General features: G+C 43.3%; 1 protein-coding gene across 4 annotated transcripts; it reads right to left on the bottom strand.

Moving 5' to 3' along the window:
- Nucleotides 1-4,396: 4,396 nt before the first annotated feature.
- LOC123063045 (probable serine/threonine-protein kinase DDB_G0267514) lies at nucleotides 4,397-14,255 on the bottom strand. Of its 4 annotated transcripts, XM_044486761.1 has the most exons (15): nucleotides 13,628-14,255; nucleotides 11,713-11,882; nucleotides 11,453-11,613; nucleotides 10,711-11,320; nucleotides 9,875-9,915; nucleotides 9,716-9,784; nucleotides 9,261-9,361; nucleotides 8,806-8,884; nucleotides 8,217-8,315; nucleotides 8,088-8,156; nucleotides 7,935-7,984; nucleotides 7,766-7,847; nucleotides 7,269-7,363; nucleotides 6,285-7,191; nucleotides 4,397-4,848 (listed from the first exon to the last, which is right to left on the bottom strand). In XM_044486761.1, exons 1-14 carry the CDS (start codon nucleotides 13,882-13,884, stop codon nucleotides 7,053-7,055), a joined length of 2,022 nt encoding a protein of 673 aa, XP_044342696.1. In that variant the 5' UTR covers nucleotides 13,885-14,255; the 3' UTR covers nucleotides 4,397-4,848; nucleotides 6,285-7,052. The 4 variants fall into 4 exon arrangements, with proteins under 4 accessions (XP_044342696.1, XP_044342695.1, XP_044342697.1 ...); XM_044486760.1 differs by having other exon boundaries at nucleotides 11,453-11,882; XM_044486763.1 differs by lacking the exon at nucleotides 4,397-4,848 and having other exon boundaries at nucleotides 7,176-7,191; nucleotides 8,088-8,149; nucleotides 11,453-11,882.
- Between the last annotated feature and the right edge of the window lie 46,693 nt (nucleotides 14,256-60,948).

Here is a 60,948-nt window from a genome sequence, read left to right as displayed (position 1 = left end):
AGGTATGTCACCTAGCGGTGCTTCAAGGACATAATTCTTCTATGCAGCAATGAGGATAAACCTCAGATCACGGACCCAGTCCGCATCATTGCTACTATCATCTTTGAACTAAGTTTTCTCTAGGAACATATATAAAACATGGGTAAGCAACAACGCGAGCTATTGATCTACAACATTATTTGCAAAATACTATCAGGACTAAGTTCATGATAAATTAAAGTTCAATTAATCAAATTACTTAAGAACTTCCACTTAGATATACATCCCTCTAATCATCTAAGTGATCACGTGATCCAAATCAACTAAACCATAACCGATCATCACGTGAAATGGAGTAGTTTTCAATGGTGAACATCATTATGTTGATCATATCTACTATATGATTCACGCTCGACCTTTCGGTCCCCAGTGTTCCGAGGCCATATCTGCATATGCTAGGCTCGTCAAGTTTAACCCGAGTATTCTGCGTGTGCAAAATTGGCTTGCTCCCATTGTAGATGAACGTAGAGCTTATCACACCCGATCATCACGTGGTGTCTCGGCACGACGAACTTTGGCAACGGTGTATACTCAGGGAGTACACTTTTATCTTGAAATTTAGTGAGAGATCATCATATAAAGCTACTGCCGAACTAAGCAAAATAAGATGTATAAAAGATAAACATCACATGCAATCAAAAATATGTGACATGATATGGCCATCATCATCTTGTGCCTTTGATCTCTCCAAAGTACTGTCATGATCTCCATTGTTACCGGCATGACACCATGATCTCCATCATCTTAATCTTTTATCAACGTGTCGTCACATGGTTATCTCACCAGCTATTGCTTTTGCAACTATTGCTATCGCATAGTGATAAAGTAAAGCAATTATATGACACTTGCATCTTATGCGATAAAGAAACAACCATAAGGTTTCTGCCAGCTGCCGATAACTTCAACAAAACATGATCGTCTCATACAACAATTTATATCTCATCACGTCTTAACCATATCACATCACAACATGCTCTGCAAAAACAAGTTAGACGTCATCTACTTTGTTGTTGCAAGTTTTACGTGGCTGCTACGGGCTGAGTAAGAACCGTTCTTACCTACGCATCAAAACCACAACGATAGTTCGTCAAGTTAGCGATGTTTTAACCTTCTCAAGGACCGGGCGTAGCCACACTCGGTTCAACTAAAGTTGGAGAAACTGACACCCGCCAGCCACTTGTGTGCAAAGCACGTCGGTAGAAACAGTCTCGCGTAAGCGTACGCGTAATGTCGGTCCGGGCCGCTTCATCCAATAATACCGCCGAACCAAAGTATGACATGCTGGTAAGCAGTATGACTTGTATCGTCCACAGCTCACTTGTGTTCTACTCGTGCATATACAACGCATAAAACCTGGCTCGGATGCCACTGTTGGGGAACGTAGTAATTTCAAAAATTTCCTACGCACACGCAAGATCATGGTGATGCATAGCAACGAGAGGGGAGAGTGTGTCCACGTACCCTCGTAGACTGAAAGCGGAAGCGTTAGCATAACGCGGTTGATGTAGTCGTACGTCTTCACGATCCAACCGATCCAAGTACCGAACACACGACACCTTCGAGTTCAGCACACGTTCAGCTCGATGACGTCCCACGAACTCCGATCCAGCAGAGCTTCACGAGAGACTTCCGTCAGCACGACAGCATGATGACGGTGATGATGTTGCTACCGACGCAGGGTTTCGCCTAAGCACCACTATGATATGACCGAGGTGGAATATGATGGAGGGGGCACCGCACATGGCTGGAATAGATCAACTGATCAACTTGTGTGTCTATGGGGTGCCCCTGGCCACGTATATAAATGAGTGGAGGAGGGGAGGGGTCGGCCCTCTCTATGGCGCGCCTTAGGGGAGTCCTACTCCCACCGGGAGTAGGATTCCCCTTTTCCTAGTAGAACTAGGAGCCCTTCCAAGTAGTAGGAGTAGGAGAGAAGGAAAGGGAAAAGAGAAGAGAAGGAAGGAGGGGGCGCAGCCCTTCCCCCTAGTCCAATTCGGACTAGGCCTTGGGGGAGCGCGCGGCTTGCCTCTCTCTCTTTCCCCTAAAGCCCAATAAGGCTCATACACTCCCCCGCGAATTCTCGTAACTCTCCGGTACTCCGATAAATACCCGAATCACTCGGAATCTTTCCGATGTCCGAATATAGTCGTCCAATATATCGATCTTTACGTCTCGACCATTTCGAGACTCCTCGTCATGTCCCCACCGGGACTCCGTACTACCTTCGGTACATCAAAACACATAAACTCATAATACCGATCGTCACCGAACGTTAAGCATGCGGACCCTACGAGTTCGAGAACTATGTAGACATGACCGAGACTCATCTCCGGTCAATAACCAATAGCGGAACCTGGATGCTCATATTGGCTCCCACATATTCTACGAAGATCTTTATCAGTCAAACCGCATAACAACATACGTTGTTCCCATTGTCATCGGTATGTTACTTGCCCGAGATTCGATCGTCGGTATCTCAATACCTAGTTCAATCTCATTACCGGCAAGTCTCTTTACTCGTTCCGTAATACATCATCCCGCAACTAACTCATTAGTTACAATGCTTGCAAGGCTTATAGTGATGTGTATTACCGAGTGGGCCCAGAGATACCTCTCCGACAATCGGAGTGACAAATCCTAATATCGAAATACGCCAACCCAACAAGTACCTTCGAAAACACCTGTAGAGTGCCTTTATAATCACCCAGTTACGTTGTGACGTTTGGTAGCACACAAAGTGTTCCTCCGGTAAACGGGAGTTACATAATCTCATAGTTATAGGAACATGTATAAGTCATGAAGAAAGCAATAGCAACAAACTAAACGATCAAGTGCTAAGCTAACGGAATGGGTCAAGTCAATCACATCATTCTCTAATGATGTGATCCCGTTAATCAAATGACAACTCATGTCTATGGTTAGGAAACATAACCATCATTGATTCAACGAGTTAGTCAAGTAGAGGCATACTAGTGGCACTTTGTTTGTCTATATATTCACACATGTACTAAGTTTCCGGTTAATACAATTCTAGCATGAATAATAAACATTTATCATGATATAAGGAAATATAAATAACAATTTTATTATTGCCTCTAGGGCATATTTCCTTCATCATGGTCGTCCAAGCGGCAGCCCACTGTCTCGCGGTCTAGCGCCGAGGCTGAGTACCGCGCTTTGGCTAATGTTGTTGCTGAGGCTCCTGGCTTCGTCAGCTTCTTCACAAGCTCTTGTGTCATGTTGATAAGGCGAAAGTCGTCTACTACGACAACGTCTCCGCCGTCTACCTCTCCGCCAACCCGGTTCATCATCGTCGCACCAAGCACATTGAACTTGATATCCATTTTGTTCGGGATCAGGTGGCTCTTGGCCATGTTCATGTTCTACACGTTCCCACCTCCCAACAATATGCCGATATCATGACCAAAGGCTTGCCTACGACGTTCTTCGAGGAGTTCTGGTCCAGTCTCTGTGTCAGCAACGGTGTCGCTTCGACTGCGGGGGGTGTTGAGATATGTATTTAGCACATGTATTCTTGTACTCCAAGTCTCCTCCTTTTGTATAGTTGAGGATATCACTTGCCCTATGTACTATATATACTTGTGCATATGCACCCATCAATACATTGAGAGTTGCATCATATTCCTCTACAAATAGAAATAAGAGACCATCAGTTTGATGGCTGAGGGACCAATAAACGACGCCTCCAAGGAGGAGACAGGCGTCCGCAGACGTCGTCGTCGTCAGCCTGACAAGGTCAACCACGTCATTTGTTGGAGCCACACCAATCAACCTGAGAGAGCATTGCGGCCAACCAACAAACACACCCAATGTATCTTGGCTAAAGAATATCTCCGCCAGTCAACTAGCATGACGTCAAGGGTATATCGAGGTACATTGCCAGCGACATGAAGCCCCTAGAGGAACCTCAATATAGATAACAGTTGAGCACCACCGAAGAAGACGCCGAGGACGGGTGGACGTAGCAAGGGTGAGGATGTCAGATGGACTAGGGAGGAAGGACGACAAGCAACGCCTCCGAGAAGGAGAACGGTGTCCGCAGACGTCGTTGTTGCCAGCAATGACCGAGGCACTACTACAGGAATGCCTAGCAGTGGCGGGTGGGAAAAGGCCAGTGGTGGCAGGCCAGGCTCCCAAGGCCGCCCGCCACCGATCTCTCGCCACTGCTATAACCGCATCAGTGGCGGGCGTCCGCCCGCCACCGGCAATAGCGGTTCTCCCATAGCACCCGCCACTGGAGAGATAGGCTACAATATACCAATTGTTGACATTACGGGTTGACACACATTACTCTAAAAGCCATAGTCATATGATTCTCAATGTAACTGAACCAGACTGAATCATTTTGGAAACAAATGACTAAATAATTAAGTAACACTTCAAATTTGTTCGACTCAAGAAACAAATATCAATGTATCGATCACATCCATATTAACATACTAATTAACTAACACTTCAGCTGTTGATATATTCATGACTTAAACCATATTTCTAAACATGGTCGACGGCAACCATCATCTGAAAGTCGTTGCGGCTGCTCTTCCTTATGGTGCTTATCACAAGGGTGTCTAGCCTTAATTCTCTCTTTCCCGTCAAGAACTCCTGCCAGCCGGACTCATAGAAGGATATGCGTCCGTTCGATTTTGTCTTGTATTGAACGTTGGTGACACGCCCTATTGGTCCATGGCGTACTCCAACGATGCTGGCGGCGGGGATGTCCACTCCGGAAAATATCTTCATAGGTAACTTCTGAACTCCCCATCATTAAGAGCAAATAAAGAGCACACCCTGCCATGTAAAAAGAAACAAAATATTTAAGGAATAACAATGAACAAAATGGCACCAGCTTAAGGAGCTGAATTAAAAGACACGTCAAGCCATAACCTGGTAAAAATAATTGTGGTAACTTGTATGCAAGTGACTGGTAATTTGAACTTATCAGCCAGGATAACTTTCTTAATTGACATTGAATCTTGTTACTAATACCACTGGTACTTAACATTCAGACAACAAGGTAATTCCCACATAATACACATGTTACAGAAAAGCAACAAAAGTGCATGCCAATATAATACCCGTGGAAAGAAGAAGACCATGATAACAATAATGGGCACACAAACAACAAACAGAGAAATGGATATTCATGGACCGACAATAAATGCATTTTTTTAGTCTAAATGCATATTGTCATAGCGAAAAATGTCACAGTAACTAAATACATGTACAAAACAAATCATGAATGTCTCTTTAAATTCAAATGGAGCTTCCATTAAACTTCTAACATTAAACAAGAAAAATTAACAAGCAATAAGCCAATCATAATTGAAAAGAAAAATTTAAAATAAGAGAGGAATTTGATGGTAACCACTAACCAATACAGTGGTAATTTCAAGCAATAAGCCATGGTAAATATCAAGCATTATGTTATATCTGAAGCAAGTGAACTAGCGTGGGATTTCAAGGTAACCACTAACAAAAATACAGTGGTAATGACAAGCAAAGGGACATGGTAAAAAAAATAAAGCATTATGCTAGATCTAGCACACAATTTCATGGTAACCACTAACAAATCCAGTGGTAATTTCAAGCAACAGACCCTGGTAGATAAGCATTATGCACAGATTTTTGTTGCAATAATTAAGTATTAGACTAGAACCTTGCCCAATACCTCATGACACATCTGCAATCAAAACACGTCAAGGAGGGGATTGGGTATAGAATTCAGTTCCACATACAAAAATTCACCACCCAGTAGGAACTAACTAATCCAGAATCTCAAAACAAACTTCCTCAGATTGTGGAAATCCAAGTGCCAAACGAGAAATCCATGCACTCACACACAACAAAAATCTAAGTACACCGTTGGATTGAACCAAAAAACAAGTCAGGAACCAACAAGCACCCACCCTACCCGACCAAATCGAGCTTAAACCGCGGGGGAAATCAGACCCTATCCACCACCCACCGACGACTAATCTGGATTAAGCTATTGCGGGTTCGCACCATCTACGCCTAAACTACAACACCACCCCAGTGTCAGACAAAAATAGAACGAACCCACAACACATCAAACTCTTTCTGCCCGTCAATCTCAAGCAACCTAACACCCTTGAACAAAATGCTCGCTGCACTTTCCAAAAAAATAGTATGCGCTCTCCAAAAATCCTCTGCGGAACCCCGCGTTTACCCCACGCCGCACACAGCAAGTGGGGTAGGAATCTCACCGGCAGGAATTGGGTCGCCGACTGCCACAGAAGCAACCGCGGCCCCTGCCTCGATTCGCCGTGGAAGAAGCAGAGTTGCCCGCGATTCCGCCTCGATTCACCTAAGGGGGAAGAGATGGGGGAGCCAGAAACGAAGGAGTGGCGGAGTGGGGCGAAGTGGGAGCCATTGCAGAATCAACGCGCGCAGTTGGGGGAGAAGAGGAGAGGGGATCGTGTGCGAGAGGCCGCGACGATTGGAGAAGAAACCGGCACGGGCCCACTTGCCATACACACATTACGTAACCGGCTATGAACGCGCGGGGCCATCGTGGTTTGACTTATCGCACGGGGAACCCTGTGCGTACCATCCAAATTGGACGGGACCCACTTCATTCGGATCTAATAACAAAATCAGAACGTTTGGAAAATACAAATTTCGCTTAAAATTAAACCATGCATCAATAAAATACGGTAACACACATTCCACATGTATAATGATTGAGCTGTTGGGCCAATCGTATCTGAACACCTATCCCAGGTTCTGAAAATTCAGGCTAGCCCTGAAACGACGAGAAGTCTATGTCATGTCGCCAGCGTCCTCTACCCTCCTTCCGTAAGACAAACCCTGTTCCAAAGCTTCAAGGTTGCAATTTAAGAAGCCATGCACCAACTCTCTGGCCGTTCCTCTTGGAAGCAACATGGAAAACATCCTGGGACCCTTCTGAGCTCGAGCGGATAAATCAACCCCAGGGCTGCATATGCATAATCCATCACTTTAAAGACATGAAGCTAGCTATCTTTGACGCTCATACTTCCAGCAACTTTCCCAGCTTCTTTCCGCTGTGTCTGCGCCTGAACGTTGTACTGCTTTTGCAGCTCCCGGAGCCTCTCAAGGAGTTCTTGGAACGAAGGGCGGCGTTGTGGGTCACTGCTCACAAAAAAGGATAATCATTTCATGGGATCGGGAATAGGTTATTTAGTACTGGCATGAAGTCTGGTATGTACCTGTCCCAACAACTCTGGATCATCGATGCCCACTGAGGATCCACATCCCTTGGAATTTCCAGTCTGTGATCCATGAAACCTACGGCTCCGATGACCTGCAACATAGGGGCCGCAAAGCTTGTATTATTATGTCAAAATAAAACGAAGCTAAAAAGAAACCAAGTTCTCTTAAACTGCAATGATTGTGTGATTTCGCTTCTTGGAAAAGATCCACCATTCACCAGTAAGCTAGCATTTTTCAAGAATTCTTTTTGGCTCTAAGACGCCACAAAAAGGGATCAACAGAAAAATCATCTACGTATCTAGCATGAACCACACTGAAAGGAGACTGGATGAATTATACGAAGCAAAGAAACATTAAAGTTTGTTACTATGACGCTGTATCTAAGTAGATTACAGTGTACATTACGGTGTGCAATTTGGTTGCCAACTTGCCACCAAATGTTGATAAAAGAAATCAAATTAACAGCTAACCAATATGCATAGAAAAAATGTACCTGCATTGTATTGTGAGTATCCCAGGGAATCTTCTGAGTAACAAGCTCCCACAGGACTACTCCATAACTGAATACATCAGACCTAAACTTAATAAAAAGGAAGAAATGGTTAATAATCCGTAGATAACAAAAACATAGGTTGTTCAAGAATTTCCAAAGCTGAGCTTACTTTTCATTTGAAGGTTCACTCCGTAGCACCTCTGGAGCCATCCACTGCGGCTGGACGTGGAAACGAAGTTATCAGGTAGTACTAGTTTAAAGTTTATGACAATTTTGTCAGTCTGGAGAATCCATGTCAAAAGTTAAGTTCACTGATACTTACTGTTCCTTTTCCAGTTTTTGTTGTCAGAAATGTTTCGAGTTTCAGACGTGAAAGACCAAAGTCTGCAACCTAATAGAAACAAGTGAGATGAGACAACATAAAGTATGCAGACCAAAGTTTCATGCTAACCTTTACAGTCCAATTCTTATCAACCAGCAGGTTTGGCGATTTCAAATCACGGTGCACAACAGTGGGAATGGAATTGTGAAGATAGTTCATGCCCCTTGCCTGCAACAATATTAATTCTTGTTCTAAGAATCCACATGGAAGAATCTGTACTCGACAAAGAAATATCAAGTAACTTCTATCTCAATGGGTTAAGAGGGTTATGGTAACAATATTGCATATCATGATCACATGAATCATGATTGAATTTTGCTGATATAATCTTCAGTTATAATAGTAACATAATGTGTGATATAGCACAAGATACAGTATATTAGATGGCAGGTACATGATATCACCTATTTTCCGTATCATTCTTCCATATACTTAAGCTACAAATATGGCTTAGCCTACATGCAGTTTAACTTCGCTTTTAGGCAATTGCAAAAAATAATTCTGTATCTATTCAAAACATCTCTTGAGATCTTCAAATGAAGAATGTTTATCCAGTTCTTCTGTTACAACATGTTCATTTCTCAAAAAGTTCCATGTAGTATATTTGGCTGGACATTTCCTGATTCCTTAACCAGCTGTTAAAAGAAAATACACTCACAATGTCTATAGCCATGTTAACTCTCCGTCTTGGATCCATCTTGCCAATGTTAGTTCGGAGCAACCGGAACAAACTCCCGCTGCATTATGGGGCTTGGAAGTGTTATACAGAATAAGTAAAACAAAATGAGCTCTTGTGAGATTATAAATTCTACACAGCTACCAAAGAATGCCAAAACTATATTTCCAATAGCAAGAATAGTTCAAAACCTATGGAAAAGAAAAACAACTCCACCTAGAATAAAATCAATGCATGGTATGTCAGAAGTGCTTTTAGTATCAACCGAAAACAACCGGGGGCATTAGCACTCCCAACTTTGTGAACAAGAGGGAAGTATAAAAGACGGGTGGTTGCTTACAGAACCATGCGTGCCAGCCGTTGAGCTACCCATCAGTCCTTAGAAATGTTCTTACTAGTATCTATGAGAAACACGTGTAGGAAGATATACAACATACCGTGGGAGAAATTCAGTAACAATACAAAGTCGTTGCTGCGACAGAACTGCACCCATGAAAAGTATTATATTGGGATGTCGTAGTTTCTTCATCAATGATACCTACACATTTGAAGGATATAAATATAGTCATGGCCACAAAATATGGAAAAGGGATCACAGGATTTAAAATTGTCGATGTAATGCTAATTGACCCACACACAAAATCAACAAAAGTGAAGATTTGTCAACACCATATGTTTTCTTCATATTTATCCACATGGTTATATTAACAAAGGATAGCGAAACTAGTAACAGTAGGTTCTATGAACATCATGGAGTGTCAGAGTTTAGTCGCAATCTTGCATTTAGTTTCTGTAGTGGAGTGTCTGTCTCAATAACACAGTAGATATCATGTAGTTTCATTGCCATTATACCCAAATTCTAGAGCAATTATATGTAGATATAGATGCCCACCTCTTGTCTGAAGGTATTTATCATTTCTTCTGAATATTCCTGCTTGGAGAATACTTTAGCTGCCACGTCCTACAGGAACATGGATAGATACTGAAAATTTATGGTTAAGATGTAAAAATCCATTCATTACCATGCAACAGAAACGATATACCAACTTACCGAGCCATGCCACAGAGCATGATACACTGTTCCGCAACAACCTGTATGCATCGAACGTCAAAATAGCACAAACTAGCCTGTTTGTTACAAGAAAAAGGACAATACCAGATTGCATACAACAGTCTAACAATAGGGATATCATTGTTAATCCTGTGTGATTATCTACATGGACTTTCAGGAGTAAACAAGTACTCCCTCCGTTCCGAATTACTTGTCGCAGGTATGGATGTATGTAGATGTATTTTAGTTCTAGATACATCCATTTTTATGACGAGTAATTTGGAACGGAGGGAGTAAATGCATAACCATATGAACAAAAATGTCATCACTGTTGTGGAGGCGTATCACTTGCAACTTAGGATCTCAGAATAGACATTCATGCCACCAGGGACTAATGTAAAATCATGAAATTAACTGAACTATTATGATTAATGAAGATTAGAAGAAACATAACTGATCTGGATTATGCCAACGATAAGAGGAGAATACACAAGCTTTTATTAAGAAGCATGAAGAGCGAGGAATTTTACTGACAAATAACTGATCTGGACTATGCCTATGAGCTATTAAGATGCATGCATAGTGTGAATTACTGACAAAGAACAAACAGCTCAAGTAGTTCTTACGATTACAAGCTATGCCTATGCCTAGTACTAAATTGTTTGAGGTACTCCCTCCGTTCGGAATTACTTGTCGCAGAAATGGATGTATCTAGATGTATTTTAGTTCTAGATACATCCATATCCAAGACAAGTAATTCCGAACGGAGGGAGTACATGTTAACAAGAGATCTGAGTGCCTACAGATGGAGTAATTGCAAAGGGAAAAGTAACTACCTTGACCTACTTGTTCTCCGATTACTAGGTCTTCCCAGAGAATCTCATAATCTGAGCAGTCTGCTTCATAATCTACTGTCTCAATACTGCTGCTGTTAGTACTCCCAGTGCTGTTCATGCTACTCATGCTGTTTATGTTGAAATCCCACCAGGAACCTGAGACCTCATATTTGCTAGCCAAAGTGTATTCGCTGTTTTGGCAGTCTGGAATTATGAAAGGCTCTAGAACTGCAACTCTCTGATGATTCTGGTCATTCTCTTGCTTATCATGCAACTGTATTGAGTTCATGTTATTCTTTCCGGAACCCCCATCAATTTCATGTCCTTTCCAAGGGCATATGCCCTTCTTCGCCAATAATGCCTCAGCCTTTGCATTAAATATCTTGTGAAACCCTACTTTTCCCTCTCCTGAATCATCACTACTTTTGCACGACTTGTCAACAAAGACACGATGCATTACATCCCCACTAGGGGTGTTTTCTTCACTTATTGCCAACTCGGCTTGGAGATCAAGTGCAGAATACTGGCCCTCACAGTCACTACCATATTGTTTATCGCCATTCTGACATGTCCTTATCCGAGAACGGACTCTACTTGTCACACTGGTAACCTGTGTTGTTATTCCAACACCGAGAAAAGAATACACTAAGAAATCAATGAAGAATAAATACCAGAAAGAGTAAGTTTCCATTGAAATTAAACAGCATTATCATATCTTCTGTTATTCAGCAATGCAACTTACCAAAGTTACTATCTTGGAGGTGGTAGTAGATCGAACAGGTTGCTGTGAGTGAAGAGAACGTTCGTTTAGTGAATCACTTTTAGGCCGGTTGTTAGCATGAAATTGGGACTTTCTGGTACTTGGGTAGGATTTCGCTGAGCCTGAGGGACTAAATATCTCCTCTAATGTCCATACATCAAGCGAGAGACCAATGAGGCCCACCAAGCTACCATCATCATCGTATAAAGGGCTGTTATGGATTAAAATAAGAAACCTCTCACCTGACTTGTTCTTAACAGGAAACTTCCCTCTCCAACACTTCCCCGTAAATATTTTCTGGATGACAATTTGTGCTGCATCATAGTCAGCGGGATGAACGATTAATTCAACGGCATTCCGGCCAATTGCTTCTGATGCAGAATAGCCAAACATATGCTCAGAATACCGGCTCCTAGATTACAGAACAAAAAGGAAGAATTTGGTAAAACATGCATACACAGAAACTAGCAGAGTCAATTGTGAGTAGGAATGCCTACTACATAAGAATTGGATCTATACTAATTACATGCATCAGATATGCTATGTATTTTAATAAAAAAAAGTGAAATGCACTTTGTACTAAGTAAATTGCTAGTTCTGTCACTTTTGCAAAAGTTTTCACTTTGCCCTAGGCGGCTTCGATATATTGCACTTTGCACCAGGAATACTATAGACACGAATACAGAAGTTCTCATTTTGATTGTACTATGCAACGAAATATATCTGTAATTTTTGGTTGAAAAATATCAATATTGGAGACCTTCATGAAATACGAGTATATGCTCCTTTAAAGATGGGTGTGGCTAGATCTCAGTCGACTGAGATTTAACCAAGTCTAAGTCAAGTGATATAACATATAAAAAGAAAGAAAAAATAAAAATATTTTTTGCACGGATCTCCACATAAGATCCCACGAATATAGCATCGACTGATTTAGCAATCCCATTTAAAGATACGTGCACAATTTTTAACCAAAAAATGGTTCTTTTAGCAAACTTTATAGGCATATACGTCATTCCATAATACACTTGTATATATTTTCCTTAGATTTTTGGAACTCTTTGTATGCGTGTTTGAAGAGACCTGGTGCGTAGTTATTGTACTCAACCAGCTGGTACAGAGCGGAAACTTCTGCAAAACCGGGTGCAAAATGACACAGTGGCAATCTACTCACAAAATAGCAAGGGCTCAAGATTAAAAAAGAGCGATCATTTTCACTAGATGTTCCTTCTTAAATCTCATATCTCACATTAAACAGCTTGCCAGAAACCAGCATAACTTCGCCAACAATCGTTTAAGGCTTTCCAAATTGAAATCAGATAAAAAAACTATAAGAAATATTATGTACAGAGACTATTAATGGTTGATAAAAACCACCATCAAAACAGATGTTCACGAAATATGCCGCATTGAAAGATTGTTGACCATTTTATTCCAAGTACTGCTAGCCTTTCCTGTTCTGGGAGGGGGAAGCTGGTTTGTTTGGTTTCTGTAGTTTTGTTTGGCTGCGGCTTGTTGCTTTTTTTTTACTTTTTGTATCTTTGTAGTACTGGTGATGGCGGTTTCTTTATTGGAAATCGACGAGGAGGCTCGTTGCTTCAAAAAAAAAATATTCCAAGTAACTGAGACATTGTAGACCTCTAAGGCAGATACGATGCTTCTACATTTGCTAAAGGAAAATCAGGGGATCAAGTTTGCTTACTAACATGTGTAACATAAAATATTTCTTGAATGATATCATGGTGAAACAGCCAGAGAAAAACATTCTTCTGATACCTCCCTTCAGTGCTTGAACTAACCTAACCAAGTTTATGTATGCACGGTGAGTTGATCACAAGAAGCAACCAAAAAATATCCCATTGGTTTACTTCCAAAGTCACTGTCAGCGCAACAAAACACCGTAGCGTCATCACTTGAACAAGCTAGAGACTGCACTCATGCAAGGGCAGTTCAATACAACCCAAAGGGGGAAAGGGCGTACTAGGTAGCAAAGATTGCATAATCAACTAAGCAAAAGCCCCATGTCTGAACTTCGATCGCCGCGCCATCTAAAAAGACAAAAGGAAATCTATGAATAGCGCTAGTCCAGCATTTCGTCGAGCACCTGGTGAGCAATGAGCACACACAGCCGAAACAAGATAGGCAAGGGGACCTCACCAGTACAGGAACCTCCCGTCGGGGGCAATGACGTGCACGGCCTGCCCCAGCGACTGCAGTATCCAGTTGCAGTGCCTGTCGGGCAACCTGCCGCGGGCGGCGACCTGCCACGACGACGAGAGCCGCGCGCGGCGCCGGGCCGCGGACTGCGCGCCGCGGGGACGGTCCGCCGGCATGAGCCTGCCTACCTCCCGCTTGAGCTCGGCGTGCCCCTCCTCCAGCACCCGTAGCTTCTTCAGCAGCGCGTCCGCCTCCATGGCGGGCGCCGATGCCACTGACGGATGGAACGGCAATGGCCCGCCATTTTACTCCGAGATGTCGGCATGTCGCCGATTAAAAATGTCGATCGGAAGGGAAGATCTGGCCAAACGGCTTTGCTCATGCCTGACATAATCAGTGGGCAAAGCGCAGCTCTGCTGTACACCTCTCCTCACTGTTCCGCTTTGCTGAGATTCTCCTCTTCCGTTCCAAGTTTTCCTCCCATTCCCGGCCATGCTTTCGCGCGCTTTCTCCTCCTCTCTCTCTCTCTCTCTCTCTCTCTCTCTGTACGCGTCCTTCAAATCAGCTAGCTTCCGGCCGGCGCCAGGACTCATCTCTTTTTTAAAACACTAATTAGGATGTAGATGTACGCGCGTACACTCACACCACCACAAATACAACGCTTACGAAAGACCAGGTCAAAGTTGTGAAGCTTGAAGATCAAGGAAGGGATCACATGTGTCTCACTATTACTCCCTCCGTTCCTAAATAGTCGTTCCGTTTCAAATTACTTGTCGCAGGTATAGATGTATCTAGATGTATTTTAGTTTTAGATATATCCATTTCTACGACAAGTAATTTGAAACGGAATGAGTATAAGTCTTTGTAGAGATTTCACTAAATAGACTACATACGGAACAAAATGAATGAATTTACACTTCAAATACATCTATATACATCCGTATGTGGTTCATAGTAGAATCTCTACAAAGACTTATATTTAAGAACGGAAGGAGTATAAAAATATCGCCTTCCATTAAAATAATATTCGCATTACTGAGACAACAAAACGTCAAATCCAAGATTTGATCCCGTGGGCTGGGTACCACACCACCATCCTCTGACCATCAAATAACTAATTTTTTTGCTCTCGCCTCAAAAGAGTAAATTGTATAGAACAACCACTTTGAGGGCTATATTTACGAAAAACACTAGGATACAGAATCATTGCAGAAAGCACCACGTCTAGTGTAATTTTTTTGCAAAAATCACTGATCGGCGGATCGGGCTGAGTTAAGTGAGTTTATGACAACTGGGGCCAGTTTTTTGCCTACGTGGTACCCCAGGCCGTCCCGACAGCCGGCAGACGGCGTTAGACGGCGCCGTTCGGTCCTAGCAGTCAAAAGCGCCAACTGTTACTCCTTCTCCACTCTGCTCGCTCGCTCTCTTCTCGCTCTCGCTCTCGCTCTGTTCTTGGTCGCCGCACCTGTCGCCGCCGCGCCACGCCGCCGCCGCAGCGCCATGGTGTCGTGGAGTGATGGGTCGGATAGCAGCGAGCACACCAGGCAGTACATGAGCTCAGATTTCGACGATGGCACCATTAAAGTCAGTTCTCAGAGTTAGGGTTAGGGTTTGATATTTGGGGATTTTTGGAATGAGCTTCTTTTCAATCATTGGACCAAATCTCTGTCATTCCTTTGCACTCCAGGTTCCTGCTAGCACCGAAGACTCAGATTTCGAGGGCCCTGAGACAGATATGTATGTTTTGTGCCATGGACACGGGAAGGCAGCAGAAAGGCGTGTTGCTTTCGAAGGGATTCACACTGGCAGGAGGTTTCTTTGTTGTGCAGAGAAGGTATGGTTCCAGCTGAACTAATTGGAAGTTGTGGATTTACCAAACAGATATGTCATTTGTTTATCATGGATATGTACTGTGGAAGCAGTCATTGTATTATATTGTGAGATTAGGACAGTGGATGCAGTCATTGTTTACTGTGGAAGCAGGCATTGTATTATACTGTGAAGTTTGGACAGTGAATTCATTAATTGTTTACTCTGTCAGCATTGTTTAGTCTGGTTCTGGCAACATTGTTTAGTTAGGTCATTTTGTTAACTCTGTCAGGTTAGCATATTTTAAGAGAGTAGATGCATGGGTTGGCAGATGATGTCTACTACACAACCTTCTTCTTGTAGACGTTGTTGGGCCTCCAAGTGCGGAGGTTTGTAGGACAGTAGCAAATTTCCCTCAAGTGGATGACCTAAGGTTTATCAATCCGTGGGAGGCATAGGATGAAGATGGTCTCTCTCAAGCAATCCTGCAACCAAAAAACAAAAAGTCTCTTGTGTCCCCAACACACCCAATACAATGGTAAATTGTATAGGTGCACTAATTCGGCGAAGAGATGGTGATACAAATGGTATATGGATAGTAGATAAAGGTATTTGTAATCTGAAATTATAAAAACAGCAAGGTAACAAGTGATAAAAGTGAGCGTAAACGGTATTGCAATGTGTGGAAACAAGGTCTAGGGTTCATACTTTCACTAGTGCAAGTCCTCTCAACAATAATAACATAATTGGATCACATAACTATCCCTCTAACATGCAACAAAGAGTCACTCCAAAGTCACTAATAGCGGAGAACAAACGAAGAGATTATGGTAGGGTATGAAACCACCTCAAAGTTATTCTTTCCAATCAATCCGATGGGCTATTCATGTAAGTGTCACAAACAGCCCTAGAGTTCGTACTAGAATAACACCTTAAGATACAAATCAACCAAAACCCTAATGTCACCTAGATACTCCAATGTCACCTCAAGTATTCGTGGGCATAATTATACGATATGCATCACACAATCTCAGATTCATCTATTCAACCAACACACAGGACCTCAAGGAGTGCCCCAAAGTTTCTACCGGAGAATCACGACGAAAACGTGTGCCAACCCCTATGCATAGGTTCATGGGCGGAACCCGCAAGTTGATCACCAAAACATACATCAAGTTAATCACGTGATATCCCATTGTCACCACAGATACGCACGGCAAGATATACATCAAGTGTTCTCAAATCTTTAAAGACTCAATCCGATAAGATAACTTCAAAGGGGAAACTTTATCCATTACAAGAGAGTAGAGGGGGGAGAAAACATCATAGAATCCAAAATATAATAGCAAAGCTCGCGATACATCAAGATCGTGCCAAATCAAGAACACGAGAGAGAGAGAGAGATCAAACACATAGCTACTGGTACATACCCTCAGCCCCGAGGGAGAACTACTCCCTCCTCGTCATGGAGAGCACCGGGATGATGAAGATGGCCACCGAAGAAGGATTGCCCCTTCCGGCAGGGTGCCGGAACGGGTCTAGATTGGTTTTCGGTGGCTACGGAGGCTTCTGGCGGCGGAACTCTCGATCTAATCTCTGTTCTGGAAGTTGTAGGATACGTGGGTATATATGGGTGAAAGGAGTACGTCGGTGGACCGAAGGGGTGGCCACGAGGCCGGGGGCGCGCCAGGGGGGTGGGCGCGCCCCTACCCTCGTGATCTCCTCCTTCATCTTCTGACGCAGGGTCCAAGTCTACCCGGTAGGTTTCCTTCCAAAAATAACTTCTCCAGTTGATTTCGTTCCGTTTCGACTCCGTTTGACATTCCTTTTCTTCAAAACACTGAAATAGGCATAAAATAGCAAATCTGGGATGGGCCTCTGGTCAATAGGTTAGTCCCAAAATAATATAAAAGTGGAAAATAAAGCCCAATATTGCCCAAAACAGTAGATAATATAGCATGGAGCAATCAAAAATTATAGATACGTTGGAGACGTATCAAGCATCCCCAAGCTTAATTCCTGCTTGTCCTCGAGTAGGTAAATGATAAAAAAGATAATTTTTGATGTGGAATGCTAGTTGGCATAATTTCAATGTAATTCTTCTTACTTGTGATATGAATATTCAGAGCCGAAAGATTCAAGACAAAAGTTCATATTGACATAAAAGTAATAATACTTCAAGCATACTAACTAAGCAATTATGTCTTCTCAAAATAACATGGCCAAAGAAAGCTATCCCTACAAAATCATATAGTCTGGCTATGCTCCATCTTCACCACACAAAATATTTAAATCATGCACAACCCCGATGACAAGCCAAGCAATTGTTTCATACTTTTGATGTTCTCAAACTTTTTCAATCTTCACGCAATACATGAGCGTGAGCCATGGACATAGCACTATAGGTGGTTGTGGAGAAGACAAAAAAGGGAGAAGATAGTCTCACATCGACTAGGCGTATCAACGGGCTATGGAGATGCCCATCAATAGATATCAATGTGAGTGAGTAGGGATTGCCATGCAACGGATGCACTAGAGCTATAAGTATATGAAAGCTCAACAAAAGAAACTAAGTGGGTGTGCATCCAACTTGCTTGCTCACGAAAACCTAGGGCATTTTGAGGAAGCCCATCATTGGAATATACAAGTCAAGTTCTATAATGAAATATTCCCACTAGTATATGAAAGTGACAACATATGAGACTCTCTATCATGAAGATCATGGTGCTACTTTGAAGCACAAGTGTGGTAAAAGGATAGTAGCATTGCCCCTTCTCTCTTTTTCTCTCATTTTTTAATTTTTTATTTGGGCCTTCTCTTTTTTTATGGCCTCTTTTTTTATTTGGGCTTCTTTGGCCTCTTTTATTTATTTATTTTCGTCCGGAGTCTCATCCCGACTTATGGGGGAATCATAGTCTCCATCATCTTTTCCTCACTGGGACAATGCTCTAATGATGATGATCATCACACTTTTACTTTTCTTACAACTCAACAATTACAACTCGATACTTAGAACAAAATATGACTCTATATGAATGCCTCCGACGGTGTACCGGGATATGCAATGATGCATGAGTGACAAGTATGAAAGAATTATGAACGGTGGCTTTGCCACAAATACTATGTCAACTACATGACCATGCTAAGCAATATGACAATGATGGAGCGTGTCATAATAATGGAATGGTGGAAAGTTGCATGGCAATATATCTCGGAATGGCTATGGAAATGCCATAATAGGTAGGTATGGTGGCTGTATTGAGGAAGGTATATGGTAGGTGTATGATACCAGCGAAAAGTGCTCGGTATTAGAGAGGCTAGCAATGGTGGAAGGATGGGAAAAAGTGCATATAATCCATGGACTCAACATTAGTCATAAAGAACTCATATACTTATTGCAAAAATCTAGAAGTTATCAAAGCAAAGTATTACGCGCATGCTCCTAGGGGGATAGATTGGTAGGAAAAGACCATCGCTTGTCCTCGACCGCCACTCATAAGGAAGACAATCAATAAATAAATCATGCTCCGACTTCATCACATAACGGTTCACCATACGTGCATGCTATGGGAATCACAAACTTTAACACAAGTATTTCTCAAATTCACAACTACTCAACTAGCATGACTCTAATATTACCATCCTCATATCTCAAAACAATCATCAAGTATCAAACTTCTCTTAGTATTCAACACACTCATAAGAGAATTTTATTATTCTTGAATACCTAGCATATTAGAATTTTAAGCAAATTATCATGCTATTAAGACTCTCAAAATAATCTAAGTGAAGCATGAGAGTTCATCTATTTATTCAAAATAAAACTACTACCATGCTCTAAAAGATATAAGTGAAGCACTAGAGCAAATGACATACTACTCCGAAGGATATAAGTGAAGATCAATGCGTAGTTGAATAATTATGCAACTATGTGAAGAATCTCTAACATTTAATAATTTCAGATCTTGGTATTTTATTCAAACATCAAGCAAAGCAAAATAAAATGACATTCTAAGAGTAGCAAACATCATGTGAAGAAGCAAAAACTTAGGATCAACCGAAACTAACCGATAGTTGTTGAAGAAGAAAGGTGGGATGCCAACCGGGGCATCCCCAAACTTAGACGCTTGAGACTTCTTGAATATTACCTTGGGGTGCCTTGGGCATCCACAAGCTTAGGCTCTTGCCACTCCTTATTCCATAGTCCATCGAATCCTTACCCAAAACTTGAAAACTTCACAACACAAAACTTAACAGAAAACTCGTAAGCTCCGTTAGCGAAAGAAAACAAAACACCACTTCAAGATACTGTAATGAACTCATTATTTATTTATATTGGTGTTAACCCTACTGTATTCCAACTTCTCTATGGTTTGTAAACTATTTTACTAGCCATAGATTCATGAAAATAAGCAAACAACACACGAAAAACAGAATCTGTCGAAAACAGAACAGTCTGTAGTAATCTGGATCAAACGTATACTTCTGGAACTCATAAAATTCTCAAATAAATTGCTGGACCTGAGTAATTTATATATTAATCATCTGCAAAAATAATTAACTAAATATAACTCTCCAAATAAAAATGGCAGTAATTCTCGTGAACGCTAAAGTTTCTGTTTTTTACAGCATGATCAACAAGACTTTCCCCAAGTCTTCCCAAAGGTTCTACTTGGCACAAACACTAATTAAAAGCATAAAACCACATCTAGAAAGAGTCTAGATGAATTATTTATTACTAAACAGGAACAAAAATCAAGGAACAAAAATAAAGTTGGGTTGCCTCCCAACAAGCGATATCGTTTAACGCCCCTAGCTAGGCATGATGATTTCAATGATGCTCACATAAAAGATAAGAATTGAAACATAAAGAGAGCCTCTTGAAAAATATGACTAGCACATTTAAGCCTAACCCACTTCCTATGCATAGGGATTTTGTGAGCAAACAACTTATGGGAACAAGAATCAACTTGCATAGGAAGGTAAAACAAGCATAACTTCAAAACTTTAAGCACATAGAGAGGAAACTTGATATTATTGCAATTCCTACAAGCATATGTTCCTCCCTCATAATAATTTTCAGTAGAATCATGAATGAATTCAACAATATAACTAGCACCTAAAGCATTCTTTTCATGATCTACAAGCATAGAAAATTTACTACTCTCCACACAAGCAAAATTCTTCTCATTCGGAATAGTGGGAGTATCATAAGAGACTTAAATACTATAAATTGTTTCCACGTTAAAGGAGTAATGTTCAGAGAAAGGGTACTCATAATCATGACAAGTTTTATAAATATAATCATCACTACTCTTTATAGCATAAGTTTTATCACAATAATCATCATAAGTAGCAACTTTGTTCTCATCATAATCGATTGAAACCTCTTCCAAGATAGTGGATACATCACTAAATAAAGTCATGACCTCTCCAAATCCACTTTCATAAGATTCAACATACTCCAAAATAGTGGGATCATTACTTCCTAAAGTTGACACTCTTCCAAACTCACTTTCATCAATATAATCATCGTAAGTAGAAGGCATGCTATCATCATAACAACTTTGCATATCAAAACTTAAGAGGCTAAAAATATCATCATTATTAAACATAGTGTTGGAAATATGCCCTAGAGGCAATAATAAAATGGTTATTATTATATTTCCTTGTTCATGATAATTGTTTATTGTTCATGCTATAATTGTGTTATCCGGAAATCGTAATACATGTGTGAATACATAGACCACAACACGTCCCTAGTGAGCCTCTAGTTGACTAGCTCGTTGATCAAAAGATAGTCATGGTTTCCTGACTATGGACATTGGATGTCATTGATAACGGGATCACCTCATTAGGAGAATGATGTGATGGACAAGATCCAATCCTAAGCATAGCTCAAAGATCATGTAGTTCATTTGCTAAAGCTTTTCCGAATGTTGAGTATCATTTCCTTAGACCATGAGATTGTGCAACTCCCGGATACCGTAGGAGTACTTTGGGTGTGCCAAACGTCACAACGTAACTGGGTGACTATAAAGGTGCACTACGGGTATCTCCGAAAGTGTCTGTTGGGTTGGCACGAATCGAGACTGGGATTTGTCACTCCGTATGACGGAGAGGTATCTCTGGGCCCACTCGGTAATGCATCATCATAATGAGCTCAATGTGACCAAGTGGTTGATCACGGGATCATGCATTACGGTACGAGTAAAGTGACTTGCCGGTAATGAGATTGAATGAGGTATTAGGATACCGACGATCGAGTGTCGGGCAAGTAACGTATCGATTGACAAAGGGGATTGTATACGGGATTGATTGAATCCTCGACATCATGGTTCATCCAATGAGATCATCGAGGAGCATGTGGGAGCTAACATGGGTATCCAGATCCCGCTGTTGGTTATTGACCAGAGAGTCGTCTCGGTCATGTCTGCGTGTCTCCCGAACCCATAGGGTCTACACACTTAAGGTTCGGTGACGCTAGGGTTGTTGAGATATTAGTATACGGTAACCCGAAAGTTGTTCGGAGTCCTGGATGTGATCCCGGACATCACGAGGAGTTCCAGAATGGTCCGGAGGTGAAGATTTATATATAGGAAGTCAAGTTTCGGCCACCGGGAAAGATTCGGGGGTCACCGGTATTGTACCGGGACCACCGGAAGGGTCCCGGGGGTCCACCGGGTGGGTCCACCTATCCCGGAGGGCCCCATGGGCTGAAGTGGGAGGGGAACCAGCCCCTGATGGGCTGGTGCGCCCCCCATGGGCCTCCCCCTGCGCCTAGGGTTGGAAACCCTAGGGGTGGGGGGCGCCCCACTTGGCTTGGGGGGCAAGCCACCCCCCTTGGCCGCCGCCCCCCTTGGAGATCTCATCTCCTAGGGCCGGCGCCCCCTAGGGGTCCTATATATAGTGGGGGGAGGGAGGGCAGCCGCACCCTAGCCCCTGGCGCCTCCCTCTCCCTCCCGTGACACCTCTCCCTCTCGCTGAGCTTGGCGAAGCCCTGCTGAGATCACCGTTGCTTCCACCACCATGCCGTCGTGCTGCTGGATCTCCATCAACCTCTCCTTCCCCCTTGCTGGATCAAGAAGGAGGAGACGTCTTCCCAACCGTACGTGTGTTGAACGCGGAGGTGCCGTCCGTTCGACGCTAGGTCATCGGTGATTTGGATCACGACGAGTACGACTCCATCAACCCTGTTCTCTTGAACGCTTCCACTCGTGATCTACAAGGGTATGTAGATGCACTCCCCTCTCCCTCATTGCTAGATGACTCCATAGATTGATCTTGGTGATGCGTAGAAAATTTTAAAATTCTGCTACGTTCCCCAACAGTGGCATCATGAGCTAGGTCTATGCGTAGTTTCTATGCACGAGTAGAACACAAAGCAGTTGTGGGCGTCGATATTGTCAATTTACTTGCCGTTACTAGTCTTATCTTGATTCGGCGGCATCGTGGGATGAAGCATCCCGGACCGACCTTACACGTACGCTTACGTGAGACTGGTTCCACCGACTGACATGCACTAGTTGCATAAGGTGGCTAGCGGGTGTCTGTCTCTCCCACTTTAGTCGGATCGGATTCGATGAAAAGGGTCCTTATGAAGGGTAAATAGAAATTGGCATATCACGTTGTGGTTTTGACGTAGGTAAGAAAAGTTCTTGCTAGAAACCTATAGCAGCCATGTAAAAACTTGCAACAACAATTAGAGGACGTCTAACTTGTTTTTGCAGCATGTGCCGTGTGATGTGATATGGCCAAAAGGATGTGATGAATGATATATGTGATGTATGAGATTGATCATGTTCTTGTAATAGGAATCACGACTTGCATGTCGATGAGTATGACAACCGGCAGGAGCCATAGGAGTTGTCTCAATTTATTTATGACCTACGTGTCAACATAAACGTCATGTGATTACTTTACTTTATTGCTAAACCGTTAGCCATAGTAGTAGAAGTAATAGATGACGAGACAACTTCAAGAAGACATGATGATGGAGATCATGGTGTCATGCTGGTGACAACGATGATCATGGAGCCCCGAAGATGGAGATCAAAAGGAGCAAATGATATTGGCCATATCATGTCACTATTTGATTGCATGTGATGTTTATCATGTTTTACATCTTATTTGCTTAGGACGACGGTAGCTTAAATAAGATGATCCCTTGTAATAATTTCAAGAAAGTGTTCCCCCTAACTGTGCACCATTGCGAAGGTTCGTTGTTTCGAAGCACCACGTGATGATCGGGTGTGATAGATTCTAACGTTTGAATACAACGGGTGTAAGCCAGATTTACACACGCAATACACTTAGGTTGACTTGACGAGCCTAGCATGTACAGACATGGCCTCGGAACACGGAAGACCGAAAGGTCGAGCATGAGTCGTATAGAAGATACGATCAACATGAAGATGTTCACCGATGTTGACTAGTCCGTCTCACGTGATGATAGGACACGGCCTAGTTGACTCGGATCATGTTTCACTTAGATGACTAGAGGGATGTCTATCTGAGTGGGAGTTCATTGAATAATTTGATTAGATGAACTTAATTATCATGAACTTAGTCTAAAATCTTTACATTATGTCTTGTAGATCAAATGTCCCACGCTAATGTTGCCCTCAACTTCAATGCGTTCCTAGAGTAAGCTGAAAGATGATGGCAGCAACTATACAGACTGGGTCCGGAACCTGAGGATCATCCTCGTAGCTGCCAAGAAAGATTATGTCCTAGAAGCACCGCTAGGTGATTCACCCATCCCAGAGAACCAAGACGTTATGAACGCTTGGCATTCACGTGCTGATGATTACTCCCTCGTTCAGTGTGGCATACTTTACAGCTTAGAACCGGGGCTCCAAAAGCGTTTTGAGCAACACGAAGCATATGAGATGTTCGAAGAGCTGAAAATGGTTTTCCAAGCTCATGCCTGGGTCGAGAGATATGAAGTCTCCGACAAGTTCCTCAGTTGTAAGATGGAGGAAAATAGTTCTGTCAGTGAGCACATACTCAAAATGTCTGGGTTGCATAACTGCTTGACTCAGCTGGGAGTTAATCTCCCGGATGACGCGGTCATTGACAGAATCGTTCAGTCACTTCCACCGAGCTACAAGAGCTTTGTGATGAACTTCAATATGCAGGGGATGGAAAAGACCATTCCTGAGGTATATTCAATGCTGAAATTAGCGGAGGTGGAAATCAAAAAGGAACATCAAGTGTTGATGGTGAATAAAACCACTAAGTTCAAGAAAGGCAAGGGTAAAAAGAACTTCAAGAAGGACGGCAAGGGAGTTGCCGCGCCCGGTAAGCAAGCTGCCGGGAAGAAGCCAAAGAATGGACCCAAGCCCGAGACTGAGTGTTTTTATTGCAAGGGAAGTGGTCACTGGAAGCGGAACTGCCCCAAATACTTAGCGGACAAGAAGGCCGGCAACACTAAAGGTATATGTGATATACATGTAATTGATGTGTACCTTACCAGTACTCGTAGTAGCTCCTAGGTATTTGATACCGGTGTTGGGGAACGTAGTAATTTCAAAAAAATTCCTACGCACTCGCAAGATCATGGTGATGCATAGCAACGAGAGGGGAGAGTGTGATCTACGTACCCTTGTAGACCAACAGCGGAAGCGTTAGCACAACGCGGTTGATGTAGTCGTACGTCTTCACGACCCGACCGATCAAGCACCGAAACTATGGCACCTCCGAGTTTTAGCACACGTTCAGCTCGATGACGATCCCTGGACTCCGATCCAACAAAGTGTCGGGGAAGAGTTCCGTCAGCACGACGGCGTGGTGACGATCTTGATGTACTACCGTCGCAGGGCTTCGCCTAAGCACCGCTACAATATTATCGAGGATTATGGTGGAAGGGGGCACCGCACATGGCTAAGAATATGATCACGTGGATCAACTTGTGTGTCTAGGGGTGCCCCCTACCCCCGTATATAAAGGATTAAGGGGGGGTGCGGCCGGCCAGGAGGAGGGCGCGCCAGGAGGAGTCCTACTCCCACCGGGAGTAGGATTCCCCCCTTTCCTAGTTGGAATAGGATTCGGGAAGGGGGAAAGAGGAGAGAGAGAAGGAAGGGGGGAAGGGTGCGCGGCCCAGCCCTGGCCACCTCTCCTCTCTTCCACTAAAGCCCACTAAGGCCCATATACCTCCCGGGGGGGTCCGGTAACCTCCCGGTACTCCGGTAAAATCCCGATTTCACCTGGAACACTTCCGATATCCAAATATAGGCTTCCAATATATCAATCTTTATGTCTCGACCATTTCGAGACTCCTCGTCATGTCCGTGATCACATCCTAGACTCCGAACAAACTTCGGTACATCAAAAAGCATAAACTCATAATATAACTGTCATCGAAACCTTAAGCATGCGGACCCTACGGGTTCGAGAACAATGTAGACATGACCGAGACATGTCTCCGGTCAATAACCAATAGCGGAACCTGGATGCTCATATTGGCTCCTACATATTCTATGAAGATCTTTATCGGTCAGACCGCATAACAACATACTTTGTTCCCTTTGTCATCGGTATGTTACTTGCCCGAGATTCGATCGTCGGTATCTCAATACCTAGTTCAATCTCGTTACCAGCAAGTCTCTTTACTCGTTTCGTAATACATCATCTCGCAACTAACTCATTAGTTGTAATGCTTGCAAGGCTTATGTGATGTGCATTACCGAGAGGGCCCAGAGATACCTCTCCGACAATCAGAGTGACAAATCCTAATCTCGAAATACGCCAACCCAACATTCACCTTTGGATACACCTGTAGAGCTCCTTTATAATCACCCAGTTACGTTGTGACGTTTGGTAGAACACAAAGTGTTCCTCCGGTAAACGGGAGTTGCATAATCTCATAGTCATAGGAACATGTATAAGTCATGAAGAAAGCAATAGCAACATACTAAACAATCGGGTGCTAAGCTAATGGAATGGGTCATGTCAATCACATCATTCTCCTAATGATGTGATCCCATTAATCAAATGACAACACATGTCTATGGTTAGGAAACATAACCATCTTCGATTAACGAGCTAGTCAAGTAGAGGCATGCTAGTGACGTTTGGTTTGTCTATATATTCACACAAGTATTATGTTTCCGGATAATACAATTCTAGCATGAATAATAAACATTTATCATGATATAAGGAAATAAATAATACCTTTATTATTGCCTCTAGGGCATATTTCCTTCAGTCTCCCACTTGCACTAGAGTCAATAATCTAGTTCACATTGCCATGTGATTTAGCACCAATAGTTCACATCATTATGTGACCAACACTCAAAGGGTTTACTAGAGTCAATAATCTAGTTCATATCGCTATGTGATTAACACCCAAAGAGTACTAAGGTGTGATCATGTTTTGCCTATGAGAGAAGTTTAGTCAACGAGTCTGCTATATTCAGATCCGTATGTATTTTGCAAATTTCTATGTCAACAATGCTCTGCACGGAGCTACTATAGCTAATTGCTCCCACTTCCAATATGTATCCAGATTGAGACTTAGAGTCATTTAGATCAGTGTCAAAATTTGCATCAACGTAACCCTTTACGATGAACCTTTTTGTCATGTCCATAATCGATAAATATATCCTTATTCCACTCAGGATAATTTTAACCGCTGTCCAGTGATCTACTCCTAGATCACTATTGTACTCCCTTGCCACAATCAGTGTAGGGTATATAATAGATCTGGTACACAGCATGGCATACTTTATAGAACCTATGGCTGAGGCATAGGGAATGATTTTCATTCTCTTTCTATCTTCTGCCGTGGTCGGGCTTTGAGTCTTACTCAATTTCACACCTCGTAACACAGCCAAGAACTCTTTTCTTTGACTGTTCCATTTTGAACTACTTCAAAATCTTGTCAAGGTATGTACTCATTGAAAAAACTTATCAAGCGTCTTGATCTATCTCTATAGATCTTGATGCTCAATATGTAAGCAGCTTCACCGAGGCCTTTCTTTGAAAAAATCCTTTCAAACACTCCTTTATGCTTTGCAGAATAATTCTACATTATTTCCGATCAACAATATGTCATAAACATATACTTATCATAAATGCTGTAGTGCTCCCACTCACTTTCTTGTAAATACAGGCTTCACCGCAAGTCTGTATAAAACTATATGCTTTGATCAACTTATCAAAGCGTATATTCCAACTCCGAGATGCTTGCACCAGTCCATAGATGGAGCTTGCATATTTTGTTAGCACCTTTAGGATTGACAAAACCTTCTGGTTACATCATATACAACTCTTCTTTAAATCCATTAAGGAATGTAGTTTTGTTTATCCATTTGCTAGATTTCATAAAAATGCGGCAATTGCTAACATGATTTGGATAGACTTAAGCATCGCTACGAGTGAGAAAATTTCATCGTAGTCAACACCTTGAACTTTGTCAAAAACCTTTTTCGACAAGTCTAGCTTTGTAGATAGTAACACTACTATCAGCGTCCGTCTTCCTCTTGAAGATCCATTTATTTTCTATGGCTTGCCGATCATCGGGCAAATCCATCAAAGTCCATACTTTGTTCTCATACATGGATCATATCTCAGATTTCATGGCCTCAAACCATTTCGCGGAATCTGGGCTCATCATCGCTTCCTCATAGTTCGCAAGTTCGTCATGGTCTAGTAACATGACTTCCAGAACAGGATTACGTATCACTCTGGTGCGGATCTCACTCTGGTTTACCTACGAGATTCGGTAGTAACTTGATCTGAAGTTACATGATCATCATCATTAGCTTCCTTACTAATTGGTGTAGTAGTCACAAGAACAGATTTCTGTGATGAACTACTTTCCAATAAGGGAGCAGGTACAGTTACCTCATCAAGTTCCACTTTCCTCCCACTCACTTCTTTCGAGAGAAATTCCTTCTCTAGAAAGGATCCATTCAAAGCAATGAATATCTTGCCTTCGGATCTGTGATAGAAGGTGTACCCAACATTTTCTTTTTGGGTATCCTATGAAGACGCACTTCTCCGATTTGGGTTTGAGCTTATCAGGTTGAAACTTTTTCACATAAGCATTGCAACCTCAAACTTTAAGAAACGACAGCTTAGGTTTCTTGCCAAACCATAGTTCATATGGTGTCGTTTCAACAGATTTAGATGGTTCCCTATTTAATGTGAATGCAGCTGTCTCTAATGCATAACCCCAAAACGATAGTGGTAGATCGGTAAGAGACATCATAGATCGCACCATATCTAATAAAGTACGGTTATGACGTTCGGACGCACCATTACATTGTGGTGTTCCAGGTGGCGTGAGTAGTGAAACTATTTCACATTGTTTTTAACTGAAGGCCAAACTCGTAACTCAAATACTCTTCTCTACGATCAGATCGTAGAAACTTTATTTTCTTGTTACGATGATTTTTCACTTCACTCTAAAATTCTTTGAACTTTTCAAATGTTTCAGACTTATGTTTCATCAAGTAGATATACTCATATCTGCTCAAATCATCTGTGAAGATCAGAAAATAATGATACTTGTCGCGAGCCTCAATATTCATCGTACCACATACATCAGTATGTATGATTTCCAACAAATCTGTTGCTCGCTCCATTGTTCCGAAGAACAGAGTCTTAGTCATCTTGCCCATGAGGCATGGTTCGCAAGCATCAACTGATTCATAATCAAGTGATTCCAAAAGCCCATCAACATGGAGTTTCTTCATGCGCTTTACACCAATATGACCTAAACGGCAGTGCCACAAATAATTTGCACTATCATTATTAACTTTGCATCTTTTGGTTTCAATATTATGATTATGTGTATCACTACGATCGAGATCCAACGAACTATTTTCATTGGGTGTGTAACCATATAAGGTTTTATTCATGTAAACATAACAACAATTTATTCTCTTACTTAAATGAATAACCGTATTACAATAAACATGATCAAATCATATTCATGCTCAACGCAAACACCAAATAACACTTATTTAGGTTCAACACTAATCCCAAAATTATAGGGAGTGTGCGATGATGATCATATCAATCTTGGAACCACTTCCAACACACATTGTCACTTCACCCTTAACTAGTCTATGTTTATTCTGCAACTCCCGTTTCGAGTTACTAATCTTAGCAACTGAACTAGTATCAAATACTGAGGGGTTGCTATAAACACTAGTAAAGTACACATCAATAACATGTATATCAAATATACTTATGTTCACTTTGCCATCCTTCTTATCCGCCAATCACTTGGGGTAGTTTCGCTTCCAGTGACCAGTCCCTTTGCAGTAGAAGCACTTAGTCTCAGGCTTAGGACCAGACTTGGGCTTCTTCACTTGAGCAGCAACTTGCTTGCTGTTCTTCTTGAAGTTCCCCTTCTTCCCTCTGCCCTTTTCTTGAAACTAGTGGTCTTGTCTACCATCAACACTTGATGTTTTTCTCGGTTTCTACCTTCATCAATTTCAGCATTACGAAGAGCTCGGGAATTGTTTCCGTTATCCCTTGCATATCATAGTTCATCACGAAGTTCTACTAACTTGGTGATGGTGACTAGAGAATTCTGTTAATCACTATTTTATCTAGAAGATTAACTCCCACTTGATTCAAGCAATTGTAGTACCCAGACAATCTGAGCACATGCTCACTAGTTGAGCGATTCTCCTCCATCTTTTAGCTATAGAACTTGTTGGAAACTTCATATCTCTCAACTCAGGTATTTGCTTGAAATATTAACTTCAACTCCTGGAACATCTCATATGTTCCATGACGTTCAAAACGTCTTTGAAGTCCCGATTCTAAGCCGTTAAGCATGGTGCACTAAACTATCAAGTTGTCATCATACTGAGCTAGCCAAACGTTCACAACATCTGCATCTGCTCCTGCAATAGGTCTGTCACCTAGCGGTGCATCGAGCATAATTCTTCTGTGCAGCCATGAGGATAAACCTCATATCACGGATCCAATCCGCATCATTGCTACTAACATTTTTCAACACAATTTTCTCTAGGAACATATCAAAATAAACACAGGGAAGCAACAACGCGAGCTATTGATCTACAACATAATTTGCAAAATACTACCAGGACTAAGTTCATGATAAATTTAAAGTTTAATTAATCATATTACTTAAGAACTCCCACTTAGAAAGACATCCCTCTAATCTTCTAAGTAATCACGTGATCCAAATCAACTAAACCATGTCTGATCATCACGTGAGATGGAGTAGTTTCAATGGTGAACATCACTATGTTGATCATATCTACTATATGATTCACGCTCGACCTTTCGGTCTCCGTGTTCCGAGGCCATATCTGTATATGCTTGGCTCGTCAAGTATAACCTGAGTATTCCGCGTGTGCAACTGTTTTGCACCCGTTGTATTTGAACGTAGAGCCTATCACACCCGATCATCACGTGGTGTCTCAGCATGAAGAACTTTCGCAACGGTGCATACTCAGGGAGAACACTTCTTGATAATTAGTGAGAGATCATCTTAAAATGCTACCGTCAAACTAAGCAAAATAAGATGTATAAAAAGATAAACATCATATGAAATCAAAAATATGTGACATGATATGGCCATCATCATCTTGCGCCTTTGATCTCCATCTCCAAAGTACTGTCATGATCTCTATCGTCACCGGCATGACACCATGATCTCCATCATCTTGATCTATATCGATGTGTCGTCACATGGTTGTCTCACCAACAATTGCTCTTGCAACTATTGCTATCACATAGCGATAAAGTAAAGCAATTATTTGGCGCTTGCATCTTATGCAATTGAGAGATAACCATAAGGCTTTTGCCAGTTGCCGATAACTTCAACAAAACATGATCATCTCATACAACAACTTATATCTCATCACGTCTTGACCATATCACATCACAACATGCCCTGCAAAAACAAGTTAGACGTCCTCTACTTTGTTGTTGCAAGTTTTACGTGGCTGCTACGGGCTTAAGCAAGAACCAATCTTACCTACGCATCAAAAACCACAACGATAGTTTGTCAAGTTGGTGTTGTTTTAACCTTCACAAGGACCGGGCGTAGCCACACTCGGTTCAACTAAAGTTGGAGAAACTGTCACCCGCAAGCCACCTATGTGCAAAGCACGTCGGGAGAACCGGTCTCGCGTAAGCGTACGCGTAATGTCGGTCCAGGCCGCTTCGTCCAACAATACCGCCGAACCAAAGTATGACATGCTGGTAAGCAGTATGACTTATATTGCCCACAACTCACTTGTGTTCTACTCGTGCATATAACATCAACATATAAAACCTAGGCTCGGATGCCACTGTTGGGGAACGTAGTAATTTCAAAATATTTCCTACGCACTCGCAAGATCATGGTGATGCATAGCAACGAGAGGGGAGAGTGTGATCTACGTACCCTTGTAGACCGACAGCCGAAGCGTTAGCACAACGCGGTTGATGTAGTCGTACGTCTTCACGGCCCGACAGATCAAGCACCGAAACTACGGCACCTCCGAGTTTTAGCACACGTTCAGCTCGATGACGATCCCCGGACTCCGATCCAGCAAAGTGTCAGGGAAGAGTTCCGTCAGCACGACGGTGTGGTGACGATCTTGATGTACTACCATCGCAGGGCTTCGCCTAAGCACCGCTACAATATTATCGAGGATTACGGTGGAAGGGGGCACCGCACACGGCTAAGAATATGATCACGTGGATCAACTTGTGTGTCTAGGGGTGCCCCCTGCCCCCGTATATAGAGGATCAAGGGGAGGTGCGGCCGACCAGGAGGAGGGCACGCCAGGAGGAGTCCTACTCCCACCGGGAGTAGGATTCCCTCCCTTTCCTAGTTGGAATAGGATTCGGGAAGGGGGAAAGAGGAGAGAGAGAAGGAAGGGGGGGCGCCGCCCCCCTCTCCTTGTCCTATTCAGACTAGGGGGGAAGGGCGCACGGTCCAGCCCTGGCCACCTCTCCTCTCTTCCACTAAAGCCCACTAAGGCCCATATACCTCCCGGGGGGTTCCGGTAACCTCCCGGTACTCCGGTAAAATCCCGATTTCACCCGGAACACTTCCGATATCCAAATATAGGCTTCCAATATATCAATCTTTATGTCTCGACCATTTTGAGACTCCTCGTCATGTCCGTGATCACATGCTGGACTCCGAACAAACTTCGGTACATCAAAAAGCATAAACTCATAATATAACTGTCATCGAAACCTTAAGCGTGCGGACCCTACGGGTTCGAGAACAATGTAGACATGACCGAGACACGTCTCCGGTCAATAACCAATAGCGGAACCTGGATGCTCATATTGGCTCCTACATATTCTACGAAGATCTTTATCGGTCAGACCGCATAACAACATACTTTGTTCCCTTTGTCATCGGTATGTTACTTGCCCGAGATTCGATCATCGGTATCTCAATACCTAGTTCAATCTCGTTACCGGCAAGTCTCTTTACTCGTTTCGTAATACATCATCTCGCAACTAACTCATTAGTTGTAATGCTTGTAAGGTTTATGTGATGTGCATTACCGAGAGGGCCCAGAGATACCTCTCCGACAATAGGAGTGACAAATCCTAATCTCGAAATATGCCAACCCAACATTCACCTTTGGAGACACCTGTAGAGCTCCTTTATAATCACCCAGTTACGTTGTGACGTTTGGTAGCACACAAAGTGTTCCTCTGGTAAACAGGAGTTGCATAATTTCATAGTCATAGGAACATGTATAAGTCATGAAGAAAGCAATAGCAACATACTAAACGATCGGGTGCTAAGCTAATGGAATGGGTCATGTCAATCACATCATTCTCCTAATGATGTGATCCCATTAATCAAATGACAACACATGTCTATGGTTAGGAAACATAACCATCTTTGATTAACGAGCTAGTCAAGTAGAGGCATACTAGTGACGTTTGGTTTGTCTATATATTCACACAAGTATTATGTTTCCGGATAATACAATTCTAGCATGAATAATAAACATTTATCATGATATAAGGAAATAAATAATAACTTTATTATTGCCTCTAGGGCATATTTCCTTCAACTGGTGCGGTTGCTCACATATGTAACTCAGAGCAGGAGCTGTGGAATAAGCGGAGACTGGCAAAGGACGAGGTGACGATGCGCGTCGGGAATGGTTCCAAGGTCGATGTGATCGCCGTCGGCACGCTACCTCTACATTTACCTACGGGATTAGTTTTAAACCTCAATAATTGTTATTTAGTGCCAGCTTTGAGCATGAACATTGTATCAGGATCTCGTTTAATTCGAGATGGCTACTCATTTAAATCCGAGAATAATGGTTGTTCTATTTATATGAGAGATATGTTTTATGGTCATGCTCCGCTGGTGAACTGGTGAATGGTTTATTCTTAATGAATCTCAAGCGTAATGTTACACATATTTATAGTGTGAATACCAAAAGGTGTAAGGTTGATAATGATAGTCCCACATACTTGTGGCACTGCCGCCTTGGTCACATAGGTGTCGAACACATGAAGAAGCTCCATGCAGATGGACTTTTGGAGTCTCTTGATTATGAATCATTTGACACGTGCGAACCATGCCTCATGGGTAAAATGACCAAGACTCCGTTCTCAGGAACAATGGAGCGAGCAACCAACTTATTGGAAATCATACATACTGATGTGTGCGGTCCAATGAGTGTTGAGGCTCGCGGTGGCTATCGTTATGTTCTCACCCTCACTGATGACTTGAGTAGATATGGGTATGTCTACTTAATGAAACATAAGTCTGAGACCTTTGAAAAGTTCAAGGAATTTTAGAGTGAGGTTGAGAATCAACGTGACAGGAAAATCAAGTTCTTGCGATCAGATCATGGGGGAGAATACTTGAGTCACAAATTTGGCACGCACTTAAGGAAATGTGGAATAGTTTCACAACTCACGCCGCCTGGAACACCTCAGCGTAACGGTGTGTCCAAACATCATAATCGCACTCTATTGGATATGGTGCGATCTATGATGTCTCTTACCGATCTACCGCTGTCATTTTGGGGCTATGCTTTAGAGACTGCCGCATTCACTTTAAATAGGGCTCCGTCGAAATCCGTTGAGACGACACCGTATGAATTATGGTTTGGGAAGAAACTGTTGGGTTTCGTAGTAATTTCAAAAAAATTCCTACGCACACGTAAGATCATGGTGATGCATAGCAACGAGAGGGGAGAGTGTGATCTACGTACCCTTGTAGATCGACAACGGAAGCGTTTGGTTGATGTAGTCGTACGTCTCCACGGCCCGACCGATCAAGCACCGAAACTACGGCACCTCCGAGTTCTAGCACACGTTCAGCTCGATGAGGATCCCCGGACTCCGATCCAGCAAAGAGTCGGGGAAGAGTTCCGTCAGCACGACAGCGTGGTGACGATCTTGATGCACTACCGTCGCAGGGCTTCGCCTAAGCACCGCTACAATATTATCGAGGACTATGGTGGAAGGGGGCACCACACACGGCTAAGAATATGATCACGTGGATCAACTTGTGTATCTAGGGGTGCCCCCTGTCCCCGTATATAAAGGAGCAAGGGGAGGAGGCCGGCTGGCCCTATAGGCGCGCCAAGGAGGAGTCCTCCTCCTAGTAGGAGTAGGACTTCTACTAGGAGGGGGAAAGAAGTGGGGAGGGAGAGGGAAAGGGGGGGCGCCGCCCCCCTCTCCTAGTCCAATTCGGACCAGGGGGGAGGAGGCGCGCGGCCCACCTTTGGCTGCCCCTCTCTCTCTCCACTAAGGCCCATATGGCCCATTACTTCTCTCGGGGGGGTTCCGGTAACCCTCCGGCTCTCCGGTTTTCTCCGAAATCACTCGGAACACTTCTGGTGTCCGAATATAGCCATCCAATATATCAATCTTTATGTCTCGTCCATTTCGAGACTCCTCATCATGTCCGTGATCACATCCGGGACTCCTAACTAACTTCGATACATCAAAACTCATAAACTCATAATATAACTGTCATCGAAACCTTAAGCATGCGGACCCTACGGGTTCGAGAACAATGTAGACATAACCGAGACACGTCTCCGGTCAATAACCAATAGCGGAACCTGGATGCTCATATTGGCTCCTACATATTCTACGAAGATCTTTATCGGTCAGACCGCATAACAACATACGTTGTTCCCTTTGTCATCGGTATGTTACTTGCCCGAGATTCGATCGTCGGTATCTCATACCTAGTTCAATCTCGTTACCGGAAAGTCTCTTTACTCGTTCCGTAATACATCATCTCACAACTAACTCATTAGTTGCAATGCTTGCAAGGCTTATGTGATGTGCATTACCGAGAGGGCCCAGAGATACTTCTCCGACAATCGGAGTGACAAATCCTAATCTCGAAATACGCCAACCCAACATGTACCTTTGGAGACACCTGTAGAGCTCCTTTATAATCATCCAGTTACATTGTGACGTTTGGTAGCACACAAAGTGTTCCTCCGGCAAACGGGAGTTGCATAATCTCATAGTCATAGGAACATGTATAAGTCATGAAGAAAGCAATAGGAACATACTAAATGATCGGGTGCTAAGCTAATGGAATGGGTCATGTCAATCAGATCATTCATCTAATGATGTGATCCTACTAATGAAATGACAACTCTTTGTCCATGGTTAGGAAACATAACCATGTTTGATTAACAAGCTAGTCTATTAGAGGCATACTAGTGACACTCTGTTTGTCTATGTATTCACACATGTATTATGTTTCCGGTTAATAGAATTCTAGCATGAATAATAAACTTTTATCATGATATATAAGGAAATAAATAATAACTTTATTATTGCATCTAGGGCATATTTCCTTCAGTCTCCCACTTGCACTAGAGTCAATAATCTAGATTACACAGTAATGATTCTAACACCCATGGTGCCTTGGTGCTGATCATGTTTTGCTCGTGGAAGAGGCTTAGTCAACGGGTCTGCTACATTCAGATCCATGTGTATCTTGCAAATCTCTATGTCTCCCACCTGGACTAGATCCCGGATGGAATTGAAGCGTCTCGTGATGTAGTTGGTTCTCTTGTGAAATCTGGATTCCTTTGCCAAGGTAATTGCACCAGTATTGTCACAAAAGATTTTCATTGGACCTGATGCACTAGGTATGACACCTAGATCGGATATGAACTCCTTCATCCAGACTCCTTCATTCACTGCTTCCGAAGCAGATATGTATTCCGCTTCACACGTAGATCCCGCCACGACGCTCTGTTTAGAACTGCACCAACTGACAGCTCCACCGTTTAATGTAAACACGTATCCGGTTTGCAATTTAGAATCGTCCGGATCAGTGTCAAAGCTTGCATCAACGTAACCGTTTACGATGAGCTCTTTGTCACCTCCATATACAAGAAACATATCCTTAGTCCTTTTCAGATACTTCAGGATGTTCTTGACCGCTATCCAGTGATCCACTCCTGGATTACTTTGGTACCTCCCTGCTAGACTTATAGCAAGGCACACATCAGGTCTGGTACACAATACTGCATACATGATAGAGCCTATGGCTGACGCATAGGGAACATCTTTCATTTTCTCTCTATCTTCTGCAATGTTCGGGCATTGAGTCTGACTCAACTTCACACCTTGTAACACAGGCAAGAACCCTTTCTTTGCTTGATCCATTTTGAACTTCTTCAAAATCTTGTCAAGGTATGTGCTTTGTGAAAGTCCAATTAAGCGTCTTGATCTATCTCTATAGATCTTTATGCCTAATATGTAAGCAGCTTCACCGAGGTCTTTCATTGAAAAACTCTTATTCAAGTATCCCTTTATGCTATCCAGAAATTCTATATCATTTCCAATCAGTAATATGTCATCCACATATAATATTAGAAATGCTACAGAGCTCCCACTCACTTTCTTGTAAATATAGGCTTCTCCAAAGGTCTGTATAAAACCAAATGCTTTGATCACACTATCAAAGCATTTATTCCAACTCCAAGAGGCTTGCACCAGTCCATAAATGGATCGCTGGAGCTTGCACACTTTGTTAGCTCCCTTTGGATCGACAAAACCTTCCGGTTGCATCATATACAACTCTTCTTCCAGAAATCCATTCAGGAATGCAGTTTTGATATCCATCTGCCAAATTTCATAATCATAAAATGCGGCAATTGCTAACATGATTCGAACAGACTTAAGCATCGCTACGGGTGAGAAGGTCTCATCGTAGTCAACCCCTTGAACTTGTCGAAAACCTTTTGCGACAAGTCGAGCTTTGTAGATAGTAATATTACCGTTAGCGTCAGTCTTCTTCTTGAAGATCCATTTATTCTCAATTGCTTGCCGATCATCGGGCAAGTCAACCAAAGTCCATACTTTGTTCTTATACATGGATCCCATCTCAGATTTCATGGCTTCAAGCCATTTTTCGGAATCTGGGCTCACCATCGCTTCTTCATAGTTCGTAGGTTCATCATGATCTAGTAGCATGACTTCCAGAACAGGATTACCATACCACTCTGGTGCGGATCTTACTCTGGTTGATCTACGAGGTTCAGTAGTATCTTGTTCTGAAGTTTCATGATCATTATCATTAGCTTCCTCACTAATTGGTGTAGGTGTCACAGAAACAGGTTTCTGTGATGTACTACTTTCCAATAAGGGAGCGGGTACAGTTACCTCGTCAAGTTCTACTTTCCTCCCACTCACTTCTTTCGAGAGAAACTCCTTCTCTAGAAAGGATCCATTCTTTAGCAACGAATGTCTTGCCTTCGGATCTGTGATAGAATGTGTACCCAACAGTCTCCTTTGGGTATCCTATGAAGACACATTTCTCCGATTTGGGTTCGAGCTTATCAGGTTGAAGCTTTTTCACATAAGCATCGCAGCCCCAAACTTTAAGAAACGACAACTTTGGTTTCTTGCCAAACCATAGTTCATAAGGTGTCGTCTCAACGGATTTTGATGGTGCCCTATTTAACGTGAATGTGGCCGTCTCTAAAGCATAACCCCAAAATGATAGCAGTAAATTTGTAAGAGACATCATAGATCGCACCATATCAAGTAAAGTACGATTACGACGTTTGGACACACCATTACGCTGAGGTGTTCCGGGTGGCGTGAGTTGCGAAACTATTCCACATTGTTTCAGATGTAGACCAAACTCGTAACTCAAATATTCTCCTCCACGATCAGATCGCAGAAACTTTATTTTCTTGTTACGATGATTTTCAACTTCACTCTGAAATTCTTGGAACTTTTCAAATGTTTCAGACTTATGCTTCATTAAGTAGATATACCCATATCTGCTTAAATCATTTGTGAAGGTGAGAAAATAACGATATCCGCCACGAGCCTCAACATTCATCAGACCACATACATCTGTATGTATGATTTCCAACAAATCTGTTGCTCTCTCCATTGTACCGGAGAACGGTGTTTTAGTCATCTTGCCCATAAGGCACGGTTCACAAGTACCAAGTGATTCATAATCAAGAGGTTCCAAAAGTCCATCGGTATGGAGTTTCGTCATGCGCTTTACACTGATATGACCTAAACGGCAGTGCCACAAATAAGTTGCACTATCATTATCAACTCTACATCTTTTGGCTTCAACATTATGAATATGTGTGTTACTACTATCGAGATTCATCAAAAATAGACCACTCTTCAAAGGTGCATGACCATAAAAGATATTACTCATATAAATAGAACAACCATTATTCTCTGATTTAAATGAATAACCGTCTCACATTAAACAAGATCCAGATATAATGTTCATGCTCAACGCTGGCACCAAATAACAATTATTTAGGTCTATTATTAATCCCGAAGGTAGATGTAGAGGTAGCGTGCCGACCGCGATCACATCGACTTTAGAACCATTTCCCACGCGCATCGTCACCTCATCCTTTGCCAGTGTTCGCTTAATCCGTAGTCCCTGTTTCGAGTTGCAAATATTAGCAACAGAACCAGTATCAAATACCCAGGTGCTACTACGAGCTCTAGTAAGGTACACATCAATAACATGTATATCACATATACCTTTGTTCACCTTGCCATCCTTCTTATCCGCCAAATACTTGGGGCAGTTCCGCTTCCAGTGACCAGTCTGCTTGCAGTAGAAGCACTCAGTTTCAGGCTTAGGTCCAGACTTGGGTTTCTTCTCCTGATCAGCAACTTGCTTGCTTTTCTTCTTGAAGTTCCCCTTCTTCTTTCCTTTGCCCTTTTTCTTGAAACTAGTGGTCTTGTTGACCATCAACACTTGATGCTCCTTCTTGATTTCTACCTCCGCAGCTTCTAGCATTGCGAAGAGCTCGGGAATAGTCTTATTCATCCCTTGCATATTATAGTTCATCACAAAGCTCTTGTAGCTTGGTGGCAGTGATTGGAGAATTCTGTCAATGACGCAATCATCTGGAAGATTAACTCCCATCTGAATCAAGTGATTATTATACCCAAACATTTTGAGTATATGCTCACTGACAGAACTGTTCTCCTCCATCTTGCAGCTATAGAACTTATTGGAGACTTCATATCTCTCAATCCGGGCATTTGCTTGAAATATTAACTTCAACTCCTGGAACATCTCATATGCTCCATGACGTTCAAAACGTTGTTGAAGTCCCGATTCTAAGCCGTAAAGCATGGCACACTGAACTATCGAGTAGTCATCAGCTTTGCTCTGTCAGACATTCATAACATCTGGTGTTGCTCCAGCAGCAGGCCTGGCACCTAGCGGTGCTTCCAGGACATAATTCTTCTGTGCAGCAATGAGGATAATCCTCAAGTTACGGACCCAGTCCGTGTAATTGCTACCATCATCTTTCAACTTTGCTTTCTCAAGGAACGCATTAAAATTTAACGGAACAACAGCATGGGCCATTTATCTACAATTAACATAAACAAGCAAGATACTATCAGGGACTAAGTTCATGATAAATTTAAGTTCAATTAATCATATTACTCAAGAACTCCCACTTAGATAGACATCCCTCTAATCATCTAAGTGATCACGTGATCCAAATCAACTAAACCATAACCGATCATCACGTGAAATGGAGTAGTTTTCAATGGTGAACATCGCTATGTTGATCATATCTACTATATGATTCACGCTCGATCTTTCGATCTCAGTGCTCCGAGGCCATATCTGCATATGGTAGGCTCGTCAAGTTTAACCTGAGTATTCTGCGTGTGCAAAACTGGCTTGCACCCGTTGTAGATGGACGTAGAGCTTATCACACCCGATCATCACGTGGTGTCTGGGCACGACGAACTTTGGCAACGGTGCATACTCAGGGAGAACACTTTTATCTTGAAATTTAGTGAGAGATCATCTTATAATGCTACCGTCAATCGAAGCAAGATAAGATGCATAAAAGATAAACATCACATGCAATCAATATAAGTGATATGATATGGCCATCATCATTTTGTGCTTGTGATCTCCATCCTTGAAGCACCATCGTGATCACCATCGTCACCGGCACGACACCTTGATCTCCATCGTAGCATCATTGTCGTCTCGCCAATCTTATGCTTCTACGACTATCGCTACCGCTTAGTGATAAAGTAAAGCATTACAGGGCGATTACATTGCATACAATAAAGCGACAACCATATGGCTCCTGCCAGTTGCCGATAACTCGGTTACAAAACATGATCATCTCATACAATAAAATTTAGCATCATGTCTTGACCATATCACATCACAACATGCCCTGCAAAAACAAGTTAGACGTCCTCTACTTTGTTGTTGCAAGTTTTACGTGGCTGCTACGGGCTTAAGCAAGAACCAATCTTACCTACGCATCAAAACCACAACGATAGTTTGTCAAGTTGGTGCTATTTTAACCTTTGCAAGGACCGGGCGTAGCCACACTCGGTTCGACTAAAGTTGGAGAAACTGTCACCCGCAAGCCACCTATGTGCAAAGCACGTCGGGAGAACCGGTCTCGCGTAAGCGTACGCGTAATGTCGGTCCAGGCCGCTTCGTCCAACAATACCGCCGAAACAAAGTATGACATGCTGGTAAGCAGTATGACTTATATCGCCCACAACTCACTTGTGTTCTACTCGTGCATATAACATCAACATATAAAACCTAGGCTCGGATGCCACTGTTGGGTTTCGTAGTAATTTCAAAAAAAATCCTATGCACACGCAAGATCATGGTGATGCATAGCAACGAGAAGGGAGAGTGTGATCTACGTACCCTTGTAGATCGACAACGGAAGCGTTTGGTTGATGTAGTCATATGTCTCCATGGCCCGACCGATCAAGCACCGAAACTACGACACCTTCGAGTTCTAGCACACGTTCAGCTCGATGACGATCCCCGGACTCCGATCCAGTAAAGTGTCGGGGAAGAGTTCCGTCAGCACGACGGCGTGGTGACGATCTTGATGCACTACCGTCGCAGGGCTTCGCCTAAGCACCGCTACAATATTATCGAGGACTATGGTGGAAGGGGGCACCGCACACGGCTAAGAATATGATCACGTGGATCAACTTGTGTATCTAGGGGTGCCCCCTACCCCCGTATATAAAGGAGCAAGGGGAGGAGGCCGGCCGGCCCTATAGGCGCGCCAAGGAGGAGTCCTCCTCCTAGTAGGAGTAGGACTCCTACTAGGAGGGGGAAAGAAGTGGGGAGGGAGAGGGAAAGGGGGGCGCCGCCCCCCTCTCCTAGTCCAATTCGGACCAGGGGGAGGAGGCGCACGGCCCACCTTTGGCTGCCCCTCTCTCTCTCCACTAAGGCCCATATGGCCCATTACTTCTCCCGGGGGGGGGGGGGGTTCCGGTAACCCTCCGGCTCTCCGGTTTTCTCCGAAATCACCCGGAACACTTCCGGTGTCTGAATATAGCCGTCCAATATATCAATCTTTATGTCTCGACCATTTCGAGACTCCTCGTCATGTCCGTGATCACATCCGGGACTCCGAACTAACTTCGGTACATCAAAACTCATAAACTCATAATATAACTGTCATCGAAACGTTAAGCGTGCGGACCCTACGGGTCCGAGAACAATGTAGACATGACCGAGACACGTCTCCGGTCAATAACCAATAGCGGAACCTGGATGCTCGTATTGGCTCCTACATATTCTACGAAGATCTTTATCAGTCAGACCGCATAACAACATATGTTGTTCCCTTTGTCATCGGTATGTTACTTGCCCGAGATTCGATCGTCGGTATCCCATACCTAGTTCAATCTCGTTACCGGCAAGTCTCTTTACTCATTGCATAATACATCATCTCACAACTAACTCATTAGTTGCAATGCTTGCAAGGCTTATGTGATGTGCATTACCGAGAGGGCCCAGAGATACTTCTCCGACAATCGAAGTGACAAATCCTAATCTCGAAATATGCCAACCCAACATGTACCTTTGGAGACACCTGTAGAGCTCCTTTATAATCACCTAGTTATGTTGTGATGTTTGGTAGCACACAAAGTGTTCCTCCGGCAAACGGGAGGTGCATAATCTCATAGTCATAGGAACATGTATGAGTCATGAAGAAAGCAATAGCAACATACTAAACGATCGGGTGCTAAGCTAATGGAATGGGTCATGTCAATCAGATCATTCATCTAATGATGTGATCCTGTTAATCAAATGACAACTCTTTGTCCATGGTTAGGAAACATAACCATCTTTGATTAATAAGCTAGTCTATTAGAGGCATACTAGTGACACTCTGTTTGTCTATGTATTCACACATGTATTATGTTTCCGGTTAATACAATTCTAGCATGAATAATAAACTTTTATCATGATATATAAGGAAATAAATAATAACTTTATTATTGCCTCTAGGGCATATTTCCTTTAGAAACCTAAGCTGTCGTTTCTAAAAGTTTGGGGATGCGATGCTTATGTCAAGAAACTTCAACCTGAAAAGCTCGAACCCAAATCAGAAAAATGCGTCTTCATAGGATACCCTAAAGAAACTATTGGGTATACCTTCTACCTCAGATCCGAAGGCAAGATCTTTGTTGCCAAGAATGGATCCTTTCTAGAGAAAGAGTTTCTCTCGAAAGAAGTAAGTGGGAGGAAAGTAGAACTTGATGAAGTATTGCCTCTTGAACCGGAGAGTGGCGCAGCTCAGGAAATTGTTCCTGAGGTGCCTGCATCGACTAGAGAGGAAGTTAATAATGATGATCATGAAACTTCAAATCAAGTTGCTACCGAACTTCGTAGGTCCACAAGGACATGTTTGACACCAGAGTGGTACGGCAACCCTGTCTTGGAAATCATGTTGTTAGACAATGGTGAACCTTCGAACTATGAAGAAGCAATGGCGGGCCCAGATTCCAACAAATGGCTGGAAGCCATGAAATCCGAGATAGGATCCATGTATGAAAATGAAGTATGGACTTTGACTGACTTGCCCGTTGATCGGCGAGCCATAGAAAATAAATGGATCTTTAAGAAGAAGACAGACGCGGATGGTAATGTAACCATCTATAAAGGTCGTCTTGTCGCTAAGGGTTATCGACAAGTTCAAGGGGTTGACTACGATGAGACTTTCTCACCCGTAGCGAAGCTGAAGTCCGTCCGAATCATGTTAGCAATTTCCGCATTCTATGATTATGAGATATGGCAAATGGACGTCAAAACGACATTCCTTAATGGTTTCCTTAAGGAAGAATTGTATATGATGCAGCTCGAAGGTTTTGTCGATCCTAAGAATGCTGACAAGGTGTGCAAGCTCCAACGCTCGATCTATGGGCTGGTGCAAGCATCTCGGAGTTGGAACATTCGTTTTGATGAGATGATCAAAGCGTTTGGGTTTACGCAGACTTATGGAGAAGCCTGCATTTATAAGAAAGTGAGTGGGAGCTCTGTAGCATTTCTCATATTGTATGTCGATGACATATTGTTGATGGGAAATGATATAGAATTCTTGAAAAGCATAAAGGCCTACTTGAACAAGTGTTTTTCAATGAAGGATCTTGGAGAAACTGCTTACATATTAGGCATCAAGATCTATAGAGATAGATCGAGACACCTCATTGGTCTTTCACAGAGTACGTACCTTGACAAGATATTGAAGAAGTTCAATATGGATCAGTCAAAGAAGGGGTTCTTGCCTGTATTGCAAGGTACGAGACTGAGCACGGCTCAATGCCCGACCACGACAGAAGATAGAGAAAAGATGAGTGTCGTTCCCTATGCCTCGGCCATAGGGTCTATCATGTATGCTATGCTGTGTACCAGACCTGATGTAAACCTTGCCGTAAGTTTGGTAGGAAGGTACCAAAGTAATCCCGGCATGGTACACTGGACAGTGGTCAAGAATATCCTGAAGTACCCGAAGAGGACTAAGGATATGTTTCTCGTTTATGGAGGTGACGAAGAGCTCGTCGTAAAGGGTTACGTCGATGCTAGCTTCGACACAGATCTGGATGACTCTAAGTCACAAACCGGTGTTGCGGATCGTAGCAGAAATTTAAAATTTTCTACGCATCACCAAGATCAATCTATGGAGTAATCTAGCAACGAGGAGAAGGAGAGTGCATCTACATACCCTTGTAGATTGCTAAGCGGAAGCGTTCAAGTGAATGGGGTTGATGGAGTCGTACTCATCGTGATCCAAATCACCGATGATCCTAGCGCCGAACGGACGGCACCTCCGCGTTCAACACACGTACGGTTGGGAGACGTCTCCTCCTTCTTGATCCAGCAAGGTGAGAGGAGAAGTTGAGGGAAAACTCCGACAGCACGACAGCGTGGTGGTGATGGAGCTCGTAGTTCTCCGGTAGGGCTTCGCCAAGCACTACGGAGGAGGATGAGGTGTTGGAGGAGGAAGAGGGCTGCGCCAGGGGAAGGGTGCGGCTGCCCTCTCTCTCCCTCACTATATATAGGGGGAAGGGAGGAGGGGGAGGCGCCCTAGGGTTCCCTAGGGGAGGGGTGGCGGCCACAGGGGAAACCCTAGATGGGTTTGTGCACCCCCACCCCCTAGGAAACTTGCCCCCCAAGCCGGGAGGGGCGGCTGCCCTAGGGGTGGCGCCCCCACCTCTCCTGGTTACGTGAGATGGGGTGGGAGGGGCGCTCAGCCCCTTAGTGGGCTGATGTGCCCTCTCCCCTTGGCCCATAAGGCCCCCCAACGCTTGCCGGGGCCTCCGAAACCCCTTTCGGACACGCTGGTCATCACCTGGTACCCCCGGAACAATTCCGGACTCCAATACCCTTCGTCCAATATACCGATCTTCACCTCCGGACCATTCCGGAGCTCCTCGTCATGTCCGGGATCTCATCCGGGACTCCGAACAACCTTCGGTAACCACATACTATTTCCCATAACAACTCTAGCGTCACCGAACCTTAAGTGTGTAGACCCTACGGGTTCGGGAACCATGCAGACATGACCGAGACAACTCTCCGGCCAATAACCAACAGCGGGATCTGGATACCCATGTTGGCTCCCACATGTTCCACGATGATCTCATCGGATGAACCACGATGTCGAGGATTCAATCAATCCCGTATACAATTCCCTTTGTCCAGCGGTATTGTACTTGCCCGAGATTCGATCGTCGGTATCCGATACCTTGTTCAATCTCGTTACCGGCAAGTCTCTTTACTCGTTCCGTAACACATCATCCCGTGATCAACTCCTTGGTCACATTGTGCACATTATGATGATGTCCTACCGAGTGGGCCCAGAGATACCTCTCCGTTTACACGGAGTGACAAATCCCAGTCTCGATTCGTGCCAACCCAACAGACACTTTCGGAGATACCTGTAGTGTACCTTTATAGCCACCCAGTTACGTTGTGACGTTTGGCACACCCAAAGCACTCCTACGGTATCCGGGAGTTGCACAATCTCATGGTCTAAGGAAATGATACTTGACATTAGAAAAGCTTTAGCAAACGAACTACACGATCTTGTGCTAGGCTTAGGATTGGGTCTTGTCCATCACATCATTCTCCTAATGATGTGATCCCGTTATCAACGACATCCAATGTCCATGGTCAGGAAACCGTAACCATCTATTGATCAACGAGCTAGTCAACTAGAGGCTTACTAGGGACATGGTGTTGTCTATGTATCCACACATGTATCTGAGTTTCCTATCAATACAATTCTAGCATGGATAATAAACGATTATCATGAACAAGGAAATATAATAATAACCAATATATTATTGCCTCTAGGGCATATTTCCAACAGTCTCCCACTTGCACTAGAGTCAATAATCTAGTTCACATCGCCATGTGATTAACACTCACAGGTCACATCGTCATGTGACCAACATCCAAGAGTCTACTAGACTCAATGATCTAGTTCACATCACTATGTGATAAACACTCAAAGAGTTCTGGGTTTGATCATGTTATGCTTGTGAGAGAGGTTGTAGTCAACGGGTCTTGCCATATTCAGATCCCTATGTATTTCGCAAAACTTTATGTCATATCGTAGATGCTGCTACCACGTTCCACTTGGAGCTATTCCAAATTGTTGCTCCATTATACGTATCCGGTATCTCTACTCAGAGCTATCCGGATAGGTGTTAAGCTTGCATCGACGTAACTCTTTACGTCGAACTCTTTATCACCTCCATAACCGAGAAACATTTCCTTATTCCTCTAAGGATAATTTTGACCGCTATCTGGTGATCCAGTCCTAGATCACCTTTGTACCCTCTTGCCAGACATGTGGCAAGGCACACATCAGGTGCGGTACTCAGCATGGCATAACGTATAGAGCCTAAGACAAAAGCATAGGGGATGACCTTCGTCCTTCCTCTTTCTTCTGTCATGGTCAAGCTTTGAGTCTTACTCAACTTCACACCTCACAACTCAGGTAAGAACCCCTTCTTTGACTGATCTATTTTGAACTCCTTCAAAAACATGTCAAGGTGTGCGTTCTTTGAAAGTATCATCAGGCGTCTTGATCTATCTCTATAGATCTTGATGCCCAATTTGTAAGCAGCTTTATCCAGGTCTTCCTTTGAAAAACGCTCGTCAAACAACCGTTTATGCTTTCCAGAAATTCTACATTATTTCGGATCAGCAATATGTCATCCACATATACTTATCAGAAATGTTGTAGTGCTCCCACTCACTTTCTTGTAAATACAAGTTTCTAGCAAACATTGTATAAACCTAAAAGCTTTGATCACTCCATCAAAACATATATTCCGATTCCGAGATGCTTGCTCTAGTCCATAGAAGGATTGCTGGAGCCAGCATACCTTTTAGCATCCTTAGGATCGACAAAACCTTTTATTGTATCACATACAACTTTTCTTACGAAAACTGGTAAGAAAACTTGTTTTGACATCCATCTGTAAGATTTCATAATCGAAAAATACAGCTAATGCTAACATGATTCCGACGGACTTAAGCATCGCTACGGGTGAGAAATTCTCATCGTAGTCAACTCCTTGAACTTGTGAAAAGACTCTTTCCCACAAGTCGAGCTTCATAGACGGTAACATTACCGCCCACGTCCGTCTTCTTCTTAAAGATCCATTTATCTCAATGGCTTGCCGATCATCGGGCAAGTCCACCAAAGTCCATACTTTGTTCTGATATATGGATCCTATCTCGGATTTCATGGCTTCTAACCATTTGTCGGAATACGGGCCCACCATCGCTTCTCCATAGCTCGTAGGTTCATTGTTGTCTAACAACATGATATCTAAGACAGGATTACCGTACCACTTAGGAGTAGTACATATCCTTGTCGACCTACGAGGTTCGATAGCAACTTGATCCGAAGCTTCATGATCACTATCATTAACTTCCTATTCAACAGACGTAGGCGCCACAGAAAATATCTTTCTGTGTTGCATCACTCTCTGGTTGAAGGAAAGGTTCGACAACCTCATCAAGTTCTATCTTCCTCCCACTCAATTCTTTCGATAGAAACTCCTTCTCGAGAAAGGACCCGTTCTTAGCGACAAACAATTTGCCCTCGGATCTGAGATAGAAGGTATACCCAACTGTCACCCTTGGGTATCCTATGAAGATGTGTTTGTCCGCTTTGGGTTCGAGCTTCTCCGGCTGAAGCCTTAAGCATCGGAGCCCCAAACATTAAGAAACGACAACTTCGGTTTCTTGCCAAACCATATTCTTACGACGTCGTCTCAACGTACTTAGATGGTGTCCTATCTAAAGTGAATGCAGCTGTCTCTAACGCATAACCTCAAAATGAAAACGGTAGATCGGTAAGAGACATCATAGATCGCACCATATCTCATAAGGTTCGTTTATGACGTCCGGACACACCATTACCCTGTGGTGTTCCAGGTGGCTTCAACTGTGAAACAATTCCACAATGTCTTAAGTGATTGCCAAACTCATAACTCAGAAAATCCCCTTTTGATCAGATCGTAGGAACATGATCTTTTTGTTATGATGATTCTTAACTTCACTCTGAAATCGCTTGAACTTTTCAAACATTTCAGACTTGTGCTTCATTAAGTAAATATACCTATATCTACTCAAATCGTCATAGAAGATGAGAAAATAGCGATATCCACCGCACGCTTCAATTGGATCACACGCATCAGCATGTATGATTTCCAACAAGTCACTTGCCCGTTTCATTGTACCTGAAAACGGGGTCTTAGTCATCCTGCCCATGAGGCATGGCTCGCATGTGTCAAGCGATTCAAAATCAAGTGACTCCAAACATCCATCGACATGGAGTTTCTTCATGCATCTTACGCCAATATGACCTAAGCGGCAGTGCCACGAGAAAGTGGTACTATTATTATTAACTCTACATCTTTTGGCGTGAACATGTGTATTACCACGACCGAGATTCAATGAACCATTCACATAGGGTGCATGACCATGAAAGGTATCATTCATGTAAACAGAATAACCATTATTCTCTAACTTAAATGAATGACCGTATTGCAATGAACATGATCTAATCATATTCATGCTCAACGTAGACACCTGATAACATTTATCTAGGTTCAATACTAATCCCGAAGGCAGATGGAGCGTGCGATGGTGATCTCATCAACTTTGGAAACACTTCCAACACACATCGTCACCTCGCCCTTAGCCAGTCTCCGTTTAGTCCGTAGCTTTTGCTTCAAGTCACCAATAATAGCAACTGAACCGGTATCCAATACCCAGGTGCTACCAGGAGTACTAGTGAGGTACACATTAATAACACGTATATACTTTGTTGAAGTTGCCAGCCTTCTTATCTACCATGCATTTGGGGTAATTCCGCTACCAGTGACCGTTCCCCTTACAATAGAAGCACTTAGTCTCGGGTTTGGGTTCAACCTTGGGTTCCTTCACTGGAGCGGCAACTGGTTTGCCATCCATGAAGTTTCCCTTCTAGCCCTTGCCCTTCTTGAAACCAGTGGTCTTGTTAAACCATCAACACTTGATGCTCCTTCTTGATTTCTACCTTTTGCGGTCTTAAGCACCGCGAACAGCTCCGGGATCAACTCCATCCCTTGCATGTCATAGTTCATCACGAAGATCTAGTAGCTTAGTGATAGTGGCTAGAGAACTCTATCAATCACTATCTTATCTGGAAGTTTAACTCCCACTTGATTTAAGTGATTGTAGCACCCAGACATTCTGAGCACATGCTCACTAGCTGAGCTATTCTCCTCCATCTTGTTGGCAAAAGAACTTGTCAGAGGTCTCACACCTCTCAACACGGGCATGAGCCTGAAATCCCAATTTCAGCTCTTGGAACATCTCATATGTTCTATGGCGTTCAAAACGTCATTGGAATCCCGATTCTAAGCCGTAAAGTATGGTGCACTAAACTATCAAGTAGTCATCAGGATGTGTCTGTCAGGTGTTCACAACATCCACAGACGACGTTGTAGGGGTTTGCACATCGAGCGGTGCATCAAAGACGTAAGCCTTCTGTGTAGCAGTGAGGACACTCCTCGGACTACGGACCTAGTCCGCATCATTGCTTACAATATCTTTCAACTTAATCTTTCTCTAGGAACGTATTGAAACAGGGAGCTACAACGTGAGCTATTTATCTACAACATATTTGCAAAGACAATTTAGACTATGTTCATGATAATTGAGTTCATCTAATCAAATTATTTAATGAACTCCCACTCAGATAGACATCCCTCTAGTCATCTAAGTGAAACATGATCCGAATCGACTAGGCCGTGTCCGATCATCACGTGAGACGGACTAGTCATCAACGGTGAACATCTCATGTTGATCGTATCTTCTATACGACTCATGTTCGACCTTTCGGTCTTCCGTGTTCCGAGGCCATGTCTGTACATGCTAGGCTCGTTAAGTCAACCTAAGTGTTTCGCATGTGTTCCGAGGCCATGTCTGTACATGCTAGGCTCGTCAACACCCGTTGTATTCGAACGTTAGAATCTATCACACCCGATCATCACGTGGTGCTTCGAAACAACGTACCTTCGCAACGGTGCACAGTTAGGGGGAACACTTTTCTTGAAATTTTAGTGAGGGATCATCTTATTTAAGCTACCGTCGTTCTAAGCAAATAAGATGTAAAACATGATAAACATCACATGCAATCAAATAGTGACATGATATGGCCAATATCATTTTGCTCCTTTTGATCTCCATCTTCGGGGCTCCATGATCATCATTGTCACCGGCATGACACCATGATCTCCATCATCGTGTCTTCTTGAAGTTGTCTCGTCATCTATTACTTCTACTACTATGGCTAATGCTTTAGCAATAAAGTAAAGTAATTACATGACGTTTATGTTGACACGCAGGTCATAAATAAATTAAGACAACTCCTATGGCTCCTGCCGGTTGTCATACTCATCGACATGCAAGTCGTGATTCCTATTACAAGAACATGATCAATCTCATACATCACATATATCATTCATCACATCCTTTTGGCCATATCACATCACAAGGCATATGCTGCAAAAACAAGTTAGACGTCCTCTAATTGTTGTTGCAAGTTTTTACGTGGCTGCTATAGGTTTCTAGCAAGAACGTTTCTTACCTACGCCAAAACCACAACGTGATATGCCAATTTCTATTTACCCTTCATAAGGACCTGTTTCATCGAATCCGATCCGACTAAAGTGGGAGAGACAGACACCCGCTAGCCACCTTATGCAACTAGTGCATGTCATTCGGTGGAACCTGTCTCACGTAAGAGTACGTGTAAGGTCGGTCCGGGCCGCTTCATCCTACGATGCCGCCGAATCAAGATAAGACTAGTAACGGCAAGTAAATTGACAAAATCGACGCCCACAACTACTTTGTGTTCCACTCGTGCATAGAAACTACGCATAGACCTAGCTCATGATGCCACTGTTGGGGATCGTAGCAGAAATTTAAAATTTTCAACGCATCACCAAGATCAATCTATGGAGTAATCTAGCAACGAGGGGAAGGAGAGTGCATCTACATACCCTTGTAGATCGCTAAGCGGAAGCGTTCAAGTGAACGGGGTTGATGGAGTCGTACTCATCGTGATCCAAATCACCGATGATCCTAGCGCCGAATGGATGGCACCTTCGCGTTCAACACACATACGGTTGGGAGACGTCTCCTCCTTGTTGATCCAACAAGGTGAGAGGAGAAGTCGAGGGAAAACTCCGACATCACGACGGCGTGGTGGTGATGGAGCTCGTGGTTCTCCGGCAGGGCTTCGCCAAGCACTACGAAGGAGGATGAGGTGTTGGAGGAGGAAGAGGGCTGCACCAGGGGAAGGGTGCGGCTGCCCTCTCTCTCCCTCACTATATATAGGGGGAAGGGAGGAGGGGAGGCACCCTAGGGTTCCCTAGGGGAGGGGCGGCGGCCACAGGGGAAACCCTAGATGGGTTTGTGCGCCCCCACCCCCTAGGAAACTTGCCCCCCAAGCCGGGAGGGGCGGCTGCCCTAGGGGTGGCGCCCCCACCTCTCCTGGTTACGTGAGATGGGGTGGGAGGGGCGCTCAGACCCTTAGTGGGCTGATGTGCCCTCTCCCCTTGGCCCATAAGGCCCCCCAACGCTTGTCGGGGCCTCCGAAACCCCTTTCGGACACGCTGGTCATCACCTGGTACCCCCGGAACAATTCCGGACTCCAACACCCTTTGTCCAATATACCGATCTTCACCTCCAGACCATTCCGGAGCTCCTCTTCATGTCTAGGATCTCATCCGGGACTCCGAACAACCTTCGGTAACCACATACTATTTCCCATAACAACTCTAGCGTCACCGAACCTTAAGTGTGTAGACCCTACGGGTTCGGGAACCATGCAGACATGACCGAGACAACTCTCCGGCCAATAACGAACAACGGGATCTGGATACCCATGTTGGCTCCCACATGTTCCACGATGATCTCATCGGATGAACCACGATGTCGAAGATTCAATCAATCCCGTATACATTTCCCTTTGTCCAGCGGTATTGTACTTGATCGAGATTCGATCTTCGGTATCCGATACCTTGTTCAATCTCGTTATCGGCAAGTCTCTTTACTCGTTCCGTAACACATCATCCCGTGATCATCTCCTTGGTCACATTGTGCAGATTATGATGATGTCCTGCCGAGTGGGCCCAGAGATACCTCTCCGTTTACACGGAGTGACAAATCCCAGTCTCGATTTGTGCCAACCCAACAGACACTTTCGGAGATACCTGTAGTGTACCTTTATAGCCACCCAGTTACGTTGTGATGTTTGGCACACCCAAAGCACTCCTACGGTATCCGGGAGTTGCACAATCTCATGGTAAATGATACTTGACATTAGAAAAGCTTTAGCAAACGAACTACACGATCTTGTGCTAGGCTTAGGATTGGGTCTTGTCCATCACATCATTCTCCTAATGATGTGATCCCGTTATCAACGACATCCAATGTCCATGGTCAGGAAACCGTAAGCATCTTATTAATCAACGAGCTAGTCAACTAGAGGCTTACTAGGGACATGGTGTTGTCTATGTATCCACACATGTATCTGAGTTTCCTATCAATACAATTCTAGCATGGATAATAAACGATTATCATGAACAAGGAAATATAATGATAACCAATTTATTATTGCCTCTAGGGCATATTTGCAACAACCGGATACGTGTATATTTTGAATGGTGGGGCAGTAAGCTGGTGCAGTTGCAAGCAAAGCGTTGTGGCGGGATCTACATGTGAAGCGGAGTACATGGCAGCCTCGGAGGCAGCACAAGAAACAATCTGGGTGAAGGAGTTCATTATCGACCTAGGAGTCATTCCCAATGCGTCAGGCCCGATGACTCTATTCTGTGACAACACTGGAGCTATTGCCCTTGCCAAGGAGCCCAGGTTTCACAGGAAGACCAGGCATATCAAGCGTCGCTTCAACTCCATTCGTGAAAGTGTTCAAAATGGAGATATAGATATTTGTAAAGTACATACGGACATGAATGTGGCAGATCCGTTGACTAAACCTCTCCCTAGAGCAAAACATGATCAACACCAGAACTCTATGGGTGTTCGATTCATCACAATGTAAGTACATTATTGACTCTAGTGCAAGTAGGAGACTATTGGAAATATGCCCTAGAGGCAATAATAAAATGGTTATTATTATATTTCCTTGTTCATGATAATTGTCTATTGTTCATGCTATAATTGTGTTATCCGGAAATCATAATACATGTGTGAATACATAGACCACAACACGTCCCTAGTGAGCCTCTAGTTGACTAGCTCGTTGATCAAAAGATAGTCATGGTTTCCTGACTATGGACATTGGATGTCATTGATAACGGGATCACATCATTAGGAGAATGATGTGATGGACAAGACCCAATCCTAAGCATAGCTCAAAGATCGTGTAGTTCGTTTGCTAGAGCTTTTCTGAATGCCATGTATCATTTCCTTAGACCATGAGATTGTGCAACTCCCGGATACCGTAGGAGTACTTTGGGTGTGCCAAACATCACAACGTAACTGGGTGACTATAAAGGTGCACTACGGGTATCTCCGAAAGTGTCTGTTGGGTTGGCATGAATCGAGACTGGGATTTGTCACTCCGTATGACGGAGAGGTATCTCTGGGCCCACTCGGTAATGCATCATCATAATGAGCTCAATGTGACCAAGTGGTTGATCACGGGATCATGCATTACGGTACGACTAAAGTGACTTGCCGGTAACGAGATTCAACAAGGTATTGGGATACTGACGATCGAGTGTCGGGCAAGTAACTTACCGATTGACAAAGGGAATTGTATACGGGATTCATTGAATCCTCGACATCGTGGTTCATCTGATGAGATCATTGAGGAGCATGTGGGAGCCAACATGGGTATCCAGATCCAGCTGTTGGTTATTGACCGGAGAGTCATCTCGGTCATGTCTGCGTGTCTCCCGAACCCGTAGGGTCTACACACTTAAGGTTCGGTGACGCTAGGGTTGTTGAGATATTAGTATACAGTAACCCAAAAGTTGTTCGGAGTCCCGGATGAGATCCCGGACATCTCGAGGAGTTCCGGAATGGTCCGGAGGTGAAGATTTATATATAGGAAGTCAAGTTTCGGCCATCGGGAAAGTTTCGGGGGTCACCGGTATTGTACCGGGACCACCGAAAGGGTCCCGGGGGTCCACTGGGTGGGGCCACCTATCCCGAAGGACCCCATGGGCTAAAGTGGGAGGGGAACCAGCCCCTGGTGGGCTGGTGCACCCCCCCTGCGCCTCCCCCTGCGCCTAGGGTTGGAAACCCTAGGGGTGGGGGTGCCCCACTTGGCTTGGGGGGCAAGCCACCCCCCTTGGCCGCCGCCCCCCTTGGAGATCTCATCTCCTAGGGCTGGCGCCCCCCTAGGGGTCCTATATATAGTGGGGGGAGGGAGGGCAGCCACACCCTAGCCCCTGGCGCCTCCCTCTCCCTCCCGTGACACCTCTCCCTCTCGTTGAGCTTGGCGAAGCCCTGCCGAGATCACCGTTGCTTCCACCACCACGCCGTCGTGCTGCTGGATCTCCATCAACCTCTCCTTCCCCCTTGCTGGATCAAGAAGGAGGAGACGTCTTCCCAACCGTACGTGTGTTGAACGCGGAGGTGCCGTCCGTTCGGTGCTAGGTCATCGGTGATTTGGATCACGACGAGTACGACTCCATCAACCCCGTTCTCTTGAACGCTTCTGCTCGCGATCTACAAGGGTATGTAGATGCACTCCCCTCTCCCTCGTTGCTAGATGACTCCATAGATTGATCTTGGTGATGCGTAGAAAGTTTCAAAATTCTGCTACATTCCCCAACACATAGCATCCCCAAGCTTGGGACAAACATTAATTGCAGCAAATATATTCTCAAATATGTCATCCTCATCAAACATAGCTTCCCCAAGCTTGGGCCTTTTCATATCATAAGAATAATCACTCTCATCATTAATAGTATAGATAGCACCAATAGTATAACAATTATAATCTTCTTCCAAGCAAGTGCCAAAAAGATTTTCAAGATCATAAGAAGTGTCATTATCTTCGCAATCATAATCATCACAACAAGCAATAGGCATAACGAGATCATCATCAAGTGTATCATTTTCATGAGGCACAACAATAATAGGAGCAACTTTATTTGGGAGAGATACCTTTTTACCTCTCTTCCTTTTTCTTTTCTTCTTCTTCACCACATCATGTGTGGGTTCAATCATCTTTTTGGAGCTCCTTATTAATGAGATTGGTTGAATAGAGGGCTCCTCTTCGTTACCTGATTCATCATAAGAAATAATAGGAGAATATTGGGAAGTCTCTTCCCTTTCGTTAGCATTCTCTTCATCTTCTATTTCTTTTCTTTTCTTTATGTAATTGGCAATATAAGGATTTTCAATGCAATTCACCGCACAATACATATTTTCTCTAGATCAAAATGAAGAACTTTAAAAAGGGCAAATTTTGGAATGTCCTTAGTTCTACGTTTAATTTCTTCATAACCCAAGAGCAAACTAAGTTCATTATGATGTGCAAGGGAAATCAAGTCATCACAATTTTTGGACACGATACACTCATGAAACAATTTGCATTGGGTACTAAAATGATCACGTTCATTGCAAAGTTCACAAGTAGGGCTAAGAAAAGATAAATTTTCAGCACATTCATCTAGCTCTTCTTGCAACAATTTGGTTTCTAAGTACTTATGCCTCTTGCAATATCTATCTTCCCAATTTGGTGTGTACTTGCAAACCCAGTCTACTCCACAAAAATTGACATGTTTATAGGAGGCATTTTCATCATAACTAGTGCAATCATCATTAGCATCATGGATATTCGAAGAATTCATACTAACAACATTGCAATCATGCTCATCATTCAAATATTTAGTGCCAAACATTTTAGAGATCTCTTCTTCTAGCACTTGAGCACAATTATCCTTTCCATCATACTCACGAAAGATATTAAAAAGATGAAGCATATGAGACAAACTCAACTCCATTTTTTATAGTTTTCTTTTATAAACTAAACTAGTGATAAAATAAGAAACTAAAAGACTCGATTGCACGATCTAAAGATATACCTTCAAGCGCTAACCTCCCTGGCAACGGCGCCAGAAAAGAGCTTGATGTCTACTACACAACCTTCTTCTTGTAGACGTTGTTGGGCCTCCAAGTGCAGAGGTTTGTAGGACAGTAGCAAATTTCCCTCAAGTGGATGACCTAAGGTTTATCAATCTGTGGGAGGCGTAGGATGAAGATGGTCTCCCTCAAGCAACCCTGCAACCAAATAACAAAGAGTCTCTTGTGTCCCCAACACACCCAATACAATGGTAAATTGTATAGGTGCACTAGTTCGGCGAAGAGATGGTGATACAAGTGGTATATGGATAGTAGATAAAGGATTTTTAATCTGAAATTATAAAAACAGCAAGGTAACAAGTGATAAAAGTGAGCGTAAACGGTATTGCAATGTGTGGAAACAAGGCCTAGGGTTCATACTTTCACTGGTGCAAGTCCTCTCAACAATAATAACATAATTGGATCACATAACTATCCCTCTAACATGCAACAAAGAGTCACTCCAAAGTCACTAATAGCGGAGAACAAACGAAGAGATTATGGTAGGGTACGAAACCACCTCAAAGTTATTCTTTCCAATCAATCTGGTGGGCTATTCCTATAAGTGTCACAAACAGCCCTAGAGTTCGTACTAGAATAACACCTTAAGATACAAATCAACGAAAACCCTAATGTCACCTAGATACTCCAACGTCACCTCAAGTATCCGTGGGCATGATTATACGATATGCATCACACAATCTCAGATTCATCTATTCAACCAACACAAAGGACCTCAAAGAGTGCCCCAAAGTTTCCACCGGAGAATCACGACGAAAACGTGTGCCAACCCCTATGCATAGGTTCATGGGCGGAACCCGCAAGTTGATCACCAAAACATACATCAAGTTAATCACGTGATATCCCATTGTCACCACAGATACGCACGGCAAGACATACATCAAGTGTTCTCAAATCTTTAAAGACTCAATCCGATAAGATAACTTCAAAGGGGAAACTTAATCCATTACAAGAGAGTAGAGGGGGGAGAAAACATCATAGGATCCAAATATAATAGCAAAGCTCGCGATACATCAAAAATTGTGCCAAATCAAGAACACGAGAGAGAGAGAGATCAAACACATAGCTACTGGTACATACCCTCAGCCCCAAGGGAGAAATACTCCCTCCTCATCATGGAGAGCACCGGGATGATGAAGATGGCCACCGGAGAAGGATTGCCCCTTCCGACAGGGTGCCGGAACGGGTCTAGATTGGTTTTCGGTGGCTATGGAGGCTTCTGGCGGCGGAACTCCCGATCTAATCTCTGTTCTGGAAGTTTTAGGATACGTGGGTATATATGGGTGAAAGGAGTACGTCGATGGACCGAAGGGGTGGCCACGAGGCAGGGGGCGCGCCCCAGGGGGGTGGGCGCGCCCCCTACCCTCGTGAGCTCATCCTTCATCTTCTGACGTAGGGTCCAAGTCTATCCGGTAGGTTTCCTTCCAAAAATAACTTCTCCAGTTGATTTCATTCCGTTTCGACTCCGTTTGATGTTCCTTTTCTTCAAAATACTGAAGTAGGCATAAAACAGCAAATCTGGCCTGGGCCTCCGGTCAATAGGTTAGTCCCAAAAATAATATAAAAGTGGAAAATAAAGCCCAATATTGCCCAAAACAGTAGATAATATAGCATGGAGCAATAAAAAAATTATAGATACGTTGGAGACGTATCAGCAGACCAACATTTTTTAGTTTGGATCTGCCATGTTAGCTTATTTTAGGACAGAATATTCATGGGTTATCACACCAGCATTGTTTACTTAGTAGTTGTTTACTTTAGAGCATGATCTGAATTTTAGTATAAAGTAATCTAGCCTATCATTGTAAGCAAGTCATTGTTATGTAATTCATTTTGTTAATACTCTTTTTCCAGGAAGGTAAAAACTATGGACTAGTAGAATGGATTCATCCATCTTGGCCCACTACCCTTGAGAATGCACTGTCCAAGTTGTGGTCTATGTATGAACAGAGTAAGATGGACAGGAATGAGGAATGTCTGATGCATTCATTTACTGTTCATGACCTGACACAAGAGAAGAAGAAACTCCAGGCCAGCTATGAGAAGTTGGTTGAAGATGTCAATGCACTTATGGATGCCTAGGAGCAGAGGGCAGTGATAGAAAGGAAAGATGCTGAAACAACCAAGTTGCAGGAGAAGTATGACACTTTGAAGAACATAGCAGCTGCTCAAGGTACTGTCATTAGGAACATGAAGTTGAAGCTAGCTGAAGAGAAGAAGAATTTGCAGGTCCACATTGATGAGCTCAAGAAGACAGTTGAAGAGAGCAATGTGAAGCTGGAGGGGATCAAGGCCATCATAAATGGATAGGCAATGCAAGAGAAGAATGGGTAATATCATTTGGCATTTGCTGACCTTTTGCAGGGTGTGGTTTGGCATTTATTGTAATGATAGTAGTTTAAATTCTATTAACTATGAGTACTCCTGAACTATGGATATGTAATCTTAAGTAAGATGTTTGCATTTGAACTAGTGGTGAATGTGGTGCTATTTGAACTAGTGCTGAATGTCAAACTATGATTATGTATGGATTTGAACTAGTGCTGAATTTGGTGGTATTTAGAGCTGGTTAATGTTATCTTAAGTAATCTGTTTGCAAATGATGATTTTTGCTTTAGTAGAATCATAAAAATTGTTTGTTACGTCAGAATCTGAAGAAACTAATTATGTATGGAGAAACAAAAAATCTCTCATTTCCGACATGAATAGATTTTTTTATTTCGAAATAAAGGTTCTTGTCTTGTGGGGAACGATGCACAAATTTTTGGAATCCGGTACCAACAGGTATAATCCCCCCCAAAACTACGTTTTCTTTCAAGCCTTTCAACCAATTAAAATAGATTTGAAAGTCCTAAATTAGACCAAAGGAATTCTGTCTGCTAGAATAAGAAAAAGTGCTTCCGAATTGATCTCATCCTTTATAAAATAATGAAAAAATTTCTATGTTCCTATTCAACTGATGATTCTGAGTTAAGTAGGGTCAATTTGGGTTGTTTTTGGCTTTTTATCGACGCCGAGGCATCAAGTAGGCCAAGTTAGGGTTTTTGGCTTTTTATCGACGCCGAGGCATCAAGTAGGCCAAGTTAGGGTTTTTGGCTCTTTATCGATGCTCAGGCATCAAGTAGGCCAAGTTAGGGTTTTTGGCTCTTTATCGACGCCGAGCCATCAAGTAGACCAAGTTAGGGTTTTTGGCTTTTTATCGACGCTGAGGCATCAAGTAGGCCAAGTTAGGGTTTTTGGCTTTTTATCGATGCCGAGGCATCAAGTAGGCCAAGTTAGGGTTTTTGGCTCTTTATCGACGCTGAGGCATCAAGTAGGCCAAGTTAGGGTTTTTGGCTCTTTATCGATGCGGAGGCATCAAGTAGGCCAAGTTAGGGTTTTTGGCTCTTTATCGACGCTGAGGCATCAAGTAGGCCAAGTTAGGGTTTTGGGCTCTTTATCGACGTTGAGGCATCAAGTAGGCCAAGTTAGGGTTTTTGGCTTTTTATCGACGCAGAGGCATCAAGTAGGCCAAGTTAGGGTTTTTGGCTTTTTATCGATGTTGAGGCATCAAGTAGGCCAAGTTAGTGTTTTTGGCTTTTTATCGACGCTGAGGCATCAAGTAGGCCAAGTTAGGGTTTTTGGCTCTTTATCGACGTCGAGGCATCAAGTAGGGTCAAGTGATGGGTTTTTGGCTTTTTGTCGACGTCGAGGCATCAAGTAGGCCAAGTGATGGGTTTTTGGCTTTTTATCAACGTCGAGGCATCAAGTAGGCCAAGTTAGGGTTTTTGGCTTTTTATCGACGTCGAGGCATCAAGTAGGCCAAGTTAGGGTTTTTGGCCCTTTATCGACGCTGAGGCATCAAGTAGGCCAAGTTAGGGTTTTTGGCTCTTTATCGACGCTGAGGCATCAAGTAGGGTCAAGTGATGGGGTTTTGGCTTTTTGTCGACGTCGAGGCATCAAGTAGGCCAAGTGATGGGTTTTTGGCTTTTTATCGACGTCGAGGCATCAAGTAGGCATCAAGAATATCACAGCATCAAGACTATCACAGCATCAAGAGTATCACAGCATCAACAGT

Source organism: Triticum aestivum, chromosome 3A (assembly GCF_018294505.1).
Source record: "Triticum aestivum cultivar Chinese Spring chromosome 3A, IWGSC CS RefSeq v2.1, whole genome shotgun sequence".
Classification (NCBI taxonomy): Eukaryota; Viridiplantae; Streptophyta; class Magnoliopsida; order Poales; family Poaceae; genus Triticum; species Triticum aestivum.
The sequence above is the reverse complement of the archived record's forward strand: the minus strand, read 5'-3'. Positions and strand labels throughout refer to the sequence as shown.

Coding starts and splice junctions, on each gene's coding strand:
- LOC123063045 (XM_044486760.1), bottom strand. CDS start 13,884: ATGGAGGCGGACGCGCTGCTGAAGAAGCTACGGGTGCTGGAGGAGGGG. Junction 9,916..10,710: donor CGGAGAACAAGTAGGTCAAG/GTAGTTACTTTT, acceptor CGATGCATACAG/GTTGTTGCGGAACAGTGTAT. Junction 7,364..7,765: donor ATACTCACAATACAATGCAG/GTACATTTTTTC, acceptor CCTATGTTGCAG/GTCATCGGAGCCGTAGGTTT.